General features: G+C 39.3%; 2 protein-coding genes across 4 annotated transcripts; both read left to right on the top strand.

Moving 5' to 3' along the window:
• The first annotated feature begins 921 nt into the window (after window positions 1-921).
• On the top strand, window positions 922-5,426 carry LOC147602738 (pentatricopeptide repeat-containing protein At2g13600-like). The gene has a single exon (XM_086797762.1). The coding sequence runs from the start codon at window positions 1,910-1,912 to the stop codon at window positions 4,532-4,534; it is 2,625 nt and encodes an 874-aa protein (XP_086653888.1). The 5' UTR covers window positions 922-1,909; the 3' UTR covers window positions 4,535-5,426.
• A 20,850-nt stretch (window positions 5,427-26,276) lies between these two features.
• Window positions 26,277-28,400, top strand: LOC147602739 (RNA/RNP complex-1-interacting phosphatase). 3 transcript variants are annotated; one of them, XR_015265758.1, is made up of 2 exons: window positions 26,277-27,173; window positions 27,215-28,400. XR_015265758.1 is itself a non-coding variant. In XM_086797671.1 (2 exons), the coding sequence occupies exon 1, from the start codon at window positions 26,322-26,324 to the stop codon at window positions 26,850-26,852; it is 531 nt and encodes a 176-aa protein (XP_086653797.1). In that variant the 5' UTR covers window positions 26,277-26,321; the 3' UTR covers window positions 26,853-26,881; window positions 27,968-28,400. The 3 variants fall into 3 exon arrangements, 2 of the variants coding, with proteins under 2 accessions (XP_086653797.1, XP_086653798.1); XM_086797671.1 differs by having other exon boundaries at window positions 26,277-26,881; window positions 27,968-28,400; XM_086797672.1 differs by having other exon boundaries at window positions 26,277-26,881; window positions 28,053-28,400.
• The last annotated feature ends 43,689 nt before the right edge of the window (window positions 28,401-72,089 follow it).

Consider the following 72,089-nt stretch of genomic DNA (forward strand, 5'->3'; position numbering starts at 1 on the left):
AACATGAGCAGTATGCAGTTGGCCAGTAACCCAGTATATCATGCTAGAATGAAGCACATTGAGGTGCATTATTACTTTGTAAGGGAGAAGGTTCTAACAGGAGATGTAGATGTGGTATATGTCAGCACACAGAGGATCAGGTGGCTGACGATGTGAAGTCGCTAGGGGCTCACTCCACCTCTACTTGTGTCACACAAGTAGAGATTCAATGGCTAGGAAGAGAGCAAGAAGGAGGGAGCTATGGAAAGCTCAACCTTCATTTCATGCCACATGCATGCAAGAGGGACTTGGTAGAGAGCAAAGAGAGGGGAGAGAAGGAGAGAAGCTAGAGCATCACCATCCCTACAAGCACACACCAATAATCAAGCATGCATACAACCACAAGCTCATGAGAGAGAGAGAGAGAGAGAGAGAGAGAGAGGCAAGACTCAAATGAGACTAATGAGATTGTCCCTTTTCATATTTCATCAAATGTCTTATATACACAAGAGCTCATAGTTTACAATTGGAGGCCCAAAACTAGTCTTCCTAGCTCTATGTACAACTATTCCTTATAACCAACATTACACAAGCCGTAAGTTCGGTCATCCCATGTCTCTTTTACATTAAGCGCTTTGCATGGTTACAAAAGATGAGTACAATAAGCGTAGTCACGCTTGAAAAGTAATGTTAACCAGAGTGGTTAACAGGATAAGAGGGTGTAATGCATGCCCGTTATCTGCCACTAGGGCCATAATGAGGTGATGTTACTAAAACTGTCATGGGATGGAGGAGGCGATGCAGGGCCTCACGGACATGGGCCGCTCGCGTTGATGAAGGCCAAGCCTTGTTTATGCCATACGAAATTAACCCAAGAAATCTACTAAGCTTCGCCCTCGATGCAAATTGCCAGTATCTTTGTCAGTCACATGACTCGTGTCACGCTCGTTTAGCATTTTAGCCCTAAATTTAAAAAGAAAGTCACTACAAAAAAAAACTTCCTATATTTCACCAAAGCCGTCAAAAATCAAGCCTACACATCTATGCAAGCAGGATACGAGGTGAAACCTATTGGGAAAGCGAAAAACAGGAAAAACCTGCAACCCTTAGAGACGTACAACCTGTGTCGGTCGTACATACTCACTTTGGTAACTATGAGGTCTCCCATTTTCACTCGACAAGAGAAATCATAGGGAGAAGGTCTCCTATTTTCAATGTACAAGAGGCATGCAGGTGGACACTGAGATGAAGGCAGCCCAGGTAGCAGGAGCGGGCGATCTCGCCCTGTGGTGGAATGAATGAAAAAAGCAAAGTAAGTGTTCGTCTTCTTTTTCCTGATCGCTCTCTTGAGTAGATAGAGTGGCGTTCGCCTCAAGGAGCCTCTATGGATGGACGGCTGGCACGGCTTAAAGACAAGCTAAGGCTTGAGAAAACAGAAGAGGCTGAGAGAACGCACACAGCAACACAGGAAGAAGCGAACAACAACGATAGTACTGGCAGAAGCGGTGGTTTGGAGATGTCTAGCTTGGAGGCACTGCCCTCTTTGGAAGAAGGCCAACCTTCCTCTGAAAACTTTGCATGCATCCTGCACAAGTGCAGAAAGGAGAGAAACCGAGCGTATGCACCGTGCTTGCATGCCTACATATACAAATGTGGGCTGGAAGCGCATCAATCACTAGAGAACTACCTTGTCTGGTTGCTGGTTGCATTCATGATGTCCAGCAGGTTTTTGATTGGTTGGTGTATTGGAACGAGTGTTCATGGAATTCTCCCATCATAGGTTATATCCAATGTTAGAAGTCCCAGCATGCTCTCATCCTGCACCAAAAAATGCAAGAGGATGATTCTGTACATCCTAGCGGGCATACTGTCCTGGCCTTAGTGAAGGCTTGTGCAAAGAGGCCACTAAATACATGCATAGGTTGCTAGAATGCGGTTGCTCAAAAGAAATCTTTTTGTTGGCACCACCTTGGTGGGTATGTATGCCAAATGTGGCTTGCTTGCCAAAGCACGGCAAGTGTTTGACAATCTTCCAGTTCGAGATGTGGTCTCGTGGAATGCTCTTATCACAGGATATGTGGAACAGGGGTATGGTGAGGAAGCCCTCAAGTGTCTTGAACAGATGCAACTCGTGAGTGTTTTTCCAGATGCTATCACATTTGTTTGCATCTTGAAAGCTTGTGGCAGCATAGGAGCCGCAAAGAAGGGCCAAGAAATACATGCTGAGGTAGCCAGAAAGGGGTTGTTGGAAAGAGACCTTTTCGTTGGTAATGCATTGGTTGATATGTATGGAAAATGTGGCTTGCTTACTAAAGCACAAGAAGTGTTTGACAAGCTTCCAGTTCGAGATATAGTGTCGTGGAATGCATTAATCGCAGGATATGTAAAACATGGCTTTCTCGCAAAAGCACAGGAAGTGTTTGACAAGCTTCTAGTTCGAAATGTGGTCTCATGGAATGTGCTTATCACAGGATATGCTGAACATGGGCATGGTGAGGAAGCAGTTAAGTGTTTTGAAGAGATGCAACTTGAGGGTGTCTCCCCAAATTGTGTCACGTTTGTTTGCAGCTTGAAAGCTTGTGGCAGCATAGGAGCCACATACAAGGGCCGAGAAATACATGCTGAGATAGCTAGAAAAGGTTTGCTAGAAAGAGACCTTGTTGTTGGCAGCACCTTAGTTGATATGTATGCCAAATGTGGCTCGCTTGCTGAAGCAGAGGAAGTTTTTGACAAGCTTCTAGTTCGAAACGTGGTCTCATGGACTGCACTAATTGCAGGATACACTGAACATGGGTGTGGTGAGGAAGCACTTCAGTGTTTTGAACAGATGGAACTTGAGGGTGTCTCCCCAAATGTTGTCTCGTTTATTTGCAGCTTGAAAGCTTGTGCCAGCATAGGAGCCACAGGCAAAGGTCGAGAAATACATGCTGAGATTGCCAAAAAGGGGCTGTTGGAAAGAGACCTTGTTGTTGGCAATGCCTTGGTTGATATGTATGCCAAATGTGGCTCCCTTGCTGAAGCTAAGGAGTCGTTTGACAAGCTTCCAGTTCGAAATGTGGTCTCATGGAATGCTCTAATAGCAGGATATGCCAAACATGGCTTGTTGGCAAAAGCACAAGAAGTGTTTGACAAGCTTCTAGTAAAAGATGTGGTCTCGTGGAATGCTCTAATTGCAGGGTATGCTGAACATGGGCATGGTGAGAAAGCACTTAAGTGTTTTGATCAGATGAAACTTGAGGGTGTTTCCCCAGATGCTGTCACGTTTATCTGCAGCTTGAAAGCTTGTTGCAGCATAGGACACACAGACAAGGGCAGAGAAATACATGCTGAGATTGCCAGAAAGGGGTTGTTGGAAAGAGACCTTTTTGTTGGTAACACATTGGTCGATATGTATGCCAAATGTGGCTCACTTACCAAAGCACAGGAAGTGTTTGACAAGCTTTCAGCTCGTGATGTAGTCTCATGGAATGCACTGATTGCAGGGTATGTTGAACATGGGCATGCTAAGGAAGCTCTTAAGTCTTTCGAACAGATGCAACTCCAGGGTGTCTCTCCAGATACAGTCACTTTTATTTGTAGCTTGAAAGCTTGTGGCAGCACAGGAGTCACAGACAAGGGCCAAGAAATACATGCTCAGATTGTGAGAAAAGGATTGCTGGAAAAGGACCTTGTTGTCAGCAACACCTTGGTTGATATGTATGCCAAATGTGGCTCACTTACCAAAGCACAAGAAACGTTTGATAAACTTCCAGTTCGAGACGTAGTCTCATGGAATGCATTAATTGCAGGATATGCTGAACACGGGCATGGTGAGGAGGCCCTCATGTGTTTTGAACAGATGCAACTTGAGGGTGTCTCCCCAAATGCAGTTACACTTAGCTGCAGCTTGAAAGCTTGTGGGAGCATAGGAGTCACAGACAAGGGCCAAGAAATACATGCTGAGATTGTTCGAAAGGGGTTGTTGGAAAGAGACATTGTTGTTGGCAACACCTTGGTTGATATGTATGCCAAATGTGGCTCCCTTGCCATAGCACAAGAAGTGCTTGACAAGCTTCTGGTTCGAGATGTCATCTCATGGAATGCATTAATTGCAGGATATGCCAAGCTCGGTGAAAGTGAAAACGTTTTTCATAGCTTTCATAGGATGGTAGGGGACGGTATAAAGCCAAATCTGGTGACTTTTGTAAGTGTTCTTAAAGCATGCAGTCACACATGTCTATTTGATAAGGGCTGGACCTACTTTGATGCCATGAGCAAAGACTATGGTATTGCTCCAACTCTTGAGCACCACACTTGCATGGTTGATCTCCTTAGTTGTGCAGGCCAGTTAGATAAGGCTGTAGCAATGATCAATAAGATGCTGTGCCTTCCTAATCTTGTGATGTGGCATGCTGTGTTGGGTGCTTGTAGAAAGTGGGGCAATGTGGAGCTTGGAAGACATGCCTTCGAACATGCAGTGCAATTGAATGAAAAGGATGCTGCTGCGTATGTCTTAATGTCTTACATCTATGCAGGTGCTGACATGCAGGAGGAAGCCAACAAGGTTGAGAATTGAAAAACAAGCATTATTACATCCAAGCAGGACACTCTTACATGCATAGGCCATGTGAGCACCCAAGATGGAAAATCCATAGGCGTGGCATATTGGCCAACAAAGCTAATTGTACAGGCTAGGGTAGCAAAGAGAGGGGTCTGAAGTAGCCACATGGGATTACATTGGCTTCCACCCATTCTTTCCATGTGCAGCCATATAAGCCTTCTAACGCCTAGCAAGCAGGACACACGTGCATCCACGTCATTTTTTAGGAATTCCAGCAATGCAAATATGTGGGCACTTCAGTATGCAGGACACTGGGCACATATGCACGTACCTTTACGTGGCTGGGGCTGGTTACTCTCGGGCAGATGTCTGCAGTTCGGTGATGCTATGAGGCACCCCTCTACACATAGGGAAAAGAACAAAAGTATCTGGGCCCAGCACGTGTGGTTGTCCTCTTTTCTCTTGAAGGTCAGAGAGGGTTCCCAGGGTACAGCTTGGCTTGAGAGGCTGATTGGCTGAAGTTTGAGTGCCCATTGAAATATTTGGCCTTGAGAAATTGGCCGGTGGAAAGAAATGATGGTGAGCAGTGGGAAAGGAGCTCTAAGCCAGGTGTGGTCTGTGCCTGGGAGCCTTGAGCCAAGAACTGTGAGCTGAGTTGTCTGCTACTGAATGCCTGCGGAGGTAGCTGCCCCAACTGGGTGTTGAGTCTGGGCCTATTGGGGAGTGGTTTTTTTGCCGTTAGAGAGAACACTTTTAAGTTTTAGGAGAGTAGTGATCTGCTGCACCCAGAGAGAGAGAGAGAGCGAGAGCGAGAGAGATTATAGTAATTTCTTTTGAGGCTGAATACGCTCTGTGGGACACAACAACAAAGTATGAAGTTTTTCAAATGTTTGAAAAGATAGAAAAATGACTAGATGCTAATGCTGTGCTTCATGCGCGGTGCTGCTTGACAACGGAGCCCCTTCTTGATGCAAGTGGCAATGGCAATAGTCTTTCCTGCTTGCGAGTTCCCGCTTGCGAAGGAATAGATGGATGTCCTCCCCATGCTCAAAGAAGTGCAGGAAGCATGCACGGATGGAGACATAGTCCAACAAGGTATGCTGCTGTGCTACTCACCTCTCGATGGGGCACGCCTATCAGGTCCTATCTGACTTGGATCCCCCATGGCAGTGTCCTGTCTTGCATCGGACATGATTTTGACTTTTAGGATCGCCATCTAAGCTCCCTCATAGGAGCGCACGGGTGGAAGGCAGTTGTCATCAGTTGTAACATCAGTTTGCCTCAGTAGTTTGAAATTATTGTCCATCACTAAGTTCCTGTTCTGTGAAGGTCTTGTTATTTGTGTTAACACACTTGTATTTTCTTACATGTTATCAGAGCTTGGGTTCTAAACAAGGCTTTGTAGCAAGTTGTGTGAAGCAAATTTACAAAAATGGCTCAAAATGTCCCTCATGCACGACCATTACTGAAAGAAAGTTGGATTGTACCAACTACACTCTTTGGAAGTTGAAGACGAAGGCCATTCTGTCTTCATATGAGTTGTGAGACACAATTAGTGTAAGGTGATACTTACAAAGTAATCTCTATTCCAACTTAATATCATTATTAAGTTTAGGTCAGGAACCGGTGATGGGGGTTTTGATGTAACTTCTTGGTGATCTAGGTTCTCCGAAATGGGATTGAATCCTTGTTTCATGTACGTTTTAAATTTAAAATTTTCAATTTGAATATCAATACTCAAGAAGACATTCTTTATATCCATCTGATGTAAAGACCAACCCTTTGTTGTAGCCATAGTAATGATAGCTCTCATGTGCATTGATTAGCTAAATGATAATTATGAGCATTTATTTGGCACGGATTTATATTAACATCTTTCAAACACCTATCACCGAATAGCGAATATGCTCTTTTTTCAACTTTGAGTTCACACAAAGGTCATCCATGAAGACCTCTAAGCATTTCTGCAAGTCTTCTTTGTTGGAACATATCTCACATGTTTGTGAATCCAAATGGCATTACTCTATATGTGAACATTCCCCATTTTATTGTCAATGTAGTCTTATGTTGATCTTTTGGGTCAATGGATATGAAACTATAAGCATCTTTTGAGTCGAAGGATGCTTGAGTGTATCATGACAATCCATCTAAGAAGCTATAAGCCTCTTTACCTAGTACTCCTTTGATCACATGCTTTGCGTAAGGCAATGAGTAATGGTCTATCACTATGGTAGCAATTACCTTCTTCAAGTTCACGCATATGCGAATCTTGCCATTCTTTTTTAGTACAATAATGCCTAGTGATACCTAATTTGTGTGTTCTATTTTATATACAAAACTTGCGAAATGAGTCTACCAACTTCTTCCTTGATAGTCTTGGAATAGGTTTCATTGTAAGTATATGGCCTTTATTTGAATGGCCTAACGCCATATCTATAAGTGGAATTGTGTGCTAGCAAACTTCTGGAGGGACTCCCTTTAGGTTTATTAATAACTCCATGCCAACACACCTCTGTATCGCTTTTGAACAACTCCGTCAGTTATGTGTCCTCCTCGAGGGTCAAATCTATTGAGATCCAAACCTTTTCAAGTTCTTCATCACCAGGCTGTGCTAGATCGATTTGTTTTGCATCCTCAGGTCCATCATAGGATACACCTAGTTTTCCTACAGTCTCTCCTTTTTTTAATCTTGGGGCACATACCTTATGATTTTCAATCTTGTAGTTCCTAAAATGTGAAGGGACTTGTCTCTAGTCCTCTTCTAGATCACTGTCTCATCGGACCAAGAATCTTCCTTGATTTGTCCCTCTTGTATGGACTTATTTCATCTTCTCTCTCCTAACTTAGAAGTCTTTTTGGAGTCGACTAAGGCTACCAACTTTGAGGCCAGCTGGGCTCAATGTTTGCACTAAAACCTTTGAGTGGTACAATGATACATTTCTTTGGGGAGTTGTTTCTTCATAGCTCTCAATCCGTTCAAGTCCTTCTGGTTTTGCAACAAGTATGATGGATATTAAGCAATGGCATTATTATCTTCATAGAACTGAGTCCCGGTGGCCCTTGGACAAGTGTCCATAGAAGCCAATAAGTGCATCCAATTTTCATTCTCCTCAGGGTTAAACAATTGAAGCAATGGAAATTTCCTCCTCCTTCTTGCACCTTTGATAGCTATGTCCATTTATATGGCACATGTTTATGACTTTTGAATGTGCTATAGTATCTGACCCTAGTTCATCAATATGTGTCTTAGTTACATCTTTATATGAGTGGTTCTTTAGGTTCACCTTGATGATGCAATCATCTTGTCGAGGTAGATGTCATAATTTGACACATGAATGGGAGTTTGAGAATCACATCATAATTTGTGGGCCTGTTAAAGTCGCAATAGCAAAGGTGTGCTCATAGGCTAGGCTACACAAAATTACTTCTACCTCTTCTAGGATTCCTATTGGTATTCCTATATTACCATCTCTGTGCAAGTTTTAAGATAATCTTTGAAGGTTTGAGGGGATCCCCATCTTTGTTGCCACATATCTTTGGTAGCTATGCTCACTCCTACTCCCTCGTTTAAGGATTACAATAGTGGTAATGCCATCTATTTTGATTGAAATGGTCGCATTTATGTCATCACCTTTAAAGTACTTCCCCACTACACTAGCTAGTATGTCCTTGTTGTACATCTTCTGTGGGTTCTCTTCATCATCTTGATCATTCTCATTGATTTCTCCTAATGGCTCGATCTATTTTCTCATCCCATTGGTGGACGTATTTCCATGCTTCTAGCTTCCATGTTAAGTATTTAGCCATTGTGATAGTCACAAGAGCAGAGAGGATTGCTCTTAGGGATCCCGCTTCTTCCTTATGTTAAGGCCTTATTGAAGGAACATTGGCTATGATCATCAACTCATCATTCAAAAATAATGTACAAGGCATGGCCTGTAAGGAGTTACGTTTTGAATTTTGCAAAACCCACACCTAGTTAGACAGGTTCCCTTCTCAATTTTCTCCCTTCATGGATTCTTTGAGTGCAAGTTGCTAGTTGTGAATCATCCACTCCCTTAGGATATGGTCATGTAGTGCTCTCTGGTTCTCATGGTGCTTTGGATCTAAAGGCTTCATGGATTTCCTTCTTAATTTCTTATTCTGTCAGAGCTTCCTAAATTTTCAATGGTTCTCCTGAGTGCGAATTTAGTGGTAGATCTTTTTTTGATTCCTCAATAAAGACACTTCCTTCATGGGATGCTTCTTACACCAGCTCTAATGGTCTTTGTTATAGGATCTTTAGCAAAATCAAGGAGATTGGTCCAATAGGTCCTTCTATTTCTAGCTGGATCTGTTGCACCACTTCCCATGCCTTGTTCAATCTTGCGATTTCCTTCCTTGGGTTTGAGTATTCTTATCATTTCTTGAAAAAGGGGTTAGTCATACGTCAGTCTGCTTTCCGTACCTCGTTCTACATCAAGAGTGATTTGGATAAAAGGTTCTCGGATGTCTTCAATTTCTATATAGCTCGGATCATCTCTAGGATCTCTAATATGTTTGGGTCTCTCATCCCTATAGACTTGCGCAGCTCTCCTAACCCTCTCCCTTAGTTCTTCTGTTCGGTCCATAAAGATGGGCCCATCAAGGTTGTCTAATCCCCATTCTTCTTTTAAAGTGATTTGAGTGGTGGAATTTGGATTTCCCCAACCTTAAAATATCTTGGAAGGTCCTCGGTGTCCTTCTCTCAAATTTCCTTACCCTTTTCAGGACTATAGGAAGTGCTTCATTTAATTGGTTCAACTCCTAGCTCTTTTGAGAGTTCTTAGCCTTTCCCTTTCTATGGTCCCTACATCTCCTTTTGCCTTCGTTACTCCTCGGAGATTCTCATGCTCAAGAAGTTACGAACAGGGTTGTTTGATCTTGTAAGTTGTTTGGCCTGAGCCCTTGTCACAACATTCAATAGTACTTCCTTTTCTTTGTCAAAATAAGAAAAATGGCATATAACGCTGATGATTACCAACCTTCTGAGGGTGTTGATGTGTTCACTATTAGATTTGGAGTTGTTGGCTTAAAAATACATTCATTGATTAAATGATCAATGCCACACTTAGTAAACTACCTATCCATCAGTGATGTATTAGCTGTTATTGGCTAAGAGGTAGCTTTAATTGGGCATTCAACCTACCCTATGAGGTCCTTGGCATCTAAAGCATACTAAATGAAGCTTACCTCTCTTGCTTGTGATAGTCTCTTGATGAAATTTGCATGAAGGTGGTCAATTTGTGAGTATTTAGCATCAAATTTCTTGATTGTGCTACGTAGTACTCACTTCTCGCAGTGGACTTCCTATAGCTAAATCAGGGTGTTCCACATAGAAGTTTGGTGTGCTAGGGGGTTCTTCTATGATTGGCTCTATCTCAACTAGCCTCATAGGAGTGGTTCCTATGATGGCTCTAGTTGAGAAACTAAAACTGGAGGTGGAATCTCCATGTACCTATAAGGTTTCCTAGCAATAATTGGGTTTCTATTAACCATAGCGATTTTTGTTTTGGGTGGTGGGGTTGATAAAGCTAATGGTTAAGGAGGTGCCGATAGAGCTGACACTCTAGCCCTTAGAACTGGACATTCATTGACTAGTGTGGTTGCTTTTACAAAATAGCACACCACATCATTTCTCATCTCAAAGACAAATGAGGATGGCTCGTTTTCCTCAAAGTGGCTTTTAATACTCCTTCAAGGCCTTTGATCACAACATTGGCTATGTCCTCAGCACTTTTAGGCTCTTAGGCTCTCTTTGAGTCATGGATTTTAACACTAGGATTTGTTTTGGCCTTTCATGGTTAGGATGCCCATAAAGTTATCATCAAAATCTATGGAATCTAGGCAGCATTATACCAATGTTCGACGCCCCTTAGCATACAACGTATTATGCAATTGCTCTTGCTCCCAAATCCCTTAAAGGACAAGGATACCAGCTTGGTTTGGCTAGGTTTCCCTTTACCAAGACATCTCTTGTTTGAGGTCTTAAAGCGATTGATGCAATCTCTCACATTTTCATGTTCAATCTGCACATAAATTGATATAGTTGGGTCACAGAGCTATTCTTAACACCCTTTTTGGAGAATCTGGTTGTGAATGCTAGTTCTAAATCCTCTATGGTCTCTTTTTTGCAAGTCATCTAACATTTTAAACCAAAGCAAAGCATTATTTTCTAGGGTCAATCCAAAAGCATCAATCTTGGTTCAAGGATCAGTCACCCTTTTCTACAGTATAGACTTGCTTAAAGCTGCCACAAGTGACTGTGGGGATCTTGGTTCCCATCAAACTTCAAAATTATGTTGGCTATGAGAGAAGGTTTAATTCTAAGATGGCCATTCTCTTCTTGCTCTCTCGTTCCTCTTATTGGTCTAACTACCATTGGTACAACCTCAATGAGTCTTCTATGTGAGTTGCCCTAGCCTTGTTTTGATTGGTTCTACTATTGGCTCGAGAGCCATAGTGATTGCATATCTTGTCTTAACCCTAAGAGGCACATGGGTATAGGATGGTCCTGTATACCTATAAGCTAATACATCATTACATGTTTCTCCTAGTGGCTCGAGAGGCACAAAGCTTACATGTGTCATGGGATACCCATATGTCGGCACTCCATGCGTTACTGGTATGCTTGCTATTATGGTTCTTTTTATAGGCACGGGTTCTCGCTTAATAGTTCTAGTTCTAGTTCTAGTTCTAGTGGAAGCTAGATGCCCTTTCCTTATTGGATCTAAAGTAGAGAGAATTCTTACCTTGGCTTTTGGTCTGTGCATGGTTTCTCTAGTGGAGTAGAATGAGAATTCTCCTCTTGATTTAAAAGTTTTTTCTTTCACTAAGCTTTTTCTTCCCTTAGTCTTAAAGTTCCATATTCTCAATTAGCATGAGATAGAATGACTCCCCCCTGCCCAGACCTTTCCATGTCTCAAACTTCTTTGGCTACTCTTGGGGCATACATATTGCCATATTTGTTCACAGAAGTTATATGATCTATCGTCGAATGATAGCATTTGTTGCTACCTTAGGGTCACATTTGAAAACTTGAGGTTTCAATTACACAAAATTGTTAATGACAAAGAGGTTGCCAAAGGCATCCTCATAGTGATCTATGTCCCCTTGATTAGCTTAAACCCTCCTCAAGAATAATTTATCTACTATGCTCTCATGAAGGCTGAGTTCTAATGAGCTCTTAATGTTTCATGGACCTGATGAGGTCCTTCTCCCATGGTAGATACTTCACTTGACTTAATGAGGACCAATTCTTGTATAGGTTCATATGAGCTTCCTTCTTCATCCACATAGACTTCATGGCCATTTCTCGAGACAATAACTACTCTTCGGTTATCCAAGACAAGCAGTTCACATCGGGAGTGACCTTCATTCTAGGAGTATCCCATTGAGGTCTATATAGATTGGGTTTCAAATAGTATCATGATAACCATAGCATTGTAACACATAGGTCTCACTTGAAGTATGGATTTGTGTTCTTTCTCACTGCCCTCATTAGCAGCTCTCCTCTCACATGTCTTATGATGTACTTGGGTTTTCTCAGCTCTTTTAGAAGATTCACTAATAACGACCTGACATTCCCACGATTCCATTTCTTCTTTCTACAGGATTTATACCCCATAGCATTGATCTAGACCCTTCCGCAATGGTGAAGGACTCTTGATCTGATTCAGAATTGGTGTCTGTTGTCATTAGGGTGGTTAACTAGTCCAATACCACTTCCTAGTGTCAAAGCATATGACAACATATTATGCTCAAAAGTAGGATTGGAATAGGACTGAGCAATGAATTAGCCTGCATAAGCACTTGATCAAGTGTTGTTGACACTAGTGTGAACACCCCCTAGCATTTTGGCATTAGCTTGGGAGTGAACACCCCCTAGCAGTACTAGTATTAACTTAGGCTAATGAGTTATAGGATTTGGTCATTAAAAGATGTCATATTAAGAAGTGGCTAGTGGGGAGTTAGGATCTTGTGGAGGTTATGGGAGCCCAATAGTCACATGGGTATCCCAATAATCACATGGGTATCCCAAGAGTCACATGGTTGGATGGCTATATAAATCCCCTCTTGTATGCAAATTGGATACACAATATGATACATGAAAATGGAATACACTATGATGTTTTGCTTGTATCTTTATATTGTGTCTTTATCTTGTTCTTGATCCATGCCTCCTACTCCATGATCATGTGTACATGTGTACTCCATGGCTATGTGTGTAGGAGCATGTGTTTTCCCCCATGTTAGCAAGGCTATGCTAACACTTTGGCGATCACAATGGGACCGAGTGAGAAGGCATGAGGTCTGGAGGAAGCCCATTGAATATCCCTACTAAGTCGCCTATAAGTCCCAAAGGAAGAAGGCATGAGGTCCAGAGGAAGCCCATGCGAGGTCCCGACCGTGTCACCTGTAAGTCCAAAAATGAGGCATGAGGGCCAGAGAAAGAGTCTCACTGAGGATACTAACAAGACGACTATAAGACTGAGTGAGAAGGCATGAGGTCTGGAGGAAGCCCATTTGAATATCCCTACTGAGTCACTTATAAGTCCCGGATCAAGAGGCATGAAAGCTAGAGGAGAAAACTTAGTGAGATACCTACCGAGACGCCCTTTAGACAAGCAAGAAGGCATGAGGTCCAAAGGAAAATCTCACCGAGGTCCCTACCGAGTTGCCTGTAAGGAAAAGAAACGAACATAATATAAACCAAAGTGAAAATGTTAAAAAGCATACAAAAATGATGTAATGATTTCTAGAACGCAGTTACTTGGATGTTGTAATTTCAGGACCCAAGGGAGGACTCACTTTATGGACTTCCAGAGATAAAGCTCCACTGTCATATATGGTAGCACACTTGAGTGCCCATGGACAAGATTCTTCATCAGCATATACTTGTGCATTCTTCATCGGATTGTTGGAAATCATCGTCCCACCATCTCCTTGGTCTACCATAAGTTTTATGTGGTTCTACATGATTATATTGACCCAAGGGAGGACTCACTTTACAAAATTTTGAGATGAAGCTCCACCAGCACAGATGGTAGCACGCTTGAGTGCCCATGGATGAGATTCTTCATCAGCATATACTTGTGGATTCTTCTTCAGATCGATGGAAATCATCGTCCCACCATCTCTTTGGTCTACTATCAGTTTTATGTGGTTCTACATGATTATATTGTATGACTTGAAATGGCTTGCTTGCATTGTACCTTCTAGTAGAGCCACTTATCATGATGTACCTTGGTATTGATAAGAGATTGTACACCCCCAACTGAACATAAGGGAAGAGAGTGTTGACTGGTGCGAACACCCCCTAGCATTTTGGCATTAGCTTGGGTGTGAACACCCCCTAGCATTACTAGCATTAGCTTAGGCTAATGAGTTGTGGGATTTGTTCATTAAAAGATGTCATATCAAGAAGTGGTTATAAGAGGGCTAGTGGGGAGTTAGGATCTTGTGGAGGTTATGGGAGCCCAATAGTCACATGGGTATCCCAAGAGTCACATGGTTGGATAGATATATAAAACCCCTCTTGTATGCAAATTGGATACATAATGTGATACATGGAAATGGAATACACTATGATGATGTTTTGCTTGTATCTTTATCTTGTTCTTGATCCATGCTTCCTACTCCATGCTCATGTGTACATATGTACTCCATTGGCTAGTGTGTAGGAGCATGTGTTTTCCCTCATGTTAGCAAGGCTATGCTAACAAGTGACAGAATCACGTGTTGAGGTCCTTTTTATGGGATTTTTTTTTTGTTTTTCAATGTTTTTTGTTTTTCTTGTTTTTTTATTTTTTTAATGGTTTTACAAAAGGTTTTGGACCTTTTTGAGTTTTTGGGCTTTCTATTTTTTTTTTGTTTTTATGGTTTTTTAAGGTTTTCTTAATGTGAATTAGGAAGCAATCAAATAGATCAAGGTGATCAATAAAAAGAAACTTGGTCAACTTAGAGCAATCTGGTCTTGAGAGATACTCTCCTCAAACTGATTTAAGATGTCTCTATGATTTTTTCTTAACAAGTGAATCTGATGATTTATAAACATGGATCAATAATCTGAGACAACTACGATTCACAATTTAGAAATATCATATGATTCATTGTTCCACATCTTGGATCGGGTGATTTAGGATTTGGAATCGGACGATCAAAGACCAGTCACGATTTCAGAAGTCCACAATTGATGGTTGGTGATTCAAGACTCAAATAATTCACAATTTATGATCGATGATTCTGACACCTCATGTGATATCACATCAAATCCCGCACAATGATTTTCTTGATTCTAGTGCAATGATGACCTTGACTTGGGTGCAATTATGACCAAATATTCTCTAATTGCAATTGCACTAATCAAGACATACCTTTTTTTTTCAAATAAGGGGCAACTTATATTAAGAAGTTAGATGAGGCAATTACAACATATAGAGTGCTTTAATAAGCATCACATCCTTGGAGATAACCGACTCTCTCTCATCAACAATAGTTCCTGAATTTTTTGTATCACCTGGTCCACTTGCCTTCCTTTAGCTTTCTTATGCAGACGAAGAAGTTTGGTGTCCAGCTCTTTCAACTGCCTTTGTATGATTCTTTCACCTGCATGTATCAAGTTCTCTTTCAGCCTGATGCTATTAGTAGGCATACTGTTAAAATGGATTCAAGTCTATGTAACCACAAGCACCATAATAGTTTAGTTCTCAAGACAACCCACAATTCCAAATTGCAACCAATGCCTTCTCCAAAAGTAACAGGTTTTTCCAACCAAGGGTGTAGCCATTCCATAACTGAATGCATTTGGCCAATGCCTCAAAGCATTCCGTTACTATAGGGCAGTGCATGAATATGTGCAGGTCATCCTCAAAATCCTTGCATCTATAGCATTTCCCATCCCCAATATAAGTCTAAGAGCTTTAAGCTGAGTCCAAATAGATCTGAGCATAATCAACTAGGCCAAGCATGCTTTTTTTGATTCCACATATTTATTCCATAACTTACCAAATAGAAAACACCATTGTGCTCTATCCTGAAGGATTCCCCATCTCTTGTTTAAAGTGCAATGGATAGGAGAATTCCCCTGTTTGGAAGGGATAGGTAGTAGGTCCTTTTGACTCTTCCATTGGAATGCTTTGTGTATTGGCATATCTTTAATAGATAGTAGCCAAGTGTCTGATTGGTGCCATAAGCTGATTCTTGCCCTGATAAGGTCTAATTTTGCATAGGTGACATTATAGTGTTTGACCATATCAGCTCTGGACATTCAAGAATTGATGTCTTTGTCCTAGATATCCCACCGACTTCAAATGCCTTTCCTATGCCCCGATAAGGTCTAATTCTGCATAGGTGACATTATAGTGTTTGACCATATCAGCTCTGGACATCCCAAGAATTGATGTCTTTGTCCTAGATATCCCACCGGCTTCAAATGCCTTTCTTGTGCACCCTCAAAGCCTCTTCAGCCTGGGCATTATCAATTGGGGGGAGGGGAATGCTTGGCCACCGGATGGAATCTCTCCCATGTATACCCCAGGTGTAACTAGGTTTCTCATAAATGATAAGGTCAGTCTTAACAGCATTCTAGGCCAACCAGAGCGAAGAGACCGACCGGTTTCACCATGAATTTTCTTGCCATAATTGTGAATGGGAGGAGGTTCTTCCACTTAGGGAATAGTTTGAGCTAGAATTGATCAAGATATCTAGTGATCAACCATGCCAAGTCTTCAGAGGGGTAGAGAAAGCTTCTCAACACCCATTTGGCAACCAGTCTATTAGCTACGTTAGACATATCTTCGATACCAAGTCCCCCTTTACCAGTTTCCAAACAGCACCATTCCCACCTGACTTTAGGGATTTTCCTAATCCAGGGGTCTCCTCCTCATAGATAGTTCCTGCATAACCTTATGAATTGAAAATAAATCAGATTCAAGAGGTCTCTAGCTGAGAAAGTAGATGATAGAAGGGATAATGAAATGGTTGATTACCATCTTTCTGGCCCCCAGGTTCAGGTGCATTTTCTGCCATTTGGCCAGTTTCCCTTCCACCTTATTTAACACCCATAGCCATTTCTGCTTCAAGGTGACCTTGAAACCCATAGGAATGGCCAACAGTCTTAAAATCACTCCCTCTTCCAGGGCCTTGCAAAACAACCAGCATGGATTAGCCAATCAAGAGGCTTATCATTGAGAGTCCTGATACCTATTTTCTTATGGTTAATAACAAATCCAAATGCCCTGCAATAAATGTCCAAGCATTCCCAGAAGCACCTTATACTTAGCTCATTATTAGCAACCATAGCATTTGTATCATCAGCAAACATTTGGGTGCATAACTGCTTATTGTTGGGAAGAGAGATGACATTCATGACCCCTTTCTCCATCCTATCTTTAATCAGCCAATTCAGACCATCTGTAGTAGCAATAGCATAGAGGAGGGGTGCTAAAGGGAAGCCTTGTCTAATAGATTGGCTAAGGGATAAAGCACCAGAAAGCACTCCATTGACATTTACCCTAGTTGTGGCATTTCCAAAAAGAGTACTAACCATTTGAATGAAATAATGCCAACTGAGCCTATCATAGGCTTTATCAAAGTCAATTTTAAAAAAGATGTAGTCCATTTCAGATTCTTTTGAATACTCCATGCCCTCCACAGAGTGATAATGGCATCCAGAATGTATCTTCCTTTGATGAATCCCTTCTGCTCCTGTCTAATCCAATTCTTCAGCTGATTGGACAACCTCAGAGCTAAGGCCTTGGAAAATATTTTGTATGCACAGTTTAACATAGTAATAGGCCTCCAATTGCTCAAATCATTCTTCTGTCCTTTCTTTTATGGATAAGTTTTATCCAACTCTGATTGATTGAGGGGCAAATACCCGAAAGAGAGAGCCTCCTGCCACACAGCTAGTAAGGGAGACAACAATATATCCTTGAATGTCTTGTAGAATTCAGCGTGCATGCCATCAACACTTGGGCTTTTCCTCACCTTTAGGCAGTCTATGGCCTTACTAATCTCCTCTTTGGAGATATTGTTTTCTAGCTCTTTAGCTAGTGTGTCAAGAATGGTTGGCTTCCTGCCCTGCCCTATGAGGGCAATGCATTTGAGTTGTGGTGGTCCTTGGTCACCCCTCCCCCATTACTAAATATGTTGTTAAAGCGCTTGAAGACCCTTATTATGTTCCCTTCCTCAGAGGAGTTACCCGAATTGTTAGGATCATGCAAGGTAGGGATTGCATCCTTACATTGTTTGACTTTCAGCATTTTGAACATCTCAAGAGTGGGTAGGTGAGCTTTTCCAGCCCACCAATCTCTAAAGAGTAGGAAGGCCTACTTCTGAGATAACTCCTCCTCTCCTAATTTCAGCCCTATTACTAAAACAACTTCTTGAAGGGTCTTCCTTATTGGCTATAACTTTCAACTCTTTTAGTTTCAGATAAAGCAAGTCTGTTTTGTTTTTCTTGATTCTGGTTACCTCTTTCTTGATGCATATCAACAGGCCTTGGGTAGATTTGATGGCCAAACTCCATGCCCTTGCAGGGGTAAGAGCACAGCTGAAGAATTTCGTCTAGATTCTTTTGACTTCCTCCTACACAATAGGCATTTTAAATAGGGCTGGATCTGTGTGGAACCACTAATTAGAGACCTTTTTGTCATGGTTATCCAACACTAATATAATGGAGTAGTGATCTGAGAGGCAAGTAGAAACATCAGTTCCACATTCACATCCAAGGTCTTGCTGATACATCCTCTATCCAATCTAGCTTTCCTGGTCAAGTCCCCATGGGCATAATTCTACCACGTGTATTCACCAATATTCCCTACGTCACATAGCCCAAAGTGGTCAGTCGTGAGTTGCCAAGCTTGGAGCTTTGCCCCTTTTATGACGACCCAAACTTCTTAGCCTGTCATTTTTCGATTCCACCATATTGAAATCCCCCATTAGGATGATAGGTTCAGGAACACTTCTCAAGGTACCCCAATTTCTGATTCTGATAGCCTAAGCACCTCCAGCATAAATACCAATGAAGAAGAAGGTGGTCATTTCAAATGCAGCCCACTAATCATATGTTCCTTCAGTTCATTCTGATGGTCCACATGCACCCACTAATCATATGTTCCTTCAGTTCATTCTGATGGTCCACATGCACCCACAACCACTCCTCTAGATCCCTTGCAGTGGGCTATGTAGATCCAGATGTGATCTTTAGAAATGTTGAGCAACCTTTTTTCAAGCTCATCCCCACTAACTTTGACTTTAGTTAGAGCTATGAAGTCAAATATACCTTGTTTCCTTAGCCATTGTTTCACTAGTTGAACTTCTGAGAGGTCCATGAGCCCCTTAACATTCAGAGTGGTGCATCTCATTTGCCTTTTTTTTGAGTGTTGACCTTTTTAGGTCCCACTTTGGAGGTAGCTTGAGGTGTGGTGGATCCAACTTGAGAAGCATGCATTCTTTTCAATTCCTTAACTATCTCCATTTCTTTGGGAATACCATTTTTTGTATCAGACAGAGACTGATCATCCCTGTCCCTGTCTTGCTCATCTCCCATCGTTCCAGCCATCATTGCATGGGAAGGGAGAAACCAGTCATCATGGTCCATTTGATTAGTTTCGGCCAGAATTCTAGATCTATCCAGAGGCGTGGATTGAATGAACTCTTGGGAGTTAACCGAGTCTTCAGGGTCCGAGACGTTGTCTAGCAAGGTGAAGGAATTAGCAAAAGCCCTCTGGTTACCCGACCTATTATGTCTAAAGGTCTTCCTCCTGTTGGGTATGGTAAACTTTTGTCCCTTGTCTTTTGAGGTAAAGTAAGCAAGCTGGGGGGCACGGTCAGATTATTAGTCACTCCAACAGACTGACCTTTGTTGCTGGCTGTTGGAAGATTAGGGGAACTAATGGCACTCAAATTGGGGTATTTAGTAGGACACTCTCTGATAATATGCCCTTTCTTTCCACATTGGTGGAAGCAAGCATTTGGTAGGTGTTTATACAAAATGCTTTGCTGAACCACCGCAATTGATTTCAATCTCATCTATTAGGGGCCTATCTAGATCCACTTCCACAAGGACTTGAGGATGTCAAGCCGAGTTGTAATCGTTTTTGGGCCTCATGCCTAGAATTTTCCCTATGTGGGGGATATAATTTTTTTGAGCCAAGGGCACAAGTAAAAAGGCAGGTTGGGTAGTTCTACCCACATAGGATAGGCTAAAGGCTTTGGACCCTGAGGGTTAAAGTTTTTGGACCAACTGAAGAAACAGAAAGGGATGTTCTTATACATCCATTGCCTTGACCCCATAACCTTTAGAGCCATATTTGAGTCTTTGAACAGAAAGAGGTAATACCCATTTGGGAGGGCTTGGATGATGCCTACCTCAATACCAATGGAGAACCAATTGTCTTTGACCCAACCCCTGAGGAAATCTACTGGAGGTCATGGACCGAACAATAACCCTACTAAGCACTAGGCTGTATAATCCATTTCCATCATAGATTGAACCAGATCTGGTGGAAGACACACCAGAGGTTTAATGGAAGAGGGATTACCTGATGGGGCCGCTACCTTTGCTGGAGATTGCTTGTTGGTCTATGCATCTTCTTCGACTTGCTTCTGAGCAGCATTAGATTTAGTTCTTCCACTCGGGCTCTGGAATCTTTCAGTTGTTTTTTGGTATCCAGGAAGTCTTCTAACACCTGCTCATATTCCAGCATCGCTTCTCGATTCCCATCCATGGTAGGTGGCCCCACTGTAGAAACTATTGAAACACTATGGCTTGAGTACTTTTGACCAGAGGTGAGATCAATGCAAACCAGAACCGTGCACCCTGAGCAAAGTGGGGGTTCCCCTCCACTTGGTGCCCATGCACCTGAGGGGGGGACGAAGTCGAGAGAGGAGAAAGAGGATGCTAGAGCCAGCAGACGCAGTCGCTGGGTAGGAGGCATAGAGGAAGGCGAAAACCCTAACTGGGGGAGGCATGCACGAGTCTAACTATAGTTTGCATGTCAGCTCCCTGGATCCAACTTGAATCAAGACATACCTTGTTCTAGTTAGACCAATCAAGGTTAAATGATGACATGGACGATTCAAGTTTGGGCAATTCACGATCCACGAGTCATACATGAATCGCACGATCCATGCTGCCATGATTCACGATTTAAATTTGTGCATTGTCAGTGATTTGACAGTCCTCAGAGTTTGTGCTCCTCATTTTCAATGCATTAAATGACTGAAATTCCTTGATTAATCTTTGTTTGATCGTGGTGTCAGTGGATAAATCCACTTTCATGCCCATTTTAAGACACTTTATTACATGTTTAATGCAACTAACCAACAATTGGAGCTCCTTACTCAACTATTAGACTTCTAGGGTCAAATCGGACGACCCAACTACAAAATAATCCAACTTTTAGTAAAATGATTCAACCAAGACAGTCCACGATTCAACTTTCCAATTAGCTATTTTCATCCATTTTTGCCTTTTTAAAAATTTTTGGCCTATACCTGTCTTAATGATAATTCTTAAAGGGTTATTATACTTGTTTTAATGATGATTCCTAAAGGGTTATTATACCTTGCTAGCCAAAATATGGATTATTGGGGGATTTTCAGTTGAATTAGGCAAACTAGCCCTTTGGACATAGTGGAAAAAAAATCCTAGTTTTAGCTTAATTTGCCTAATTTAGCCTAATTTACCTAATTTTCTTACTCTAAAACTCAATATAACCATGGAAATGCCATACAAGAGAGATTTCCAGTCTCAATCTTGCTAAGGGGAGATCAACTCAACCATCCAGAATCATCTATGAGTTAAAGAATCAAACCAAAAATCTACTCTACGCAATCAAATCTTCCACACTCTAATCACATACAAACACACTCCCATGCACTCAAATCTACACTCAAACACACATCCTTCTAAAAAATAAGGATTTTCATCCAAGGATAAAGTTATGTGATAATGAAAGAAAATGAAATGGAATCTCTTCCTCCTTCAAGATGAGTTCCTTCCTTGACAATGGCACCATTTGATCACCATCAAGTGAGCCTTCTAGCCAAATCTATGAAGCGTCGTTTGCTGACCTCTTTCTTGAAGCATGGAAGTCCCTTGTTATTAAGACGAGTGGTAAGAGAAGCCTAGAGGTGTGTGTCAATCCCTCTAGTTTGAGCCTTCAATCCTCCATGATAGCCCTTCCATAGACCATGGCTAAGCTAGAAAGCTTGAAGCCACTCTCTACTCCTAATCGAAGAATATAAAAGCTACTCAAATGAAAGAAAGCATACACACATTGCTCACATCACACACAAGCAATTCATCACCACATGCATACAAACAAACACAAGGTACTCAAATGAAAGCAAGCATGCACAAGCAATTCATCACACATAAGCAATTCATCACCACGTGCATACAAACAAACAAGGGATGGGGTCACCAAGGGAGCCTGGTGGAGGGAGATTTTCTTGGCTTCCCTTTCTCTCTACTTGAACAATCTCTCTCTAACTATTGCCACTACCATCTCTGCCCAGCCTAGCCCAGCCCAGCCCCCTCCACCACCAACCTTGCTCCTTCCTTTCTCTCTCTATCTATTACCATTGTCCCTTCCTCTCCTCTCCTCTCCAACCAACACTGTCCCTTCCTCTCCTCTCCTATCTCCAACCAACATCTAAGTCTTTTTTTTGCTCTTATCTCTCGATATCTATCTCTTTGCTCTCTCTATCTACCATCCCTCTCTCTCTCTCTCTCTCTCTCTCTCTCTCTCTCTCTCTCTCTCTCTCTCTCTCTCTCTATCCATCTCTTTTCTCACTCTCTTTATCCTTCTCTTTACTCACTCTCTCTATCCTCCCTCGCTAACTCTCTTTATCCTTCTCTTTACTCACTCTCTCTATCCTCCCTCGCTAACTCTCTCAATCCTTCTCTTCTCTCTCTCTCTCTCTCTCTCTCTCTCTCTCTCCATTTCTTTGCTCGCTCTCTCTATCCTTCTCTTTACTCACTCTCTCTATCCTCCCTCGCTAACTCTCCATATCCTTCTCTCTCTCTTTTCTAACTCTCTCTATTCTCCCCCTCCACTCTCTCTATGCTTCTCTTTTCTAACTCTCTCTATTCTCCCCCTCCACTCTCTCTATGCTTCTCTTTTCTCACTCTCTCTATCCTCCCTCGCTCACTCTCTATATCCTTCTCTTTACTCACTCTCTCTATCCTCCCCCCCTCTCTCTATCCTCCCCCCTCTCTCTATCCTTCTCTTGGCTCTAGCTCTCTCTCTCTCTCTCTCTCTCTCTCTCTCTCTCTCTCGCTCTCTCTCTCTCTCTCTCTCTCTCTCTCTCATTCTCTTTACTCACTCTCTCTATCCTCCCCCCTCTCTCTCTATCCTTCTCTTTTCTCACTCTCTCTATCCTTATCTCTCTTTTGTAGCTCTCTCTATCCTCTCCCTGTGTCTCAATCTCTCTATCATTCTATTTGCTCACTCTCTCTATCCTCTCCCTATCTCTCTCTGTACCCTTCTCTTTTCTCTCTCTATTTCTCACCCTTTTTGTCTTTCTGTCCTTCTCTTTGCTCTCTCTCTCTCTCTCTCTCTCTCTCTCTCTCTCTCTCTCTCTCTCTCTCTCTCTATGTGTCCTCTTTGCTTACTCTCTCTATATTTCCTTCTCATTTCTCAACATAGCACACTTAACTCATGTTTTGCGTACAGATCCTTGAGTCTACAAACTCTTCACTACCTTATTCATCCACACATACAGAAAATGTTGATTCTTTATTGGTTTGTATGACATGTTGTACATAACCGTCGTTCAACTGTGAATGATGTCTTATTGAAAAACCCTAACATGCATTGCTCTCGCCCTCTTTCTCTCTCTTTTAATATGAAAAATAAGATCATGACATAATCATAAATAATTGCTAAACCCAGTCACTTGACTATTCACAAATAAATATGTTTACTGCACTACAATGAAGATTTCATTGTAGTGTAGTAAACATATTTATTTGTGAATATTCAAGTGACTGGGTTTGGCGATTGTTTATGATTGTGAAACATATTTATTTGTGAATATTCAAGTGACTGGGTTTAGCGATTGTTTATGATTGTGTCATAAACAATCACTAAACCCAGTCACTTGAATATTCACAAATAAATATGTTTCACAGTCATAAACAAACGCTAAACCCAATCACTTGAATATTCACAAATAAATATGTTTATTGCACTATAATGAAATCTTTATCAAGACACCCTCCACTACGTCCTCTTTGGGATCAATACAAACAATGTTCATGTCTAATTTTTTTGCTACCATATCACAATCTCCACATCCAGCATAAAGCTCTACTATCAGTTGCCCTTTTTTTACATGACACGACTATCCCAAAAGCCATATCTACATTGAGATCCGCTTGCAAAGAGAAACATCTCTTAATTCCACCAAAAAATTTAACGCCCTTATTTTGGAGCACAAAAATGTTAACTCCATACCTTGCCATGTTGTCCCATTTGGGCATCTACCCCAGTGCATCATGTTGTAAGGATCAATCATATAATCAGGTGAGAAAGGTTCTGTATGGTTTTTTTCAACTATGCCTGTGAAGGTAGCAATGATAACGAGGGGATATATCTGTGTACAAGAGTATGAGATAATTTTTTGTAGCAAAAAGTGATGCTCAATGGCAACCTCTATGGTTAGTGTTGCTTACCTCTTGTCCAGACGCCTTTCCAATCTACGTTATACATTGCACATTCACCAGGGTGTCTAAGGAGAAGCCAAAGCGCTTGGCCATTATCGTCTCAGATTGTCTCACAAATCTGAAGTAATATATGCTTCTCTCCATCTACATGGTACCAAAATGACACACAAAAGACATAATAATGACATACATGCAACATATACACAATAATACATAAGGTCTTAATGAAGGGAAAATCATCTCATCAAACACATGTGCAGAGATTCCATGGTGGGACAATGTCATAGGGATAGCTATAAACAAAACCTCTTGTGGGCAACCTCACTATGCGACATATTAAGACATGTACTAGCTCCTGTGGACACTCCTGGTTTAGAATTACATATCCAGTTGCTCTAATCCAATGGGTGATGCAACCTCTCTCGCGAAGATCATGTGGAATCTTCGTGGAAGACGATCGCATTGGTAGCCTAATCACTCAAGCAAGAGGGAGAGAGGAAGCAAGAGGAAAACAAGAGAGAACAAGTGATTAGCACTAATCACTTCTAAACCCTAACTATAAGCACACCACACATGTTAGATTAGAATTGCAAGAAAGAGGGAGAGAGAGCACTCCACTTCTATTGCACAATTGGGAGAATGAGTAACAATAAAGAGAAATTGGCTTCTATAGTTCTAAGGCTTTTCCCACTAGGCCGCTCGGGAGTAAGTGACCCGGGGCACCCAAAACATAGTTACAAGGCTTTTCTCTATGGTTTGGCAAACTAACTAAGATTCTTTTGTCGAAGCTCAATACTTGTTGGGAGTGTCTTAAGGGAATTTCCCTCATCAAATGACAGGATTTACAATATAGTACCGGCGCCCATTATATAAATGTGCGGACATAGTTGTCGTAAGAATGTGTTAACTAACAGCCAGCCTTCAATTATAAAAGTGGGCTACAAGCCTTTTAATTGGGGTTCTCAAACTTGACAGTTACAAATTCCTCTTAAAACTTGGCCACAATCTCATAAAGACGAATATATTTCAATGTGGGAATATAAAGCAACCTCAAATTGTTAATGCCCGAAATGGTAGAGTTACAAATTCCTTGCACACGATGTCATAGTGATGAATGCATTACGGTCTCTAGGATCTTTGAAAAATCTTATCTCCCAAACAACTAGAGCTATAAGTAATCTGCATCCATAGATAGTTTCAAGAAATCACCTGTGGATTCAAAATTTCGATACGCTCCTCGAACAACATCCAATGGTTGTAGCCGCACAAGAAGGTGTGCAGGTTATTGTAGAAGGCCTTGACGTAGGCGGCCTGCCAAAGCTTGCTATGGTTGTGGTTACTATTACTTGGTGCCCCCCCATGTGTAGGGCAGTGCTTGTGTACCCCAGCAGCGGCTCCCAATAAATCTTGGTAGTAATCTCGCAGGATGCTGCAAGCTATGGTGGGGGGATCATTCTTAGGCACTACAATTGCACGCTGTTGTGGGGGCGATCGAAGATGCCCACCAGACATATATAAGGCCATCCAAGGGGCGTTTCTCTTCGTTCTCTTCGTGCTTGGTCGGCCAGTTAGACTTTCATGTGCGAGATCCATCCGACGATGTTCGGCCAACGACGTCCATCAGGTTCTTTGCCACAGGTCGGACTTTTTGGAGATCATGTGCGAGATACCACTCCATCCGAAGTGAGGTCGGATTGGTCACTCTTTTGCCAGACCGAACCCAGGTCGGAGACATATGCATAGGCTAAAAGAGAGAAAGAAGGTGACGGTTGATGAGAAAGTCATTACAAAAGCATTATTCACATTAACCTCTATGAACCTACTCAAAAGTAATTAATGATTTACACTCATTGTAGGGCCCTATTTGTGGGAGCTTAAACAACCTCAAATCATTAACGTCCGGAATGGGCAATCTAAATAGTGACTAATGCATAATAATAATCATATAAAACAACATTAATGCCCAAAATCTCCTCACTAACAGTGGCGTAGAGTCAACAATCCGATGTCCACGTGGAAAGGAATGGGGTGGCACCGTGGCTTTAGTTAGCTACATGGGCATATCTTCTTCATATCTCACCACAGCCTTTTCCAAGCTCCTTCATGGCCGCACCCATAGTGTCCTCCCACGACTCGTGTTTTGCAGGAGGAGGCCCCTTCCTTAGAGCAGAGCCACACCCCTCTCCTCCATCAATCGCCTCTTCTTCATCACTCGTGCCAGCCTGTGCCCGCTTCTCTTCCTCACGCAGTAGATCTCTCCTGCGTGTGTCGTCGCGGCCTGTAACGCCGCCTCCCCGGATTTCCTCCTCTTCTCACAGTTGCGAAAAGACTGAAAGAGATGAAGATGCCCCAGTCGTTGATGGACCGGGCCTCATCGGATCTTCCAAGCCATCAGACGACCCGCCCCCGGTTTCTTCACAGCCGAAGTTGCTTCCCAAAACACAGCGGCCGCAGCCCCGGCCCCGCGCCCTGCCTCTCCTCTTGCAAGATCTTGCCGGCAACATGGCCCCCCGTGAGAACGGCGACATCCGGGACATCATCCTCATGAGCCTCTCCTTTGCCGTGTACGTATACATCTCCCAGAAGCTTGTATGCGCTTACTGTATCTGGCAGTCCATGGGCAGACATTTCTGAGTATATACGCTCTAAGAAGGAAGGGCAAGGTACTTTCTTTTGAAACCTTTTTTGCATAGCCTTGTACATGTATCGCTTTCAGAAACCGGTGTATTATACAGATGCTCAGTACGCATGGTTTTATGATGATGTGCATCGAGGCTTCCTTCACTGTGCGCGCACACACACTTGTTTGGGGTGGGGGGGTGCACCTACACACACACACGCGCGCGCACACAGCTTGATGCTATTGTTTTGCTTGGTGCAAGAGATCGGCATCTGGACATGGTTAAGGTCACATACCTACTCATAGAGATCATTGTAATATGGCCTTAGAGAGAGGTTAGCCTCATAGAGACTTTGTAATATGGCCTTAGAGAGAGGTTAGCCTCATAGAGACTTTGTAATATGGTGCTTACACACACACACACACAGAGCTTGATGCTATTGTCAGGATTGAGTTTTGCTTGGTGTAAGGGATCGGCCTCTGGACATGGTTAAGGGCACATGCCTATTCATAGAGATCATTGTAATATGGTCTTAGAGAGAGTTTAGCCTCATAGAGACTTTGTAATATGGTGCTAGATCAAGTTTGACTCATAGATCTTTGGTAGTAGAGCAAGTAAATTCCTCACTGTCTGTAGCCTGGTTCCTCAGGATATCATCTAGTTGTGTTATTTTACTCTTCATTGGGGAGTGGAACACATTCAGTGTGAACTTGTCGAGGGTAAACCCATAGATTTGAGCATGGCTTGGCAGATATCTGATGGAGTATTACAATGGTGAGCATGTTTCACCATTCCTTATGGGTTTCTTCTTGTCATTTCTTATGTTTCACCAATATAGAAACCTAGCAGCTAAGATCTCTGTTTTTGTTATGTTCGATTAGGCACCATGTGTAGGGGCAAGTGAGGTAACTCTGTTATGACTGTGTTTTTCTCATACCCCTATCTCCTAGTGCTCGGTCTTCCTTGTTCCCTAGTGCAAGCAACCTATCTTGGTGCAGAGAGAGAAAGGGCAGGCTATTAACCTAAGTGGCATTTGAATATTCCAAAATCTTGTATGTGGTTTTTGTATGTAGCAAGATATGGAGGAAAGTTTCTGAACAGTGCCGATGTTTGTTCTGTTTTGTGCAGTTTAGTTCTGGTACTATTGTTCCTTTCTAACTTGGAACTAAATTGTTTGGTTTCTTAAAAGTATCATTTTATCTTTCTTGTGAAGCGTGGAAGATTGAAGAGGAGGATTCCGAAGCATTGGATGATTATTTGGGGCTTCAGTTAACTACAATTTATTGGTATATACTATAGCACGTCATGACTGGGTTTGTATTGTCTAGATCAACATTATCACTATCTTAAATTTTGGCCAACAACTTACAGTTAAATGTGCAAAATGCATTTGAGTGTGTCCTCTCAAAGCTACCAAGGCCGAGGCTAGACCTTGAATATGACTCTAATGCCATGCCATGATGATTTGTTCAATCATGGAGCATTACCAAGAAGTATTGAGATGAAAGATTGGATGTGTATATGTAGCACTGCAATGATCAGGATTTTTTTAATTGATTAATGAAGCTACATGTTGAGAGAGAGAGAGAGAGAGAGAGAGAGAGAGAGAGGGTTTAATGTATAGCCTTGAGTTGTCACGTCATTAAGAGTTACTGAGGCTGAGAGCTCTTGCATAACAAAGAGAGTTAAACCATATAACTTTAAAAAGTAAGCAGAAAATTCTAAAAACAATAGTTTAACAAAGAGTTAAATCATAATACTCCAAAAAAAGTAGGAAGAATAGTCTCTTCAGAGAAAAGTAATCGGACTCTTTTCCATTATGAGTATGCGAGTATAACCTATCTGAATCAATTACATGCAAGTAAAATGAATTGTCTCAATCACAAAAACAACTTATTCTTCTTCTGAATTCCTTGGTAACTATAGCTAGCCTGCCATGGTCTCATCCTTATCTCATCAACCCTCAACAGAAACCACTATTAGCTTGTCTCACCATGGATTTGATCCTTATTTACCACCAATGGCCCACCATGACCATATCTTCCTCATTGCATGCCCTAGGGTCCCAAGTACTTGGGAGCTCGTCATCTTTGAGGCCCCTTAGGAGTGAAGGGTTCTCCATGAATCGTACTACTCCCTTGCCTATGGCTAGGCTAGATTCACCTACTACCACAATGCTATGTAGGATAGATTCCCCATGACCCCTCCACCATTTTTACATAGACCGTCTACCCCATGTCACCCCCCTTGGACATATTTGAAGTTCATCCATGCTTGACCAAGAGGGGTCAAGGCCATTACATGAGCCACCTTGCAGGTGCAGCTCTCGTTTAATGATAGCTTGTGCAATACTTGCACAAGCTTCACATTCACCAAGGTAGGATTCACCCCGTGCTACAAGCCAATTCAAACAATTTATCCAATTCAAAAAAATAAGTATGAAAACAGTTGATAACATTTGCATTCAAACAATACATCACACTTTAATTTTTTGGCATGTTATTCTCTTCTTTGCATTGGAATTGATCTGTTGGTTTAACTTTCTCAGGTCCATCTCTAGGTGTGCACTCATAAAGTTTGGCCTTGTCCATGATCTTAGTCAAGGAAGCCACCTATAACCCTAGTACTCAATCCAATATTCTTACACATCTCCTTTGGGGTTTACAAGGTCCATTAAGCCTTATCATAAGACTTTTATCAATCCAAAACACATGAGACTTACCACTTTTAATCCTAGATGACTTTGCATTCATGGGTTGATCTTGTCATAGTTTTGGATCTACCAACTAGAATACAATCATTATTGCGTACTCTAAAAAAGTTTGCCTATTTCTAAGGTTTGATGATATCCCGATACATAAACGACAGTCTTGAAAACTAATTTGATTTAATTCAATGACTACTTTTAAAGAATCTAGATACTTTTAACAATGCTGCTCTTAATTTAACTCATGGTCTTTGAACATTAGATATGTAAAAATCTCCCAAGTTGCTTTCTCTCTAAATTTTCACTAATTTACATACCAATGTTCCATTCTTTCACTAATTTACATACCAATGTTCCATTCTTTTTTTTTACTTTCATGTAAATCTTAATTGAATCCTTTTGCAAGGGAGATCACCAATCTTTAGACTAAAGATGTACCTCTCTCTATATTTTAAATCCTCTCTCTATAGAATAAGTGTTAGGTTTATTCGCATTGATTAGATAAACTTAACTTTTCTTGATTTCATTATCTAATAACTATTTTCACTTATTTTACATGCATCTAAGTCACTTTTTAATGCCATCACACTCTAACATACTCACTCTAACATAGTATAACTTTACCACACTCTCTAGAAAATTTATGTAACTTTTTTAAAATTAAAAAAAGTGAAAGAAACTGTAGGCTTGGGTGGTGTGCTATCATGTGGAAGGTGTTGCTTTTAACGAGAAAAGCTAGATGAGGCCAAGTCGAATTGCAATGTTTGCAACTAGTGAAGTGCTCCTAAATACTAACTTTTTGCAAGGTACTATTAGTACTAAATAGATGGATGGAGGTTCAAGTTGATTAAATTAATTTAGAGAATCTATTCATCATTTAAGCTCATAAATTGGTTATTTAGCTAGACTATGTCTAGAAATCTAGAGCCAATTGTAATTTCTCTCTCTAATATCTCACGTATCCTATTTTGTAGCCTGTTCATATGTACAATAATCATAAATCTAAGATTATGAGTTACTTGAGGTTCATTTAAGATTATGAGTTACCTTAGGTTCATCTAGGATCAAATTTCAACTTAAATCATATAAATCCATACATTCTCTCTCTAGAATCTAATTAATTAATATACTTCTTCTCTAACTTCAAAATTATTAAATTATTTCATAAACATCTACTATTTTTCCATCCTTAGTTTGGATTCATTCTATTTCATCTAGAGTTTCAAAATCAACTAACAGGACTACGTATGGTTCATCTATGAATATTTTATCAAAAACTTAAGCTAAGGTTTGAGATTACACTTTGTTTTGGGTTATTGTACAAAAAATTAAAGCTTGACTAGTGATTTACTAAGGTTTGAAATATATACCTTAAATTAAATGACAAGAATTGACAAAATTGAAAGAGGACATAAATGCCTTTAATTAAATTGAGTTTGGGGGTTGAATAAATGTTGAAGTAGAGCATTGCACGATATTCCTTCTTACCCAAAAAAAGCCTACTAAAAGCTCTTCCCAATGCTGTAAAAGTATTGACAATACTTATTGTATGACAAAAATGGACTTGTTCAAGCACTAGGTAAAGCTAGATGTGCCTAATTGCAAGTACGGCTCTTAAGAAGATGATTTTGACTTCCAAAGGGATGTAGAAGTAGATGTGGAAAACCCTCCCTCTTATTTTTTTTGAAAACTAATGACTCAAGTGCTCATAATAGTCCTTTGCTAAATAATCTAGTCCCATTCTTTTCTCTCTATTTTTTTTGGCAAATAAACATGCATGTCTCTTTTGACCATGCTTTTATTCCTTTTACAGAAAATCAGATAAAACACTACTTTTTAATTTTTGGACCATATCTAACCTCCTAATCCTTACTCTAAATCATTCAACTTTATACTTTTAATGTATAACCATTAGATGTGAGATTTCATAATTTGATTGATTTATGCACTTACAATTCCAATGTGTAACCCTTAGATGTAAGGTTTCATAATTTGATCGATTTATACACTTACACACACACATGCTATTATTTTGCACCTAACCTCTTATAATTATTTTCTTTAATTTTATTATTTTATATTTTTCTTTTTTCTAAGGCTATAAATTTAACTTTTTTTAACTAACCTATTTTTATGGGTTAAGAATGGTGTAGGAGGTTGTGACATGAAATATTTGAGCACTCGGATGATCACTTTGAACATATAATTTTCTCCCATAAAATTAGCAATGTTGTTTCTTAATTGCATGCAAAATGTCTTATCATTTCTTGATCATACACACATATCTCCATCTCTTTGTCACTTATCTTTCAGCTCTCAAAAGCAATTACCCCATGATCTTGATATAAAACAAAACACTAACATGAGCATAGCTCTCCTTGACACAAGAGCAAGTCACAACCTAATATCTTATGAAACATCGAAAAACCAAAATTAGTACCAAGATGTTCTACATGCATCTTCCCTTATGGTAAAAGGCTTGGAAAAATCAGGGTATAGAAGAAAGGGGTTGAAGTAAACATTCTTTTAAGCTCTTTAAAACTCTTGTTTACTGTTGCATCCTGAAAGAATGGCTCCCTCTTCAACTTATCTATCAATGGGGCTGTAATTTGTGCATATCTCTCTATAAATCTTTGTCGATAGAAAGATGAGAAACCAAAAACTTCTCAGTTATGTAATATTGGATATGGTACTGGCTAATTCTCGACACACTCCACTTTCTTAGGATCCACTCTAATACCATCTTTGCTAATAATATGCCACATCTTGTCAAATAAATGTGCATTTATTCTATTTTGAATATAATTGATTTGGCACTCAAAGCTTCCGAAACTTCACACACATGCTTTACACGCTCTTCTTCACTTTTACTATACATCAACATATGTCATCGAAGAAGACCATACTGTTTGGAAATAGATAGGGCTAAAGCATCTCATTCATCAATGCTTGGAAGGTAGCGGGAGCATTGCATAAACTGAAAAGGCATCATCGTGTGCTGAAATAAACCTCTGTTGAGCATTTTCTAGTGAGCGCTTTTTGGGAATCAAGCGAGTGGATTCCAAAAGGATTCCCTCTCCCTCCATCAAGAGAGAGAGGGGCAAAGAGAGTTGGAGAGAGATTCATGACATAATTCGAGAGAGAGGGCAAGAGAGATCCAGAGGGAGTGAAAAAGAGAAAAACATTACAACATCACATCCTCTACATCGAGGTTATTGCTTCAAAGTGAAAATAAAACCAAGTTCATTCACGTACAACTTCCAAATACAGAACTGTGAAAACCATCATCTTTACTACTATATGCCTCGCTTGTCCTCTTGGGTGGTGAAGGCAAAAAGTAAGCGAATGATGTTCGTACCCTTCCACACTTCCTCTAGCAAGACATGCTCAGAGGACTCATCAATAAAACCATGGGCTCGCCATATCGCAAACAATTAAGCCCACTACTTTGGTCTTCACTTGAGAAATAGCATCATCATTAAGCAAGAAGTGGAAAGGATGTGAGACCTTTCCATGCTTGTGTACCATCTATGATATTCTACTTGACCTCCACATTGGTGGCCTCCCTCTCATGATACGCGCAACAACTTTAATGCTAATATTTGATGAGGCCATCACAAATAATACGAAGAAGGGTTCAGGGTGGTGTACTCTACTAACAAGGCTTGGTGTGGCAATAGTGCTTAACAAAGTCCTATGGAGCTTATCTCTATATTTATACTAGTGGGAGAGGTGTACTCTACTTTTGCAACAACAAACAAAATAAAAACACATTTTGTCTTTTTTAATGTCAATAATAAAGGAATCTTTCCTTGCGTTTTTACACCACAATAATAAAGACATCTTTTTGTACTTTTTTGGGGAAGAGCAAGTGTGTACTGTTTTTTTTAATACATGCAATTTCATATAAGGGCTTGTGTGCTTTTTTGTGGAACACCTTGCCTCTCTCTTCTCTCTCTAGCTCGTCGTTCCCCTCTCATTTCCCTAAGGTTTCTAATAGTTTAATGCTCGTAACGTGAATACCATTCATCAATAGATAACCATGTTCTACAATACCATACCTGCTTGAAAATGCACAACCCATAGCGAGAGGTGAAAGAGGTAGGGAGGGTGGGGAGAAAGATATTGCACAATCAAACCCTCTACAATGAGGTTTCTTTCATTGAGGTTACAAAAGTCCTAAAATACTATAAGACAAGTGATATTCCATGCATTCAATTGTCTAAATTAGGGTAGGTTATCCTACGAGACAAGGCATTGTAAAGCTCCAAGTCCGATAGGATAGGTTGGTGGATGAACATATTCTCATTCTGGCTCAAGCTTAGCACACACAAATAAATGAAGTACAAGTGCTTACATGCAAGATAGGTTGGTGGATGAACATATTCTCATTCTAGCTCAAGCCTAGTACACGTAAATAAATGAAGTACAAGTGCTTGCATGCAAGATACGGCTTCTTCTTGGATTCTCTATCTGCAAAATCTAGACACGTACAACACAGTTCATCTTTCACATGCACATCGTATTTTTCCATGTGTGCATCATCCCCGTGCAATTTGATCTTGAAAACTTCATACTTGTGCTCCAGTCTCTACACTTCTACCACTGTAGCTTTCATTTTTAAAGTGGCCTTTATTTTTTTTACCACTTCCTCTGATATCCACATGTCGTACTTGACTCTTATGCCATTTCGCATGCCCCTGAGAGCCACCTTCCCTCTGTGTTAGTAGTGGACCCATATGATGGTGGTTATTTGGAAGTTGTAACTGTAAAGAACCTTGTAGCCCCACCGCTACTAGGTGGGGTAGACATAACACCTTCTGCAATCTTGCTCTCAGCTTGCTCTCCACCTTTCCATAAATGAATATACCTCCTCGTTCTATGAGGTTAGTTCCTATAGCAATTGGCCATATCTTGGGTAGTGGATTGGGATTTGGGTCTATGTTGGTGTCAACAATATAGAAATGAAGCACATGGTCAGGGAAAAACCACATCCATTGTTTAATGAGACCATTAGGGTGCCTGCAATAGCCTTCAGAAGATGGTGCAGGCACACCCTTCGCAGATTTGGTTATGCGTTGCCCACACTTCTTACCCCCACGAGGCATTCCGCTGCATTTGACCTTGCTGCTACTAATGCATGTCCTTCGGATTGCCCACATTACTTCATTCACCTTATGCTCTCAGTGACACTGAACTTTGTGACTTCCGTTGTTCTTTCTGGAGTATTACTTATATCATGCTCCTTAAAAATGATCTTCCATGGCCTCCCAGCATCCTTGTGGTCCTGTACATGTGTGTTATACTCTGGTCGATGCGTGGCCTCATCATCAGTATTAATGACCACAATGGACTGGTCTCTTGTGACGTGCACTTTCTTTGTCATTGGTGAGAGGGGTAGCACCTTATGTATAGGTGTTCCTTCTCTTCATTTGCCTAATTAATTGTTTGGACCACTTGGGTTGGGCTTGTAGATAACTGTTCTTTTAGTTTCTCCAAGCTTGGTGCTCTCCCTACTATGTGCTTGCCTTGTTGAGTAAGAGACTGCCTTAGTGCTTTTTACAAAATTATGTTTGCCATATGCATCGATAGTACATGCATTGTAAATAGAAATCTTGCATCTATATCCTTTCCCCTGTGCAAACCCAACTTCCATGCTTGCTTTTTCTGCTAGGTTTGTTCTTGGGGTATTTGGACCATCATTACTTCTCTTTATTGTTGTCACTCATGACTGAACCACCCCAATGTGCTATGCGCACCTCCCACTAGCTCAACCAAGAGCCCATTGTTGTTGACATATTCCTATATATCACATGACCATTGCGCCACCATTGACGTATCAATCGAGCCTCTACTGATGCATCTTCACTAGTAGGAGCCATGCGCCACTTCTCGTCGCACATTGCTTTGTGCTCCCTTGAGATGTAGCATACACATACTTTTTTGTATGGGAAACCATGCTCTTCTCCCAATGAAATAGGCAAGACCTCCCTTTATTTATGTGCGGACGTTATTTTTCCCACCATTGAATACATGTTGAACTGCATTCCAGTAAGCTTGAGCCCATCTGCCATGAAACCAAAGAAATCTGCCTTTTCACAACCATGGTTTTCCATCACCTCATTAATGCATTCCTAGAATAGGTGTTGGGCCTCCATATTCTCCTCTTTTATTTCACATATCACAATTGTTAGAAGATCCTACATGCTGCGTGAAAACTCTAGTCATTTATGATGTAACACACTTGACCAGCTCTGACTACTTTTATACTCTACATTGGATCATACACATGACAAGCCATGGTCATCCAATCTGATGTTTGTCAACCTTGAAGCGGCTTCAATGGTGGACATCTTGAAAACAAAGCACTTCTCACCTGAGGACCCTTGTCCCCCGCGAACCTAATTCCATGAAAAAAGTCATAAGTGTACTCTTATTTCAGCTTCAGAAGTGCATCCAAGACAAAGCTCTCCTTTGAAGGCCCCTGCCGGTTGACTGACCTTCGAAACCTAAAAATAAAAATTTTCAAATTTCACACTTTACTTATCGAGATTTTAATAACTCTTTTACAAAAACATAACTACACAACCAAATTAGCTTACCAGTTGTCTTCCACTAGTGGTCCCATCTCCTTTGCAATGTTGATGAACTACTCTTGTTCCCCAATGAAATGTGAGGAACCACCTTCTTGCACTAACGCTTCCATTACGATCTCTTGGTCCCGTCTCCTTTTACCAGATGTCTTCCACCAGTGGTCCCATCTCCTCTCTGCAATGTTGATGAACTCTTGGTCCAAAATGAAATGTGAGGAACCAACTTCTTGCACTAGCGCTTCCATTACGATTTCTTTTGCCACACATATTTGTGCCTTTCTTGCCCTAGCATTGCGATCTACTCCTAACACCCTAGACACCATTACTTTGTCCGATCAGTTAGTGCCTTTGATGTGTGTGCTCATACATTATGTTGATGGAAACCGATGTGTATCATTGATCGACTCATCATCTCGTCGTCAGAGGGCGTCACATAATAGATGTAGCAATGCACATCATCCCGGCACTGAGCAATAATGGCAAAGGATATTTCCAGACACATTACTACACTCCTCTCCAGTGGTGGTCGATGCCTTTAGCATGATTCCAATAAAATGTGATGTATTTGAGACCATGTGGTTCTTTAAACGCGGACAAAGTTCATTCACATACTTCAAACTACCTAGGAAATGGCTTCTTCGATGACACACTCAATGAAGAAAATGTTAAAGGTTTGTGGCTTTGACCACAAGCAGTGGGGGTCATACTTATGCTTCATCCAATCCATTCCTACTACACGTGTTCCCATGGTTGGTGGGAACTCAAATGTAATATCACCATTATATTACCTAGGAATCTCCACGGCCTTGATAACCTCTTTAACATTCAACAAAATATTTATTAATATATTTCTCTTCTTCATGCTCTAATGGCATTCCAAAATGCTCTTATCATCTCCTCTTACAACAGCGGATGAGGCTGATGCACTGGTTTTGTTGTTATCTTATAAGGGGCTGCATAAATCTATCACATTAGACTAAGTTAGAAGTCCTCTGGGTGGGCTATCTAAGATGGCTATTGGTTATGGGCTTGAGTTTAATTAAGCATCAACTATTGTGGAGTAATTGGCTAAAAGAGAGTCCTCAAGTATATAGAAATCCTCCCCCTCACAACTAGAGGTTGGCTCTAGAGGGACATGCAACTCTTGGGACCCAATATTTACTATTTCTTGCAATCCATATAATGATAAGGGAGCTACTTGTTCTTGTAAGAACTTTGCACTCACGAGAACTCGACCATTGCACAAGGAGATGCTCATTTTCTTTTATATATATATATATATATAATAATCATACAACCAAACATTATAGGCTCACATAAATGTAACAATCAATGCTCTATACATACATACATACATACATACATACATACATATATATATATGTATACATATATATATATATATATATATATATATGTATACATGTATATATATATATGTATACATATATATATATATATATATGTATACATGTATATATATATATGTATATGTATACATGTATATATATATATGTATACATATATATATATATATATATGTATACATGTATATATATATATGTATATATATATATATATATATACATACATACATACATACATACATACATACATACATATATACATATATACATATATACATATATATATGTATGTATGTATGTATGTATGTATATATATATATATATATATATATATATATAAAAGAAAATGAGCATCTCCTTATGTATAACCAAACATGATAGGCTCACATAAATGTAACAATCAATTCTCTATACAATGTTTTGATATACCCACTAACCTTAAGTTTTATCAGATCAATTTACCCCATCAAAGACCTTGAAATATACATAATATATATCCTTTCAAGAAATACATCATTTTTTCATGTAGAGTGCATGATTGTAGCCAATGACATCTACTCTTATGACATGTAAGTGATCAACCTTGTAAAGTGGAGATGGAATCTTTAATTTTTTACTTAACCTTTATTGCAACTTTGTTCTCTTCTCAATCTAAAACGTTTAGCGCTGACTTCATTGCACTATTATATCATTCGAAAAATTCTCATTAAGTTAAATTAATTACCTTTAGATTGATATGTATATCAATCACTGTGAGAAACACGACTTATAATAACAGCATGTGTAGGCTTTTCAACTATGGCATTGGGGGGGTGTAACGAAGAGGATCTCTCTCTGTCTCTCTCTCTGTCTCTCTCTCTCTGTCTCTGTCTTTGTCTCTCTCTCTCTAGACTGCCTTTCTTAAACTGTTAATAGAGAGTGAAAGCCAGTCTCCCACACCCGCCCTCTCCCTCAACGAGCCCTCCCCTTCAAAAGCACCCTCCCCCTCACAAGGACCCTCTCCCTCAATGCGCTCAATGCCCTCTCTCTCAACGCGCCCTCTCCAAGAACGCTCCTCACACACCCTCTCCCTCGACGTGTCTCTTTGCACCTCATTTGAATCTCCCTCAACACCTCCATCTCTCTCACTCTTGAGTTCTCAAACCTCCACGTCTACAAAGAAAATGCCTCCCGGATGCATTTGCAATCCAAGGGCTTCACCGAAAATCTAGACGAGATCACAGTATCATAGGAAGTGGGCATGTCACAAGTTGCCACATCAAGCGAGGTAACTAACACATAAGGATTGCAGTTGGTTGTGAGGTCTTCTCTTGCAACGCCCACCAACAATCGTGTTGCTAGCAGTAGTGCCACGATTTCCAAAGAAGAGGAGTCCGTAAAGGAGAGTATTGGCCAAGTGGTTGATCGACACATCTCCACGAATTGGGTGGAGGACCACTTGGTTGTGATAATCATAACAGCCTTCCTAGAGTGCCTCTTTGTCACCTCCTTTGCAAACCCGGCAATCCGCACAAATGAAGATTCCATCAAAGGGTTAATTAAAAGCATGTAAGAGAGCACATACTTGTCAGCGCTCATTATCTCTGAGGGTTTCCCTAGCCAAGAGCCCTTTCCATATTCAACCATCGAAGTGTAGTCGATCACGACCTATCATTGTTAGTAGAGTTTAACATGATACTAGAGCATGGAAGGATGGCAACACATGGTTGGGAAGATGTTTGTTGTCTGGGATGGCAACCATTGACTCAAATCATGAAAAGAATGTGTAAAAACTACTCGAGTTGAAAGACAGAAGGTTCCCAAGGTGATTTGTAGAGTGGTCCGATTCCTTGAGAGGAGCAGGAGGCTGAGTTCTTGTTGGTGTTACGCATGATAAACAAGTGGATTATATCTTGTTTTTTTAATGATTGAAATGAACAAAAATCGTATATGTTATCATATACCTTATTTATTATACATGCGAAATTGCCAAGGTCACTACCATTCATGTGTCGGACACAACGACACATGATATATTTATAATGCAACATGTGGGCCTTGTCAATCCACAATCGTTGTTGTCAAAGTTCAATGACACGGATCGTTCATGGGCCGAGAAAGCTCTTACCCATCGGGGACCTAACAGAGCAAAGTGGCTGAAGCTTCCCATGGCACTAGTACCTCTCATCATCACAATGGTTTTTAAGGTATGTGCGCCCCTCGTTCTCAGACCACTCAAAGCCATGTTTTGATTTTGAAATATGTTTCTTAAACATAAATGCATTGTAGGCAGAGTTTGATGCCATGTACCAAATCAAAGTCAGTGGCTTGCCTGAGAGCGAGGGAGTAGAGAATACATTCTTAATGCAAAAATGTTCGACAAGAATTACAAAGATTCCCTGAAGGAGACGAAGGTGCTATTTACAAAGAGGGGACATGAGTTGGCACAATTTGCCAACCCCAACTATGGCAAAGAGTTTTTTAAGAAAGTGATCTCCTACCAGGGTTGGGGTGAAAAGGCTAGCAAATTCACTACTCCCAAGCTAGTAGAGATTGCTCGGGCACATATTCCAAATGGAGAGTAAGATCTCTAACTCTTTCGACACATTAAAGTTTTTTTTATACGTAGGTAGACACATAATAATGGTTCACAATGTAGGAAATGTAAGCAAAATGGATGACGAGTTTGCTATGAGGGATGCCTAGATTCCTCCATCTGACAGAGCATTCTTCGTGTGGATACATCGGCACTTGTACTAGTTCCAATTGACCAAGTACACGCTACAACTGTACGTGAAGTTGGAGATGAGCTCACCCACCGCGTAGCAAAGAGAACCACACTGGAATCTGGGGTAGGTACCACAGATGCCCTCAAAGCTTTTAGGAAGGCTCACTTTGAGAAGGCGTTTGTAAGGTGGAAAAGGAAAATGCATACCACCCTGGATCCTCACAACAAGTAACCACACTTGCCGTGCACGACATGGCACCTCTTGTATAGATATGTGGTAGTGGAGAAGTTATTATTTTATCGTTTGGTTAGAGAGTTTTAATGTAAGTTTGTATTAGGTGGTGGAGAAGTAGCATGTGTAATCGAGTATATATTCCCGAGAACCCTTCAAATGCATGGGTGCAGTCCAAGAGACAAAGGAGACAGGATTATACCCTGAGGAGTGGATCGCCAAGCTACGGGCAAGGACACTTGGATAGTGTGCCCATGGTGGATAGACTACCCCGAGGGGGAGTTTCCTCCAGACGAGGCTGAGTAGTTTCATAGTAAGTTTCATTGTGTAGGGTAGCACATTTGTATGAACTATTAAGTTTGTTTTTTGGGAGTGTACCCTGAGGAGTGGATCACCAAGCTACGGGCAAGGACACTTAGATAGTGTGCCCATGGTGGATAGACTACCCCAAGGGGGAGTTTCCTCCACCAGAGACAAGGCTGAGCAGTTTCATAGTAAGTTTCATTGTGTAGGGTAGCACATTTGTATGAACTATTATGTTTGTTTTTTGGGAGTTAAAAGTTGCTATGTTGGTTGAATACAGGAGTGAAAAAGGGCAAGAAGCCTATCACACCAAGCAGCAATCGGTCCCCGATATACTACATCGACATTATATTAGCGTGGGAGCAACAAGGTATGCTTTAGTTCATGTCTACGACCACTTTTGAATGTTCTCAAAGATTTGGATCAACAGTTTTTCAAGGGTGGTGTCAGTGTTGTGTATGCTCGATGGGAGCAATAGAGGGATGTGGGGACATCGTCTCCACACATTCCTCACCCATATCTTCCACCTGCCCCAGTACCCATGACCTCAACAAGGTCAAGTGCCTCGTCATGGCCACCTGGTGAGCCCCAATATCGATATGCCATGCCATAGATATCCCCCGTGGGTTCTTTTACAATGCCCTCATCATGCCCTCATCATGGGCACCATGTCCCAAACTTGCGAGGTTGCTATTCCCACCTGCACCTACACCATTTGGTAGAGCTCCCTACATGCAGCCACCTTCCTTCTTCTACCAGCACCCGTAGAGTATCCTTATTGATGTATTTCACTCACTTGTAAATTAAAGAAATATATTGTTTTAGACATTATTGTGATGCACTTTTGTACACTCATATTATGTCAATGTATTGTTTTTAGCTTTTGCTGTAATGGTTTAGGTAATTAAATTGACAATTGAGGGAGATGGAGCAAGATGGATAGAGATCTCAAGGCCACAAGAGAGAGTGTGAGTGAAAGAGAGAAAGAAAGAGTGAGACCTTAAAATAATTATTTTTATGCTTAAAATAGCTATTTTTATTTCTGAGACCTTATAAATAGAGTAGAGATTGCCATGTTCTAGTACTCTTCTTCTTGGGACACAGCCCACCCCACCCTCCCCTTATATCTTCATATTGCAATAGGCTGGGCATAAACTCAACTATCATGGGTTTATCTAGCAATCCCTCTAAAACTATGATGCTTGCAAGCATCTTAAGTAAAGCTCTTCAATATTTCATGCACCTCAAAGAAAAAGAACCTAGATTCGAATGCCCTTCTAGAAGTATGGACAACAACGTCTGAAGTGCAGGAGCTCTACAAGAAGCCCACAAGAGAGAAAGTGATAGATCTTGTAGACAAGAACATGCTAGACGTGAAGGCAACCAACAACCATTGGGATATGGAGAGCTTTTGGCATCATTGAAGAGGAAAAAGAGGCTCCTCTCTTTGACATTAACTACATTCCATATGATCCCTTTGTCCACACATACATCTGATGAGCATTAAGCATTAACCATACATGTGATCCATTGCCATGTTTTCACTCAATGTAAATCAATTCCTTCTCCAATCCACACCTTGCAGTACTACCAGATCCTCCCACTACCACCTTTTTCAAAGCACTCAGTGGTGGTAGCCAAATTCAAGAGACTCTCTCCCTTGGCACCTTCTTCTTGCCTTGCCAAGGATACTCCTCACAACAAGCTATTAATAGAGACTTGCAATAGTAAGATTGAGGCTCCTTACAAGTGTTTATACATTCCACTTAGCATGGACTCATGCTATATCATTCCAGCCACAATTCACCATTGCGTCACTATTAGCTCCAATCTTTGCCTCTTCCACCAAAAGATCTCATGTGCCTCTTACCAAGGCTTGCAAGTCAATCTCCAAATGCACCAAAATCATACGAGCTCTTTGTCAGTGTTTGTAAGAAACATGCCAATGCCATCAATTTTGCAAGAATGCATTAAGACTCCTATCATAGCATGAAATCACTTACTTCTCATGCCATCAACACCACTCTTTGCAAGATAATTACAAATTAAATAACATTCCATGAAAAATCCCTTTGCTTATGTAGCCCTAGAGTTAGGGTTTGCCATTGTATGCACCATAACCATGCATTCTTGCAAGACATAATGAAAAGCCCTCACAAATTCTTCAAGAAAGTGTGAAATTGTTGTAAAATTTCTTCATCATATGCTTGTGGTGAAACCATGAAAACCCATGCCAATTTTTGAATTTATGAAAGATCTTCATGATTTTTGTAAAAGCCCTTTTTTAATGCTTGTTGCATTCAAACTCAACCATGAATTAAGCATGAAATCTTGGAAATGAGCAAGAAATAGGTAAATTTTGGCAAGATCTCATTGCAAATACTTAAAATTCTTCCTAATGCTTGTTGCCAATATCTTCCATGGCTAGGTTTTTAGAAGTAATAGAGAAGAAAACTTTAAAACTTGATTGAGAAGCCTTAATACCTTCCAATAGCTCACGAATAGGCTGATTCGATCCCTAATGGAAGCTTTCACCATGCTTATGTTCATTTTTGTGCAAGAAGAGTATGCTATCGCCTTAGATTCACGCCATTGACATGCATGTTGCTGCTGCTAGGTTTTGTTGCCTTTTATCCCCATGATGTAACCCTAACTATGATCTCTACACTAATAATTGGCCATGATGTAGATGGTGACTAAACCCTAACTATGATCTCTACACTAACAACAATTGGCCAAAACAAGCCTATAGATGCGCTTCTTCAACTCCTCTATGAGCAGCTTAGTAAAAAACATGATGACTCCCTACCATTTTTTGTCATCAGCCTACTGTATTGTTGCCACTTTTGTTCTCCTTGTTGTAGGTGATGTAATTCATGTCTAGAAACCCTAAATAGTGCTCAAGAGAGATGCTCAACAAAGTCCAACAAGGCCTAGATGTGCTTGGGCAAACCTAGGGTTTCGGAGAAATCTTCAAGAAAATTTCACAAAATAGAGAAATTAAAAAAATATTTGTTACGATTTTTTGAAGTTTTGAGCAAGCAAAGGATCAAAGAATGAGCTCTGATACCAATGCAAGAGAGGATATCCCATTACGGTTTGAATGAATGGGCACAAGATAGAAGAAAGTCTCCTTCTATACAACCATGGTTTCATAGAAGTTTACGTAAGCTCTTCAAAAAAAGTGTTAGTACATTGATTAGTTGAGGATTAGGACCAATAAGTGTAAAATGATTAGTACATTGATTTGTTTTGAGGATAAGGCCCAATAATTGTTGAGATATCTCTCGTGGTGGGTGATAACTTCTGCATTTATGCCATTAGCATGATTGGAGAGATTATGGTTGATATGCCGCAAGGTGGACGATAGGCTATGTGCTAGCCACTTTGGAGTACTAGAGTTATGGCATAGTAATAGCACTAGCTCATAAAGTTGATTTCACACTATGGACCAACCATTATATATTATAGTGGAAGAGTACTTTCCCTTATTGTATGTACCCTTATTTTTAATGGTTGTGTAAAAAGAGAATGCAGGGGAGAGGGAGAGCTTGAGTTCCTTGCAAGAGCAAACACATACACATGAGAGAGCAAGACACAAGAGAGATGGATGGCTAATTTTTTTCTATCTTCTTCTCCTCTAGAGCCATTAAAATAAAGAGAGAAGAGTACATACAGTAAGGGGGGAAAGTAATTTTCTACTATAACATACAAACCTCCATAGTGTGAACCCAACTTTATGAGCTGATGCTATAACTATGCCATAACTTTGAGTACTTTAAAGTGGCTATCACACAGCCTATCATGGCATATCAACCATAATCTCACCAACCATGCCAATGGCATTAGTGTAGAAGCTATCACCCAAGTGCGTCATCAATGTCTACAGCACTAGTTGAGCTCGATATCTCAACACTCCCCCTCAAGCTCAACTCCACACACTGTGCTTGAAGTAAGATCCTAAACCTATGGAGCTTCACTATGTGCCCAATGTCTTCATGAAGATATTGGCCACCTAATCCTTGGTGCTCACATATACCAGATCTATATCATATGCTAAAACCTTCTCCATAATGTACATCAATGTGCTTTGTTCTAGTATGGTATGCTGGGTCACTAGGCCAAGTGTATGCTGCTCATGTTATCATAATAAATGACAACAGTCTATCCACAAGCTCACCCATATCACCAAGTAAATTCTAAAACCAAGCTCTCATAAGCTACCATAGTAGCACCCTTGTACTCTGCCTCTATACTCAATAAGGCAACTGTCGGGCTATTTCTTACTGCTCTAACTCATAACAACACTCCCAAAATAAAACATAAAGCCACTAGTCGATCTCCTTTCTGTGATGCTACCAACCCAATCAACATCTATGTACCCATGTAGCTGTATCTCTAGACCAGCCTCATAGAAAAGTCCATAATCAACTATGAAATTTATGTACCTGAGAATCTGTCTAGCCACATCCAAGTGTGGCTTCCTAGGGGCCTGCATAAACTGAATCACAAGTCTAATAGCATAGCTCATCTGGTCTAGTAATGGTCATGTAGATTAAGCTACCCACCACTACATGCATGCATCACATAGTGGAATCCTCCAAAAGCTCACCTATATCTGTGGAAACCTTTGTGCTCTGCTCCAATGGCATTGAAATAGGCTGACAACCTATCAAACCATACTTAAATAACATGTCCAAGGCATACTGTCTCTATAATAACAAAATGACATAAGGTGATCTCACCAGCTCTATGCCCAAGAAATATTGCAGCAATAGTAACAAGATTCAAATATACAAACAAGTGGAAGAGGCCACTCTAGAGGTAGGGGGAGACGTAGGTAGCATCAAGATGGTTGGCAAAGAAATCAAAGTGCAAATAACATAGAGTGTTATTATTATTATGGCAAACCAGGGCACATGGTAAAAGACTACTATAAAAAGCAGAATGATATTAGAAGTGAAAAGTTGCAGCATTGCAACTAAGCATCATTAAGTAAACAGGGTGGTGTGATGATAGAAGTGAGTAACCATTTATAATGCATCTCAGTTCCGTAGCTCAATTTCATAATAATAGGAGATGTGTCAGGATCTGGAGATGTTTGATATGTAGGTTCTACCGCCTCTAACCACATGACCAGTCATGGTGAGTGGTTTAGAAAAATGTAGAAAATGGAAAAACTAGGTTATGTAGAAATAAGCGATGATACTGCGCAGTATCATAGAAAATGGAAAAACTAGGTTATGTAGAAATAAGCGATGATACTGCGCAGTTCCATAATAGAAGATGTGTTAGGATGACTAGTCATGGTCATGTGAATCCTGGCACCTTTAACCACATGATCAGTCATGGTGAGTTATTTAAAGACATGCAAAAATGGAAAAACTAGGTTATGTAGAAACAAGTGATGATACTGCACGTCACATTGTGCATGTTGGTAAAATTCCATTGTCTATGCAGGATGGTAAAATGAAGTACTTCATATATGTACTTCATGTTCCAAATATTATAAAAAGAACCTGGTTTCTGTTGGACAGATGGTTGAGCAAGGTCTTAATCCTCAAGGATGTTTTATGGAAGACTTTAAAAATTAGTTGAAAGAAGCCATGTTTGCACATGAAACATGTGTCATTGTTGTAGATATTGACATATGGCATAAGCACATTACTCATGTGGATATACAGCGGACTAAAGCCTATGCATGCCCAAAATATTATTATAGATTTGCCCAAGTTTAAGGTCAATGGCATGCATAAAGTATATGAAGCATGCCAACTTGGTAAGCACACCAAAGATGCTTTCTCACATGAAAAGCATGTTAGTGCAAGGCTATTGGATGCTATACATTTAGATGTATGGGAACCGATCAAGATTACAACAATTGCACGTTGTAAATATTATATTATATTCATTTATAATCACCTTAGGAAAATGTGGGTTTATTTCATGAAGGAGAAAAGTGAGGTGTTTGCTCACTTTCAGAGATTTAAAGCCTTGGTTGAGAAGGAAAAAGACATGTAAATAAAATGCCTAATATCAAATGGTGGAAAAGAGTATTGAGAAAATAGAAAGGAAAAATAAGCACATCATAGTGTAACATATGCCTTGATGTTTGAAAAGAATATGCCAGATTATTTTTGGGCTGAAGCAATACAACTACTGTGTACATTATGAATAGGAGTCCCACTACATAATGCTTGAATAGAATTTTATAGGCATAAAACCAGATGTGTCTCACTTGAATGTGTTTAGGTGTATTGCATATGTGCATGTTCCCAATGAAGTGAGAACAAAGTTGGATCCAACGGCAAAGAAATGCATCTCTCATCGGTTATGCTTTGGAGCAGAAAGGTTATAGATGTTATAACCCTACTACTCATGTGAGAGTAGAGATGTTGTCTTTGATGAGATGAGTAGCTCTGGTATGCAAAATGAAGGTAACAAAAGATGCAGATGTAAGAAGTAATGATGTAGCCCCACATGTAGAGCAGCAAGTGCTAAGTGGACTTAGAGAGTCCTCTAATAGTGGATCCAGTGTTACTCCATGATCAGGCAGGTTGAGGATAGATGTAGGTACACATGTATCACATAAAGGGAAGGAATAGGTAGATCAACCTTTTATGCATGATGTGTCCGCAGGCAGCAACAGGTCGCTCATATGTGCATGGTGACTCTAATGGCTCTGAGTAGAGACTTGATGAGGAGCTTAGCATTCTATTAGTGGTTACTCCTCCTAGTGTTGTAAGGAGAACCAAGCCTATTTTGAGGACACCTGTGGTGGCAGTGACCTAGGTGTACGCAAGTCTACAAGGGTTGGACACCCTATTGACATGTTGAGATATGATGGATATATAACCCATCATTATGCTTACATGTGGTTAAAGCAATACAAGAATTGGAGCCCACTTGTTCTTCTGACTAGGTAGTTAGAAATAAAAAATGGAAAGAAGCCATGAATGAGGAGATGGAAGCATTGGATACAAATGCAACATGGGAGCTAGTGTCTTTGCCTAAGGAAAAGAAGGCAATTGGATGTAAGTGGATGTATAAGGTCAAGCATTACTTAGATGGATTAGTGTGAGCACCTAGGTATAAGGTAAGATTGGTTGCTAAGGATTATAAACAAACCAATGGCATTAACTGTGAATGGCAACCATGAGAGATGCCATTACTATTGTTGCAGTGAAGGGTCATTCTTTACATCAAATAGACGTAAAGAATGCTTTCTTACATGGTGATTTAGAGGAAGTATACATGATGTAGCCACCAGGTTATGAGAGTGATGCACATCTAAATTATGTGTGTAGGTTACGTAAAAACACCATATTGGGGAATATGGGAATTTCTCACAAGTTTGGGACACGTGGTCAAAAGTTTGGATTAACTATAACTTGAACACCACTAATCCAAAATGAGCACTTTATAGCTCTTTAGATTCCATTTTTCAAGCGCTTTCCAACGATAGGTCATATGATAGGGTTTTGAGAAACTTACAAACATGTTATCCATGTCCCCTTTTTAAGTATTCAAAAATGGGAATTGGGAAATTCCCAAATTCACTAATATGGTGTTTAAAGCCATGTATGGCTTGAAGCAGGCACTTAGAGCATGGTCAAATAATATTGGGTAGTTGTTACCATTGGATTTCAAATATCCAATGTAGATTTTTTGCTTTATTTAAAAAAGATAAATAGAGGGATCATGATATTAGTGATTTATGTGGATGACTTGGTTATCACTGATGTGATAGTGATGCTAACATACATGATGTCAGGAGACTTTTGAGGCAGAAGTTTGAGATGAAGGATTTCTCTTGCCCAGGCCATGAAGAGCCTTGAAATGGATGTAATCTTACACCCCATTCATGAGGGTTCTTTGCCCGAGCTTGGGAGATTAAAACAAATATATTTGTGGTGTGCGTTAAGTTATGTACGCATGGGTGATGCACTTTGTGGGTAGGTTCCTTATCCCAAGCACATGGGTGTCCAAAAAGTACTTGGGTGGCTTTGCCCAAGAAAAATGGTGCTTGAAATGGACTTGAAGTGTCTAGGTTGGCTAGAGACACTTGCACACACTTGTTGAACACTCCAATTTGCATTGAATTGGATTGTTGAGATTGCCAATGCCAAATTGTTGAGGTTGAGAGGTGAATTGGTTAAATTGGTTGGAGAGATGGTTAGTTCACACACCTAATTTTACATTTAGGAGGGGTGTTGAAATGTGCAATGTAAAATGAAGCTCGAGTTATTTGATTGAGTGTGTGAACGCACATTAGAGGTACAAGATATTATCTCAATATTATCTTGTGAGTTGTGGAAAGATAGTTGTGGAAAGATAAGAATGCTACATGAGATATTGTGTGAATGTTGGGAGCCACATAAAAGAATGTGGAAAAGGGATTGCCACATGGCATGATGATGTGTAAAGGAGATTGGACTAGAGGCTATCTATATTAGAAGCCTTTCATTGTATAGGTCATAACATATTACAAATACAAGGTGTTGAGTGTGCTTATCTTGTCCCCACCACCACCTCTCATTAGTGTGTAAATTAGCATCATGGCTTATCTTGATTATTATGAGCCTCCTTAGGCATATAGTTAATATGTGATTAGCACTAAGCTTAGCACAATCTCAAATTCTTAACATGGTATCCAAGCAAGTTTTAGCTAAGTCTAGATTGGTGTATGATTTTAAAGTGTTGGTTTATGTTATGGTTTGTGTATAGAAAAAAATTATAGCACAACCATTATCGTAGGGAGAGCAACTTGTGAGAGATTAAGCTCTTTTTATGGTTCATTGGAAACTTGGAGGTTTCTTGTATGAAGGCTATGGAGTCTACATCAACAACAAAGGAGCTACTAAATATCAATAACAAAGGGAGACATTTGTGCCTCAAGAAAGGTTGGTTTTATGATTTTTCGCCTCATGAGTTGGTTTGAGCATAGATGATGCTCAATGTGAAGAAGGGTCTATATGTGGTGGGATATATGGATTCCATGGTTCTTTGCATATGGCAAGGAATGTGAAAATATGCAAGCTTATCCAAGTAAGGGATATGCGGCTATGGGCTGAGGATGGAACCCATCTTGAGCATCGGTAGTGTTGGTTGAGTTTACTCATGGAAGATGAGCAAAATGGTGTGGAAGCCATGAAACCTATGAAGAGCACTCTTCAAGAATTCATACGAGAGCCAACATACCCTACTACAATCAAAAGAAAGAGCCAAGGAAGTGCCCAAGCATACTACGAGGAAAAACAAGGATGAAGACAGAATGCAACCTCCTTCACAATAGCAAAGTAGTGAAGCTTCGTGACCTCAGCATTGTTGAGGGAAAGCCATGAGATAGAGAGAAGCAACAGCTCACCTTTCCATGATAGAAAGGAGTCGAAGGATCCCAAAGCAGTGCACAGCTCCAAATAACAGTGAAGCAAAGAAAAGATGACCTGGCTGCAACAATAGAGGGAACTCGCCATTGCCACCACAGCAATAGAAAAGTGTTATCTTCATTGTGTGCCAGAAAAGAAGACCCCGCAATGGACAAGGATAAGCCCTATTTTTTAATGCTATGAAAAGACCCCATATAAGAGGTTCACATGCCCTTGTGGTGGTCACATTGGTATAATAATCATGAGACTCATATAACAACCTCTCAAGAAGATCGCACTGCATCATCAACATTTGGATTTGATAGACCGAGTAGAACCCATGATTAAGTGCCCATGATGTGGCACGTAATGGTCGACAGAGCCATAGTTTAATGTGTAGCAACTATTGTATCATATGAGGGTGCCTTGCCCAAGCCACGAAGAGCTTTAAAATGGATGTAATCTCTCACCCCATTTATGAGGGTCCTTTTCTCAAGCGTGCGAGCTCAAAATGAATGTATTTGTGATGTGCGTTGAGTTGTGCATGCATGGGCGATGCACTTTGTGGATTGGTTCCTTCTCCCAGGCACATGGGTGTCCAAAACATACTCGGGTGGCTCTGTTCAAGCAAAATGGGTCTTAAAATGGACTTGAAGTGTCTAGGTTAGCTAGCTAGACACATGACACATGCACACACACTTGTTGAACACTCCAATTTACATTGAGGTAGAGTGTTCAGAGATTGGCAATGCCAAATTTACATTAAGGTGGAGTGTTCATATTGGCAATGCCAAATCGTTGAGGTTGAGAGGTGAGTTAATCAAATTGGTTGCAAAGATGGTTAGTTCACACACCTAATTCTACATTGAGAAGGGGTGTTGAAATGTGCAATGTAAAATAAAGCTCGGGTTATTTGGTTGTGTGTGAACACACCTTAGAGGTACAAGATATTATCTTGTGAGTTATGGAAAGATAAGAATGCCACATGAGATATTGTGTGAATGGTGAGAGCCACATAAAAGAACATGGAAAAGGAATTACCACATGGCTAGAGGCTATGTATATTAGAAGCCTTTCATTGTATGGTTCATAATATATTGCAAATACAAGGTATTGAGTGTGCCTATCTTGCCCACCTCTCTCATTAGTGTATGAATTAGCATTATGGCTTATCTTGCCACCTTAAGCATATGGCTAATATGTGATTAGCACTAGGCTTAGCATGATCTCAAATTCTTAACAATATTTATCTTATATATTAAGCCCTCCTTTCACACTTATTAAGCTATGCACATGCCCAAACTGATACAAGCATATATGTTAGTACATACATGGCCACTTATTATGCCCGTGGCTCACCATTATTACAACACCTCAAGCATGACAACCACACCTTGGTGCATAATTTACCACTAAAATCATACAAGTATGGAGTGTCCAATGCTAAGGCCTAGACATTAACAATTTTGTGCTTATTGATAGTGCCATGTGAACCATGTCAAACCTAACAGGGTGGACTCTCACACCATAACAAATGCTCCCCGCATGCCAAGGAAACCATTGGCCTTGTCAACCCCACTAGTCACTACTCATCACAGGAGGCACACACGAGGTATGTATAGACTCCCTTAGTTGCCATATCCAACTTTGGTTCTCTACCATCTTAACTGGTTCCTTAGCCCCCACTAAAGTGATAACTTGATCAAGCATCCCCCCACTGAAGTAATAACTTGATCAAGCATCCCTCCCCCCTTTTGTACCTCTCCATGGATGCGGCCACACCACCTCACTCTACCCCTCTTTGATGTACACAAATGTTAAAACCCTAAGATCTCTCTAGATAATTGTTATGCATAAACATACATAAATCAGGCATAAACTCATCCACCCGATCAGCCCTGAGCCCAAGGGATGCACACATGAATTATAATGTACATCATACCTTTACCTTGATGTCCCATACCATCAAGAGGTATAACTCCAATACAGCAACATGTAGCTATAGTGTGAAATGGTAGGTGAGTAGTTATGATCCTCTACACAAGAGAACATAACATAACCTAGCCTCAAGATAACATCAAGAGACCATAGCCTAAGCCTCCCTTGAGTGTGCCCCATGCTCCTATTATATAGGAGGGCCCTCAAGTGACTCTTGACTCTCCATCTCCCATGTGTGACCCTTGGATGCCTAACCCCCTAACCTTAACCCTTAAGGTTAGTCCTAACCCATGCTCCACTAGAGATTGTTCCCATGCTCCCATGCTCCCATGCTTACAAGCCTAATGTGGGTTAGCCTCCTAGTCTTTGACTTCAATGAGTTCTTGAGGAGTAATTGTGTTATCCTCACCTCCCAGTTTCCCTTTCAATCTATTGATATGAAAGACTGGATGAACTCTAACATGTGGAGGTAGTTTAAGTTCATACGCAATCGGGCTAATTCGATGTATAAAATCAAAATGGACCACAATATCTAGGAGATGAATTCGAGCATTTTCCTTTTAACAAAGTATGAGAATCTTTAGGAACTTTTAAATAAACCAACGCTCCTAGTTCAAAAAACCAAGTTGATCATCCTCTATCAGCATAGAACCGTGCCCAATCTTGAGCACTCCTGATAGAATCCTGAGCTTCGGTCAGCATTTCCTACATATCACATAAGAAATCCCTCGATGCATCAAGCTCAATGTCCTTAAGACCGACATCAATAGGTGCCCTAGGTTGAAACCCATACATAAGTATGAACGGACTAAAACCAATAGCCGTATGTTTAAAATTGTTATATGCAAATTCCATCATCGGAAGATATTTTTCCCAATATGATGTTTCCAGAGACATATGCATGAAGCATATCCTCTACAATTTGATTCACATGCTCTGTTTTCCCATTAGACTACGGATGATCAGAGGAATTCATACTCATAGTAGTTTCCTCGTTTGTAAACCATTTGGAGAATGAAGTAGGAAAACATGGCATTATAACAGTAGGAATCAGGTATCCATCGGCGGCCCGATGTACCCACATCTGCTTATGGAATTATCGACGTCCTGAGTTACCCATATCAACATAGAGAGTCATCAACATCTCGATGAGTCACATATGTCCATCTGTAAACCATCAGGTTGATTGTATAAATCACCTAAAGTACCAAACTAGAGAAAGAAATGCCAACAAAGGAAAAATGCAAATTTTCTTAATCCGAACACAACAAGATAAACTCGTTGAACTTTAAAGAAAAAGATTTCAACAAGTGAAAATGCCGATGAGATTACACTCATCAATACATGCAGGCTATAGATAAAAGAAGTTTATCTAGAGAGAATGCCCACACAACAACTTTAAATGAATTCAGAAAATGAGATTGTCTTTGAATGTTGAGGTCAACATGCTAAGTGATATAAGCAAAGCAACAATCTTAAGCCCAAATTATCCCATAAGATAATATATGTGAGGGATATCTGGCATCCCATACCACCATGATACCACCCATACATACCTTACCAATTTGAAACTCCCTCGTATGCCGTCTAGGAAATATGAATAAAATCATGTATAAAAGGAATAAGATGGCCTTATCCTAGACTTTCGCATACTAAAACCTGTCTCTATATACTTGAGACTACATCAAGGAATAACTCTTTTCGAGTACATCATTGGAAAAGAATTTGAATTATTGGTGCCTTTCTAATGATAACTACCCCCAATAAACACACTAAAGCTAGGGTAAAAAAATAACTCACCTAGATACATAAGCAACTAGGTATCCAAGTTGGAATATAAAAGTACAAGCAATATACTCTAAAATTAAGTGCAAAAAACGAAGGCAAATGCTACCTTCAAAGCACATGATACTATCCAAAAGATCAAAAGATCCTTATAAACCATGGATAAAAGCATAGAAGCTCCTCGAATCCATGAAAACCATAGTTGATCATAAAAATCAATGCATGCCATCTAATGGACATAAATCATGCCAAAAGAAACATTAAAATTGGTGGCCAACTCATCAATCCATAGTATATGAATGTGGTGTTGTTCAAGCAGCAAAACTCCAAACAAGTGAAACACATGTGTGTAGCACTCATTAAAAACCCTAGACACAAGTGATCTAGGTAGAACTTGATGAGTCTAATTGTAAGATTCCTCCCCAGCCTCTCAAGATGTCCAGCATCTTCCCCTGTAATCAAATCCCTCTTCAGAAATATAAAAGATCTTGTTTCTACCAGTTTTGGCCTAGAGAGAGAAAATCTTCTAGAGAGTGGTAATTTAATTTTTAAATATTTTTGTATGGAAAAAATTCTCATCTTATTAAAATAAGTTTCCCTGAAACAAAAGTTCAAAAAGATTTTCAGAAGGTGCATTAGAAATTAAGTATAATCTGTTCAAGAGGTATTATCCTGGGGGTGAAGATTTTTTCATAATTTTAAATTAAGGTTCCTATGGACCAATAAGATTCATCCAAATGTAGGGAGGAGATAAATGAAGAAATAAAAGAAAAATCTCCCAAAAATGAGTAAATACTCACATAAGATGAAGAGTTGACTAAGGACAAGGTTAATAGTTAAAAAAGAGAGATATTTAGGTGAAATGATGCATTTTTGATACCTCTGCATGGGGGAATTCCCCTCATGAAGGAGGCGCCTATTTCACATGCTTGAGTGAGTTTTAAACTCCCAAATAATGAGATATTTTTATCTCTCCTCTCTCCTATTTCAACTAGATCCAAAAAGTGAGCAAAACTGACCTAAAAATGGTCAAAAATTGACCAAACTGATCTGGAAAATTCTAGAATCAGTTGGCTTGGTTAGAAGCTCACTTTTTCTTATAAATAGAAGCCCTCTCCTTTGTTGAAGCTCAATAGTGTTTATGCACTGTTACTCTACTCCTCCCTAGCCAAGAACTGTGAATTTATTAATAATTCACTAGTTTTTGACATTTCCCTCTTCCAAAGATTGGTGGCCACTCTTGTTACAAACAAGAGTTGAACCCTCAAACCATCAAGCCAAAGGAAAGCTCCAAGAAATTATGTAAGTAGAGATTCTTGTAATTTTCTTTATTGATTTTATGTTTTTCTAATGTTTATGATTGTTTGAAGTGATAAATGGGTGCTATGCCTTGATCGAAAGGCTTTTCCCCTCTCTCTTCTTAGAATCAACCCTTCTTTATCCTAGTTAAAGTGATAATTATTGGAATTAAACTTTTTATAATGCTTTCTCTTTTATAAGTGAATTTTGATTAGTATAGATTACTTTAAATCAATTAGAGTTAATTTTTAAGACAAATTTAAGTAGAAAAATTTTAAAAATGGCCAACCATACAAAGGAGGTTATGGCGAAATTTTTGGAAATAAGAATTATCTTTTATTATGCTAAAAGAGTAATTCCTATCAATTTTATATCTAAAAGTGTCATTTTCATGCATAGAAGATGCATATTGATTATTATTATTTATTTAAATGCATAAAAGAATAATATTTTTATTATGAAAGTGTTACTTTCATCAAAATAGTTTTTTATGCATAAAAGAATAATTTTTTTTTATTATGAAAGTGTTACTTTCATCAAAATAGATTTTATGCATAAAAGAATAATTTTCTTTTTATTATGAAAGTGTTACTTTCATCAAAATAGATTTTATGCATAAAGAAATAATTTTCTTTTATTATGAAAGTGTTACTTTCATCAAAATGGATTTTTGTGCATAAAAGAAAAAAAATTATTATAAAAGTGTTACTTTTATCATAATTGATTTTTATGCATAAAAGTATGCATAAAAGATTATTTTTTTATTAGTTACTTTTATCATATTTGATTTTTATCCATAAAAGATTATTTTTTTAATTATAAAAGTGTTACTTTTATCATATTTGATTTTCATGCATAAAAGTATGCATAAAAGATTATTTTTTGTTATAAAAGTGTTACTTTTATCATATTTGATTTTAATGCATAAAAGTATGCATAAAAGATTTTATTTATTATAAAAGTGCTACTTTTATCATAACTGATTTTCATGCATAAAAGTATGCATAAAAGATTATTGATTTGTATCCATAATTATATGCATAAAAGAAATTCTTTCATGTCAAAAGAGTGATTTCCATCATAAATGATTTTTATGATGATAAAAGTGTGACTTTCATCTGAATTGGATTTTATGCATAATTAGATGCATATAAAATCTTTTAAGGTTCTCTTTAATCTTCTGTTAATTTGCGTAAAAATTGGAAAAATGCATAGGCAGATAATATGTGAGAGGAAATTTTACCATTTCATATTCACTAAGATGGTAATGAGAAAATTCAATTAAACTATCGAAGTCGGAGATCGAGATAAATGATTATTTTATTCCTCTTAAGAAATCCATGTTTTAGAAATCTGTAAGCAAATATTCATCGAACGAAATGAAGAAAAAGAGAAATTGAAATAGTACCTTTCGAGAAAGATAGTTTAGGAAGAACCTTTCTAGACCCAAACTCTGATTCAGACTATTGACCAAGACCTAATTCCTTCGTCAATGACGATGTGATCAGTTCAGGAAAAATGCACTCAAAACACCCACCGAATCTGAAACTAGTTAAGACTTTTGATTTTGATCTGAGGATCAAGTTTACAGAATTCGAGGAATTCTGTTTGGAATTCATACCTGGATCTAGAAGTATTGGGATACGGATTTAAGATTATTCATGGTTTTCAAACAAAATCTAAACTAAAAACTTGCATAGAAACCTTGTTTTCTTAAAAGGACTGTCTTACGCCAGAATGCTGGAGGGAGCATTTGGCATTTATGTTTTCTAAGGGAAGTTTGGTTGCAACAGCTGGTGGGGAGTGTTCAAGGGATAGCTCACATGGCAAAGCCTGCCTAGGTCTTGACCAGCCTCGATATGGTTAAAATGGTGCGCTTCCGGTACGATGGACGAGGGCCGATGAAGCGGTCCCTGAGTGAAGTGCCAGGACACCTAAGGAGGATCCTGGAGGGTTCTGACCACAGGAGATGCACGAGCTCGCAGTGTCGAGGACATCCATGCGTATGTCGAGGAAGATATTATATGATGGACCTATGTTTATTGTAATCTATCACACTGGATCTCGTTGTTGACTCGCTGGTCTCAACGGAGAGTCTAGAGTGATACTATTTTGTGAGAAACAAAGACTCAATGAAAATTTTGAAGTATATGTGTAACCCGTAAATTGTTTGTCAATGGATTGTTTTATAGATTAAAGTTTTAAAGAGGAGTGTGTGCGTATCTGTTTTCTAAAGAGGAGTGTGTGCGTATCTGTTTTCTAAAGCTAAAGTTAAGAATGGCATTTCAATTATGGGTAGGTGAGTACTTGTTTGGATCTACCGATTCCAGTGGTTGGCAGGGTGGTGGCTAACCCATGGGCCGGATGGGGTTAGGCTAGAATTAGTGGAGTTTTAATAATCAAACTGAAAAAATCTTAGGATTACGCTAGGATTCGAGTAGATAGTTAATTCCCTGATAAAATTCTCGATTGAGTGGATCAACGGCTATGCCTAACCTTGATTAGGAAAAAAGCGTTGAATTGCTCAGATGATCAAATTATATCGGTGATAGCTTACTTCTATCTGGTTTATTCAGGTGGAGGATAGTTTAGATTTTGATCTCGTTAGAAAACTCGTTAAGAAAAATTCAAAAAGGTGGAATCGTCCCCGCTTTCCGGGCATGGGAATTTTTTCCGGTTTCGGTTTTGGGAGTGACCACCAGCCTAGTCTCGTGCCCGGATATTTGTGGGCGAGGCCCCGAGTGAGAAACCTTGCCCCGTGCATGAGGGGGCTGCTTCTGCTGTCAACTACCGGGAATCTGGTGCGCGGAGGGGGCAGAGGGATCTCACAGTTGGTATCAGAGCGCTGTTGTAAAATTTACGTGTAACAATAGCATAAATTGCTTAAATTTTTAAGAAATAATGTTTTTCGCTTGCTAATATTATGTTGAGTAAACTTCAAAAAAATTAAAAACTTATAAATTGAATTGGAAATTATAGATGGAAGTTCCATACTTATCCGGTATCCCGACCTCACCCAGTCACAAGATATGACTGCGTTCGCCTTCGAGCATCTCATCTCTTCCGCTTCAATTCGAACAAGCCGAGCAAGACTCGCAAGCCATTTCGAGGAATTATATTTTCCTGACCCAGCGCGGAGAGACGACAGCATAAGTGGTTTGCAGGGCAGTATGTCCACGCCTCTTGTGACTGGCGTGCAATGTTAAGGCAGAACCTCTCATTGGCAATGATTCTGTTAAAGCTGAAAATAGTGCATGGTGTCATTCTATATCATTCGACGCCTCGAAATTTCAGACTTTCATGTCAAGTCTATAGACTCTTTAGTTGCTTTATTCCTAAGTGGAAGATAATAGCTCCCTTGTCACAGTAAGTGGACGTTTGTATCAGGGCATGGCTATGGCCCAGTACCATCGTCATATTCATCTCCCGAGGAGATTTTGAATTCTGGAGCCGAGCTGCTCTATGTACATATTGCAACTTATATTTAAATAAAGAAATTTTTTCTGGAGAAAAATTCCCTGTTGTATAAATGATTGTTTATGGACGATGTGATAAAGAAAAATCTGTTATCGGACATATGTCATAGATCTCCAATAAGATCATTGTTTTGTTTAAGAAATTGTTTTTCGAACCTCTTAAGTCTTAGGGTCTCACGACGATATCAATATAAAAATTTAATAATATATAATTTTTGGTAGAATTATGAGACGAGGAAACCGTGGCCGTCAGCTAGATCCTCTCTCTGAAGATGACAAGCTTAACCCTGATGTTCGTAAGGCTCTTCATAGGACTCAGCTAGGACCCTTCAAAGGAGAAGGGGAGAACCTAGGCAAGGCTATGGAGAAATGGGTGGAAGCCATGGAAGAATATTTTGATGTCACAGGTTACAATGAGCGGAGCAAAATGGCTCTTGCCCGGCTAAAAATAGTGGAAACAGCCAGGGTAGCATGGAGGAACCACTGTGACACCAACCGTCTGGACAGAAATACTCAGTCCTGGACCGACCTAAAAACCTATTTGAGAAAGAGATTTTGTCCCCCTAGATTTTTGGAAACCAAAATGAACGAATTCTTAGAGCTAAAGCAGGGGAGCAAAACCATTGAGGAATATCACTAGGCCTTTGCTCTTCTACTCAAATATTCACCACCTCTTGATGAAGAGCAACTCATGGCAAGGTTCATTCAAGGAATGAACGAACCCTTGGACACATTGGTCAAAAATGCCAAGCCAGTGTCCATGGCTGAAGCTGTCAGAATGGCGAAGGATTTTCCCAAAGCCTTTGTAGTAAAGGTCCCGCCAAAGCCTGCACCCTCTAACTTTAAAAGATTCGCCTGCACCCTCTAACTTTAAAAGATTCCAAGCCCAGGGAAGTACTTCAAACTTTCCACCCCCAAAGAGGCAGCAAGGCCCGAATCAGAATCATGATGCAAGAAGATTCCGAAGTGAAGGAAGACCCTTCCCCCAAGATACTTTCTCAGGAGCCCCACCTCTTTCAAGAAATCAGAGGGATGAGCTCAGAATTGAAAACCGATGTTTTGGATGCCAGGGTTTTGGTCACCAGTTAAAAGACTGCCCGACTCCTGCCATGTCAAGAGGACAGGGAAGTCAAGGACCCCAAGTTCAGAGCCCAATCCCTTCATACCAGTCTAATCAAGGTCCGTCTCGCCCAAGCCAGGGAAACCCCAGAAGAACTCCAGCTCAGCCATCTGCCTCTGTCCAGAGTAACCTCAGAACTCCTTCCCAGAACTGGGGCAACCAAAGAGAAAGAGTTCCACCCCTCAGACTGTAGCAGCCAGAGTAGTCACAATTTCAGATGTAGTAGAAGAGGAAAGAGGGCAGATCTATGCTGCAATTGAAAATCAAGGGCCTAACCAGCAGTTCTCAGTCATCCATACTCCAGCAGAGTATCAGGGTAAGCCTTTTAAGCTTTTGATTGATTCTGGCAGTTCTCATTCATTCATTTCCCCTGGATGCTTGCGTAAGCTAGTCTTAGATCAGAAATCAAGGAAATCTATGCAAGTTGAATTGGCAAGTGGGAAGATTCTTTTCACTCACCTTGAGACAGATCGTATTCAGTTCCATCTAGATGGGAATTTAACTGACTGTCAGTTCAAAGTTATACCTTTGGGAGTTTTTTATGGGATCCTTGGAATGGATTGGCTCCACAAAAATCAAGCTGACATTCACTGTTATAATGGAACCATTTCCTTCTGTGACCTTCACGGAAACAAAGTTCAAGGAACCAAAATTTCAGGATCCCCAAGTCTGCCAGTTAGTAAAGGCTTCTAAGTTACTAAAAGGACTTAGAAAGAAGCAGCGCATTTATCTTGTCAAAATGAATCCGGTAGACTCAAAGTTAAAAGCTAAAGAGCCTTATTTGGTTAAGTGAATATGATGATTTATTCCCAGCAGAGCTAACAGAGATGCCTCCAATACGGGAAGTAGATCATGTGATAGAATTGACCCCAGGAGCTCAGCCAGTAGCCCTGTGCACGTACAAAATGCCAGTTCTTGAAGCCATCAAACTCAAGGAACAGCTTAAACAGCTGTTGGAACAAGGGTTTGTAAGACCCAGTGTTTCACCTTGGGGTGCGCCAGTTCTCTTTCAGAAAAAGAAAGATGGAACGCTAAGACTGTGTGGACTACAGAGGTCTAAATCAACTGACAGTTAAGAATAAGTATCCTATCCCCAGAATTGATGAGCTTTTGGACAGGCTAAGTGAAGCCCAGATCTTCACAAAGATAGATCTCAAATCAGGGTATTATCAGATCAGGATTAATGAGCAAAATATCCCGAAGACAGCCATCAATACTCGATATGGGCATTATGAATTCACTGTCATGCTGTTTGGATTGACAAATGCTCCAGCTACATTTAATCGCTTAATGCAAGACATTCTCAGAGAATACTTGGATGATTTTGTTCTTGTTTTCTTTGATGATATTCTGATTTACTCAAAGAATGCAGCTGACCATGAAGCTCATGTCAGAAAATTTCTTGAGATTCTAAAACTCTTTGCCAAAAAGAGCAAATGCACTTTCTCTACCGCCGCCGCGACCATGTTGAATACTTGGGCTTTCTGGTATCAAAAGATGAAATTTCTCCAGATTTTGCAAAAGTCCAAGCAGTCAGATTGGCCTAAACCAAAGACAATGAAAGAAGTCAGAGGATTCTTGGGATTGACTGGTTGGTATAGAATTTTTATACCAAAGTATGCTCTCATAGCTTTCCCCCTGACTAATCTTCTCAAGAAGAATATTCTGTTTCAATGGTCTGCCAGGTGCCAGAGTGCTTTTGATAAGCTAAAGACTACCTTGGTAACCAATCCCATTCTGAAGCTGCCAGATTTCTCTCTACCCTTTGAGGTAGTAACTGATGCTAGTGGTTTTGCCCTGGGAGGTACACTCGTGCAGGAAGGCCATGAAGTGGCCTATGAGTCCCAAAAACTCAGAACGCATGAAAGGAATTATGCTGTCCACGACTTGGAACTACTTTCAGTAGTATATGCTCTGAAATTGTGGAGACATTACCTACTGGGTCAAAGATTCACGAACTACTTTCAGTAGTATATACTACTGAACTACTTTCAGTAGTATATGCTGTCCACGACTTGGAACTACTTTCAGTAGTATATGCTCTGAAATTGTGGAGACATTACCTACTGGGTCAAAGATTCACTTTGATGTGACTGATCATCAGAGCTTAAAGTGGATCTTCACTCAGAAGGATCTCAACATGCGCCAAAGAAGGTGGATGCAGACCCTGCAGGAATTTGATTTTGAAATCAAGTATCGCCCAGGCAAAGAAAATGTGGTAGCAGATGCCCTCAGCAGGAAAGCCTCCTTGCTTGCAATTACTGTAGTGTCAAATCCTTTGATTATTGAAGCGATCATGTAGGATAGATTCTTTGGCCCTATTGCTACCCTACTTATGCAGAAAAGCAAAACTCCACAGGAGTTGAACTGAGTTCAAGGGTACAGCCTGGATGATGGAATTATGTATTATAATCGCAGGCTATGCATTCCCAATGATGAGGGAACCAAAGGACAAATTCTGAATGAAGCCTTATTGCAGGACATCTAGGTTTCATCAAAACCTATAAAAGCTTCTTTTGGCCTGGTCTGAAAAAGGATGTACTGAATCATGTACGTCAATGTCTAACATGCCAGAAAGTCAAAGCTGAAAGAGTAAAAATGCCTGGGAAGTTACATCCATTAGACATCCCCCAGATAAAGTGGGAATGTATCAGTATGGACTTTATTATTGGATTACCTTCAGTGCAATCAGGTTACAACTCCATTTTCGTGGTAGTTGACAGACTAACCAAAGTTGCCTATGTGATTCCAATAAAAGAAACCTACATACACTGCAGTGGATGTGGCCACAGTGTTCCTTAAAGAAATCTTCAGATTGCATGGCCTACCCAGGAGAATAGTAAGTGATCGAGATCCCAAGTTTACTTCAAGGTTCTGGACTGCATTTTTCGAAGCAGTGGGAACTTTCTTGGATCTCAGCACAGCTTATCACCCTGAGACCCATGGTCAAACTGAAAGGGTAAACCAAGTAATCGAAGATATACTTCGGTCATGCTGTGGGGTAGGAAACCCAAGAAGTGGCTAAGCTATCTGCACCTAGTCGAGTTCGCCTACAATGCTTCTTATCACCGAAGTATCGGGATGAGCCCTTTTAAAGCTCTGTACGGACAAGATTGCTTAACTCCATTAACTTGGTCCGACCCATTGATTAGGGTCGAGATGTCCAGACAGATGCTTGACGACATGGAACAACAAATGCAGGCAATTCATAAAGATATAAAAGTTGCCCAAGATCGACAGAAGCAGTATGCGGATAAGAAGAGGACAGACAGAGAATTCAAAGAAGCAGATATGGTCTTCATCCGAGTACGGCCCAAAAGAAGTTCTTTATCTCTTGGGAAGTACAAGAAGTTATCTCCCAGATATTGTGGGCCATATCTGATTACAAAGAAAGTAGGTGACTTAGCCTACGAGCTTCTTCTACCTCCTCATCTTAAAGTGCATAATGTATTTCATGTCAGCCTTCTTAAAAAGTATATACCAAGCCTGAATCATGTGCTTGATGAGATGAAATCTTAACTTCTTCAACCACCCAAGGGCAGATGGAACTCCAACCTGAAGAAATCCTTGATGTTCGAGAAAAGATTCTCAGGAACAGAATTCTGAGAGAATTATTGGTCAAATGGAAGTTCTATCCTTTTGAAGATGCCTCCTGGGAGAATGAAGCTGATCTGTTTGCGGGATTATCCCGAGTTTGCGAGATGAGGACATTTCGCGCTTTTCAAGTGGGAGAGAATGTAAGATTCCTCCCCAGCCTCTCAAGATGTCTAGCATCTTCCCCTGTAATCAAATCCCTCTTCAAAAATATAAAAGATCTTGTTTCTACCAGTTTTGGCCTAGAGAGAGAAAATATTCTAGAGAGTGATAATTCAATTTTTAAATATTTTTAATTGAAAAAATTCTCATCTTATTAAAATAAGTTTCCCTGAAACAGAAGTTCAAAAAGATTTTTAGAAGCTGCATTAGAAATTAAGTATAATCTGTTCAAGAGATCTGTTCAAGAGGCATTATCGTGGGGGTGAAGATTTTTCGAAATTTTAAATTAAGGTTCCTATGGACCAATAAGATTCATCCAAATGTAGGAAGGAGATAAATAAAGAAATAAAAGAAAAATCTCTCAAAAATGAGTAAATACTCACATAAGATGAAGAGTTGACTAAGGACAAGGTTAATCGTTAAAAAAGGATATTTAGGTGAAATGATGCATTTTTGATACCTCTGCATGGGGGAATTCCCCTCATGAAGGAGGCGCCTATTTCACATGCTTGAATGAGTTTTAAACTCCCAAATAATGAGATATTTTTATCTCTCCTCTCTCCTGTTTCAACTAGATCCAAAAAGTGAGCAAAACTGACCTAAAAATGGTCAAAAATTGACCAAACTGATCTGGAAAATTCTAGAATCAGTTGGCTTGGTTAGAAGCTCACTTTTTCTTATAAATAGAAGCCCTCTCCTTTGTTGAAGCTCAATAGTATTTATGCACTGTTACTCTACTCCTCCCAAGCCAAGAACTGTGAATTTATTAATAATTCACTAGTTTTTGACATTTCCCTCTTCCAAAGATTGATGGCCACTCTTGTTACAAACAAGAGTTGAACCCTCAAACCATCAAGCCAAAGGAAAGCTCCAAGAAATTATGTAAGTAGAGATTCTTGTAATTTTCTTTATTGATTTTATGTTTTTCTAATGTTTATGATTGTTTGAAGTGATAAATGGGTGCTATGCCTTGATCGAAAGGCTTTTCCCCTCTCTCTTCTTAGAATCAACCCTTCTTTATCCTAGTTAAAGTGATAATTATTGGAATTAAACTTTTTATAATGCTTTCTCTTTTATAAGTGAATTTTGATTAGTATAGATTACTTTAAATCAATTAGAGTTAATTTTTAAGACAAATTTAAGTAGAAAAATTTTAAAAATGGCCAACCATACAAAGGAGGTTATGGCGAAATTTTTGGAAATAAGAATTATCTTTTATTATGCTAAAAGAGTAATTCCTATCAATTTTATACTCTAAAAGTGTCATTTTCATGCATAGAAGATGCATATTGATTATTATTATTTTTTTAAATGCATAAAAGAATAATCTTTTTATTATGAAAGTGTTACTTTCATTAAAATAGTTTTTTATGCATATAAGAATAATTTTTTCTTTTTATTATGAAAGTGTTACTTTCATCAAAATAGATTTTATGCATAAAAGAATAATTTTCTTTTTATTATGAAAGTGTTACTTTCATCAAAATAGATTTTATGCATAAAAGAATAATTTTCTTTTTATTATGAAAGTGTTACTTTCATCAAAATAGATTTTATACATAAAAGAATAATTTTCTTTTATTATGAAAGTGTTACTTTCATCAAAATGGATTTTTAAGCATAAAAGGAAAAAAAATTATTATAAAAGTGTTACTTTTATCATAATTAATTTTTATGCATAAAAGTATGCATAAAAGATTATTTTTTTAATAGTTACTTTTATCATATTCGATTTTTATGCATAAAAGTATGCATAAAAGATTATTTTTTTATTATAAAAGTGTTACTTTTATCATATTTGATTTTCATGCATAAAAGTATGCATAAAAGATTATTTTTTATTATAAAAGTGTTACTTTTATCATATTTGATTTTCGTGCATAAAAGTATGCATAAAAGATTATTTTTTTAATTATAAAAGTGTTACTTTTATCATAATTGATTTTCATGCATAAAAGTATGCATAAAAGATTATTTTTTAATTATAAAAGTGTTACTTTTATCATATTTGATTTTCAATGCATAAAAGTATGCATAAAAGATTTTTTATTATTATAAAAGTGTTACTTTTATCATAATTGATTTTCATGCATAAAAGTATGCATAAAAGATTATTTTTTTATTATAAAAGTGTTACTTTTATCATAATTGATTTTCATGCATAAAAGTATGCATAAAAGATTATTTTTATTATTATAAAAGTGTTACTTTTATCATAAATGATTTTTATGCATAAATGGGTGCATAAAATATATTTTTTATTAAAAGTGTGATTTTCATCATAAAAGATTTTTATGCATAAACATATGCATAGAAGATATTTTTTTATATATTAAAAGTGTGATTTTCATCATAAATGATTTGTATGCATAAAAGAAATTCTTTCATGTTAAAAGAGTGATTTCCATCATAAATGATTTTTATGATGATAAAAGTGTGACTTTCATCAGAATTGGATTTTATGCATAATTAGATGCATATAGAATCTTCAATGTTCCTTTTTAATCTTCTGTTAATTTTCGTAAAAATTGGAAAACTGAATAGGCAGATAATATGTGAGAGGAAATTTTACCATTTCATATTCACTAAGATGGTAATGCGAAAATTCAATTAAACTATCGAAGTCGGAGATCGAGATAAATGATTATTTTATTCCTCTTAAGAATTCCTCTTAAGAAATCCATGTTTTAGAAATCTGTAATAAGCAAATATTCGTCGAATGAAATTTAGAAAAAGAGAAATTGAAATAGTACCTTTCGAGAAAGATAGTTTAGGAAGAACCTTTCCAGACCCAAACTCTGATTCAGACTATTGACCAAGACCTAATTCCTTCATCAATGACGATGTGATCAGTTCAGGAAAAATGCACTCAAAACACCCACCGAATCTAAAACTAGTTAAGACTTTTGATTTTGATCTGAGGATCAAGTTTACAGAATTCGAGGAATTCTGTTTGGAATTCATACCTGGATCTAGAAGTATTGGGATACGGATTTAAGATTATTCATGGTTTTCAAACAAAATCTAAACTAAAAACTTGCATAGAAACCTTGTTTTCTTAAAAGGACTGTCTTACGCCAGAATGCTGGAGGGAGCATTTGGCATTTATGTTTTCTAAGGGAAGTTTGGTTGCAACAGCTGGCGGGGAGTGTTCAAGGGATAGCTCACGTGGCAAAGCCTGCCTAGGTCTTGACCAGCCTCGATATGGTTAAAATGGTGCGCTTCCGGTACGATGGACGAGGGCCGATGAAGTGGTCCCTGAGTGAAGTGCCAAGACACCTAAGGAGGATCCTGGAGGGTTCTGACCAGGAGAGGGCTCGTGGTGCCAAGGACATCCATGCATATGTCAAGGAAGATATTATATGATGGACCTATGTTTATTGTAATCTATCACACTGGATCTCGTTGTTGACTCGCTAGTCTCAACGGAGAGTCCAAAGTGATACTATTTTGTGAGAAACAAAGACTCAATGGAAATTTTGAAGTATGACATGTAACCTGTAAATTGTTTGTCAATGGATTGTTTTATATATTAAAGTTTTAAAGAGGAGTGTATGCGATCTGTTTTCTAAAGCTAAAGTTAAGAATGGCATTTCAATTATGGGTGGGTGAGTACTTGTTTGGATCTACCGATTCCAGTGGCAGGGTGATGGCTAACCCATGGGCCGGATGGGGTTAGGCTGGAATGAGTGGAGTTTTAATAATCAAACTGAAAAATCTTAGGATTACGCTAGGATTCGAGTAGATAGTTAATTCCCTGATAAAATTCTCGATTGAGTGGATCAACGACTGTGCCTAATCTTGATTAGGAAAAAAGCATTGAATTGCTCAGATGATCAAATTATATCAGTGATAGTTTACTTCTATCTGGTTTATTCAGGTGGAGGATAGTTTAGATTTTGATCTCGTTAGAAAACTCGTTAAGAAAAATTCAAAAAGGTGGAATCGTTCCCGCTTTCCGGGCATGGGATTTTTTTTCGGTTTCGGTTTTCGGAGTGACCACTAGCCTAGTCTTGTGCTCAGATATTCGTGGGCGAGGCCTCGAGTGAGAAACCCTGCCCCGCGCATGAGGGGGCTGCTTCCGCCTATCAGCTACCAAGAATCTGGTGCGCGGAGGGGACAGAGAGATCTTACACTAATAAAACTTGAAAAACATCCAATAAAATCCACCAAAACAAACAGATCAACTAACCCATGATAGAATTTATCTTAGGCTTGAGAAATTAAGCATAGACCACACTTAAACAAGAGAAAAATAAATTATCATGGAAAAGTGCCAAAGGTGAAACACACTTTGAACACGGATTCTAGCTATCATTGAAGAAATTAAGGAACATGTCCAAAAAGAATGGCTAAACAATGGTAAAAAAAAATCATGAAAACATTGTTCAGAATGAATCCAAACAGAAATATCTACTAATACAAGCTACAATCGTATTAATAATATGCGAATAACCTGCATCTTTCTAATGTCAACACACGAGAAAATGTACTTCAACGTTACCTCAAAAATATTAAATTCTCGACAAAAAGAATTATCATGATTTTTTTCTAAATTTTTTTAAATTTTTCTAAATTTTATAGGGCCTCAAAATATGATAATTTTTAATTCCACCAAACCTATCTTATGGCATTCCAAACCTTAATTTTTCTATTAAAAAAAATTAGCAATTAGATTTGCCAAAATACCATTGATATTTTAAAAATAACAATTTCTAGGATTTCTAAAAATAATTTCTAGAATATTTCTAATTTCTCCTAAGAATCCCATCATTCAAAAATTTCCAATTCCACCGACAATTCTCAAATCCAATGAAAATTTATAATTTTAATAGATTTTCTAATTTTTTTGGGTCAGAAAATATATATTTTAAAGGAATTTGAATGGTCACGGGCGCCCGAATAGACACACCGCATGCCAAACACCAACCCCACATTTTCTAGAAATTTAAAATAACCTTTGTCTAATTTTTCACTAATTTTTAGAAATTTTTAAAATTTTTTAATTTACCCCGAATGCATTAGAATACGAACGGTAAAAAAATTTCAGAATTCCAATGGTTTTCCCAGAATACGGGGATAATTTGGGCTCAGGATTGTTGCTTTGCTTACATCACTTGGCATGTTGACTTCAACATTCAAAGACAATCTCATTTTATGAATTCACTTAAAGTTATAGTGTAGGCATTCTCTAGATAAACTTCTTTTATCTATAGCCTGCATGTATTGATGAGTGTAATCTCGTCGGCATATTCATTTGTTGAAATCTCTTTCTTTAGAGTTCAAGTTTATCTTGTTGTATTCGGATTAAGGAAATTTGGATTCTTCCTTTGTTGGCATTAGTTTCGTCCTTTAGGTGATTAATACAGTCCACCTGATAGGTTTACAGATGAACATATGTGACTCATCGAGACGATGACTCTCTATGTTGATATGTTCGGGACACCGATAAGTTCATATGTAGATGTGGGTACGTCGGGGCGCCGATGAATCCCTGGTTCTTGCTGTTATAATGCCATGTTTTCCTACTTTATTCTGAATGGTTTACACAACGAGGAAATTACTTTGGGTATGAATTTCTCTGATCATTCGCAGCAGCAGTCTGATGGGCAAACAGAGCGTATGAATTAGATTGTAGAGGATATGCTTCGTGCATATGTCTCTGGAAAAGCATCAAATTGGAAAAAGTATCTTCCAATGATGGAATTTGCCTATTACAATTCTAAACATATGGCTATTGGTTTTAGTCCATTCATGTTTATGTATGGGTTTCAACCCAGGGCACCTATTGATGTCGGTCTCTTAAGGACATTGAGCTTGATGTATCGAGGGATTTCTTGCCTGATATGTAGGAAATGCTGACCGAAGCTCAGGATTCTATCAGGAGTACTCAGGATAGAGCACGACTTTATGCTGATAGGGGACGCTCATCTCGGTCTTTTGAACCAGGAGCGTTGGTTTATTTAAAAGTTCCTAAAGATTCTCAGACTTCATCAACTGGAAAATGCTCGAATTTATCTCCTAGATATTGTGGTCCATTTCGAGTTATACATCGAATTGGCACGGTTGCGTATGAACTAAAACTACCTCCACATGTTAGAGTTCATCCAGTCTTTCATATCAGTAGACTAGGGGGTGAGGATAACACATTTACTCCTCAAGAACTCGTTGAAGTTGAAAATTTATCCTATGTACCACATGAACCTTAAAAGGTACTTGAGTTCAGGGAAAGGAAACTTTGTAGTTGACTAATCCCTGAGATTAAAATTAGGTGGAAAGATAGGAAAATAGAGGATTCAACGTGGGGGTCGGTTGAGGTTGTTCAACGCAGTTCTCCTTCTTTTCATTGCAAGAGTGCAATGTTTTGAGAGAGGGGAAGTATGTTATATGCACATTATGTGTGCATATACTAGGAGGCTAACCCACATTAGGCTTGTGAGCATGGGAGCATGGGAGCATGGGAACAAGCTCTAGCGGAGCATGGGTTAGAACTAACCTTAAGGGCTAAGGCTAGGGTCAGGCATCCAAGGGTCACACATGGGAAATGGAGAGTCAAGAGTCACTTGAGGGCCCTCCTATATAATAATAGGGACATGGGGCACACTCAAGGGAGGCTAAGGCTATGTTATCTTGAGGCTAGGTTATGATATGATGTTCTCTTGTATAGAGGATTATATCTGCTCACCTACCATTTCACACTATAGCTACATGCTGCTGGATTGGAGTCATACCTCTTGATGGTATGGGACATCAATGTAAAGGTATGATGTACTTTATTATAATTCATGTGTGCATCCCTTGGGCTCGGGGGTGGGGGTGGAAAAGTTTATGCCCGATTTATGCATGTTTATGCATAACAATATCTAGAGAGATCTTAGGGTTTTTTGAAAATGTGGGGTTGGTGTTTGGCATGTGGTGTGGCCATTCGGGCGCCCGTGACCATTCAAATTCCTTTAAAAATAAATTTTTGACCCAAAAAAAATAAAAAATCCATTAAAATTGTAAATTTTCATTGGATTTGCGAACTGTCGGGGCGGAATTGGAAATTTTGTGAACGATGGGATTCTCAAGAAAAATTAAGGATTTTCTAGAAATTATTTTAAGAAATCCTAGAAATTGGTATTTTTAAAACATCAATGGTATTTTGGCAAATCTACTTGCTAAAAATTTTCTAGAAAAATATAGATTTGGAATGCCATAAGATAGGTTTGGTGGAATTCAAAATTATAATATTTTGAGGCCCTATACAATCAGAAAAAAATTGGGAAAAATCATGATAATTCTTTTTCTCGAGAATTTAATATTTTTGAGGGTACATTTTCTCGTGCTAACATTAGATAGATGCGGGTTATTCGTATATTATTAATACGATTATACCTCGTATTAATAGTTATTTTTGTTTGGATTAATTCTATAATGTTTTCATGATTTTTTTATTGTTTAGCCATTCTTTTTGGACGTGTTCCTTACTTTCTTCAATGATGGCTAGAATTTGCATTCAAAGTGTGTTTCACCTTTGACACTTTTCCATGATAATTTATTTTGCACTTGTTTAAGTGTGGTCTATGCTTAATTTCTTAAGCCTAAGACAAATTCTAACATGGGTTAGTTGATCTATTTGTTTTGGTGGATTTTATTGGATGTTTTCCAAGTTTTATATGGACTCATTAGGTTTTACCTAGATCACTTGTGTCTAGGGGTTTTTTATTGAGTTGTTACATACATGTGTTTTGCTTGCTTACTTTGGAGTTTTGCTTGAACGACACCACGTTCATATAGTCCGGATTGATGAGTTGGCCACCAATTTTAATGCTTCTTAATGTCCATTAGATGGCATGCATTGATTTTTATGATCAACTATGGTTTTCATGGATTCGAGGAGCTTCTATGCTTTTATCCATGGTTTATAAGGATTTTTTGATCTTTTGGATAATATCATGTGCTTTGAAGGTAGCATTTGCCTTCGTTTTTTGCACTTAATTTTGGAGTATATTGCTTGTACTCACCTACCATTTCACACTATAGCTACATGCTGCTGGATTGGAGTCATACCTCTTGCTTGTACTCATTTGCCTTCGTTTTTTGCACTTAATTTTGGAGTATATTGCTTGTACTCACCTACCATTTCACACTATAGCTACATGCTACTGGATTGGAGTCATACCTCTTGATGGTATGGGACATCAAGGTAAAGGCATGATGTACTTCATTATAATTCATGTGTGCATCCCTTGGGCTCGGGGGTGGTCGGGTGGATGATTTTATGCCTGATTTATGGATGTTTATGCATAACAATTGTCTAGAGAGATCTTAGGGTTTTAACAGTGGTATCAAAGCGTATGAATCAGATTGTAGAGGATATGCTTTATGCATATGGCTCTGGAAAAGCATCAAATTGGGAAAAGTATCTTCCAATGATGGAATTTGCCTATAGCAGTTCTAAACATGCGGCTATTGGTTTTAGTCCATTCATGTTTATGTATGGGTTTCAACCCAGGGCACCTATTGATGTCTGTCTTAAGGACATTGAGCTTGATGTATCGAGGGATTTCTTGCCTGATATATAGGAAATGCTGACCAAAGCTCAGGATTCTATCAG

The sequence above is a fragment of the Cibotium barometz genome, chromosome 66 (genome assembly GCF_041138505.1).
Source record: "Cibotium barometz isolate CiBa-2024 chromosome 66, ASM4113850v1, whole genome shotgun sequence".
In the NCBI taxonomy this organism is placed as follows: domain Eukaryota; kingdom Viridiplantae; phylum Streptophyta; class Polypodiopsida; order Cyatheales; family Cibotiaceae; genus Cibotium; species Cibotium barometz.

Coding starts and splice junctions, on each gene's coding strand:
- LOC147602738 (XM_086797762.1), top strand. CDS start 1,910: ATGCGGTTGCTCAAAAGAAATCTTTTTGTTGGCACCACCTTGGTGGGT.
- LOC147602739 (XM_086797671.1), top strand. CDS start 26,322: ATGGCCGCACCCATAGTGTCCTCCCACGACTCGTGTTTTGCAGGAGGA.